Source organism: Rutidosis leptorrhynchoides, chromosome 10 (assembly GCF_046630445.1).
Source record: "Rutidosis leptorrhynchoides isolate AG116_Rl617_1_P2 chromosome 10, CSIRO_AGI_Rlap_v1, whole genome shotgun sequence".
NCBI lineage: Eukaryota > Viridiplantae > Streptophyta > Magnoliopsida > Asterales > Asteraceae > Rutidosis > Rutidosis leptorrhynchoides.
The window spans coordinates 67,115,053-67,187,141 of NC_092342.1; the positions used below are offsets into that span (position 1 = coordinate 67,115,053).

The 72,089-nt window shown below is 32.1% G+C and overlaps 1 protein-coding gene and 4 pseudogenes across 1 annotated transcript; all 5 read left to right on the forward strand.

Annotated features, from left to right (window-relative positions):
* The first annotated feature begins 15,571 nt into the window (after positions 1–15,571).
* LOC139870355 (origin of replication complex subunit 2-like) lies at positions 15,572–17,587 on the forward strand (annotated as a pseudogene).
* A 300-nt stretch (positions 17,588–17,887) lies between these two features.
* On the forward strand, positions 17,888–44,040 carry LOC139870356 (origin of replication complex subunit 2-like; annotated as a pseudogene).
* Positions 44,041–44,320: 280 nt separating this feature from the next.
* On the forward strand, positions 44,321–46,275 carry LOC139870357 (origin of replication complex subunit 2-like; annotated as a pseudogene).
* A 296-nt stretch (positions 46,276–46,571) lies between these two features.
* Positions 46,572–48,584, forward strand: LOC139870358 (origin of replication complex subunit 2-like; annotated as a pseudogene).
* A 3,902-nt stretch (positions 48,585–52,486) lies between these two features.
* LOC139871637 (egg cell-secreted protein 1.2-like) lies at positions 52,487–52,858 on the forward strand. The gene has a single exon (XM_071859355.1). The coding sequence runs from the start codon at positions 52,487–52,489 to the stop codon at positions 52,856–52,858; it is 372 nt and encodes a 123-aa protein (XP_071715456.1).
* Positions 52,859–72,089: the final 19,231 nt, after the last annotated feature.

Here is a 72,089-nt window from a genome sequence, read left to right on the forward strand (position 1 = left end):
TAAGTAAGAGAATTTCTCTCAACTCTTTCGAACATGTAGACTTCATCAAGTAGTGGTAAAACAAATGATGTTCTTTTGATTATTGTTCATGAAAGCTGCTTCATCAATTGTTGTTGATCCGGCTCTCTACCCTGAATATTAAGCTTATGTACGTCAAAATATGCTTTTTAAGAGGTCTAAATCGAAGGTCATGAAAATGATATAAGCAGCATCTCGGGCGTCCCGAATTTTCACTGAGTAAAAAACCCGCTTACATGTCGAAGACACCAAAATAATAGAAAATCCAAAATGGTGCACGTTAGATTCGTTCTTGAGTTTTTTTAAGTAAAAGCAAAGGAAATGAAATGAAATGAAAAGAAATTCACGAAAAAATGCATTCTCAAGAATAGGTATTAAAGGAAACTTAAAAGGAAATCAATGGAAAAGTAACTTGGACTATTTACTTTTTTATCTATTAAGTTCTTTATGCATATAGATAGTAGTATGGATATAGATGGCAGTATGGATATGATCAGTGAATAATTAATGATGTTTACTTTTTATGCTGAATAAATAGTCTGAATGAAAAAATTAACTATTTTACTCTCAAACTATTATTATTATTTTTTTTTTATGTAAACAATCTGCCTACTTTTTTTATTATACACATTATAATTAGAATTATTATTATAAGTTATATATATAATCTCTATATTATATTATATATTACTTCTATATACTAATAAACAAAATAGATACTCCATTCCTATTGGTCGGTCACTATTCATCAACAGTGGCCGACCACTATTCATCTTTTTTTTCCCCACTTTACTTTTCATTCTTTCTTTTATTCTTTTTTTTTCTTCCTTTCTTACTTACTTTTCATTCTTTCTTTCAACACATTTCTTTCGTTACCATGCATTTACCATTGTAGGCAAGCGAGTGCCATAACATAACATATCATTTGGAGAAAGTTGATAGGATAATATACATGAATACATACACTAGCTATTACACGGTTTAAAATATATAATATTTTTTAATTTTTTTCTTTTAGTTAAATCGCTAGCGCTTTTCAAGCAGCAGCGGCGCGAATCCCACCTTTCTTGTTATATACTCGTATTATATTGGGATGTAAAAGATCGAACTTCTAGAATCAACCATGACTCCCCACTTTTCAGTTATTAGTTTGTGTTTTGTGAATTATCTTTCAAGTAGCCAAGTGTCTCCTCCTAAGACCTTCCTGCCCTTCATACAGCAAATACGAGTTATGAGATACAAGATGATTGTAGCGACCCGTCCTAATCTATCCGGACGAAGTCCCTATCGATTATAAACGATTCACAACAGTTGATTACATTGCGAGGTACTGGACCTCTATATGATACATTTTACAAATATTGCATTCGTTTTTGAAAAGACAATCTTTCATTACATCGAAAGTTGATGGCATGCATACCATTTCATAATATATCCAACTATACTTGACTTAATAATAATCTTGATGAACTCAATGACTAGAATGCAACGTCTTTTGAAATATGTCATGAATGACTCCAAGTAATATCTCTAATATGAGCAAATGCACAGCGGGAGATTTCTTTCATACCTGAGAATAAACATGCTTTAAAGTGTCAACCAAAAGGTTGGTGAATTCATTAGTTTATCATAAATATTCATTTTCATCATTTTAATAGACCACAAGAATTTCATTTTCAGTTCTCATAATATACGTCCCATGCATAGAGACAAAAATCATTCATATGGATTGAACACCTGGTAACCGACTTTCACAATATGCATATAAGAATATCCCCATCATTCCGGGATCCTCCTTCGGACATGATATAAATTTCGAAATACTAAAGCATCCGGTACTTTGAATGGGGCTTGTTGGGCCCGATAGATCTATCTTTAGGATTCGCGTCAATTAGGGTGTCTGTTCCCTAATTCTTAGATTACCAGACTTAATAAAAAGGGCATATTCGATTTCGATAATTCAACCATAGAATGTAGTTTCACGTACTTGTGTCTATTTCGTAAAACAGTTATAAAAGCAGCGCATGTATTCTCAGTCCCAAAAATATATATTGCAAAAGCATTTAAAAGGGGAGTAATGAAACTCACATAATGTATTTTGTAGTAAAAATACATATGGCTATAATGAAACAATGCAGGGTTGGCCTCGGATTCACGAAACTATATCAGTTATATATATTAAAACATATAATAACAACTAACAGGTTTACATATTAATAATTTACATATCGTATTACTAAATAAGTTATATTTATCCTATATACTTTAAGTAGTTAATATTTATTTATATAATACATTTATTAATATAGTAAATACTTATTAGAGTAATTTAATAATATAATATTTATCATTTATCATAATATATTAAAAATAGAAATTTGTTCAAGGTTTATATGTGATAAGAATATATATATTTATATTAATTAATATATTTTATATATAGTTTACTAAATGTCATTTTAATAATAAAAATCTAGTAATATGTAATTTTAATATATTTGTAATGTATTTTGTAAAATAATATTTATTTATAATAATATCAATAATAATGATAATGATAATGATAATAATAATGATAATGATAAAAATAATAGTGATAATAAAAATGATACTTTTGAAAATGATAATTTTAATAAGATTGATAATGATAATAATATTAATAATCTTTGTAATAATAATAATAATAATAATAATAATAATAATAATAATAATAATAATAATAATAATAATAATAATAATAATAATAATAATATTAATAATTATTATTATTATTATTGTATTATAATTATAACTGTAATATAATATACCTAAAAGGTTATATGTTTGATTGCAGTTCCCAAATCAGATCGAGGTTTTATCCCTTTCTTTTCTCTCTCTATAATCCGATTCAATCTCAAGAAATCGAAATCGTGCTTATCAATAATTGGATTCCTCAACTGATTCTTTTCAGCTCACAATCGGTTCAGCCTTCTTCCCATGTAAGGATCTCTTCACTCTTTGAATTGGATTTGTTGGGGATTTATTAGGGTTCGTTCTGAGGGTTTGTTGATGATGAACAAGGGCATCCCACTCTCATTATCGAATTGGTGAAATTCCGAATCAGGTTTTTTTTTAAACAAATTTCTGAATCGTTGTCGTTCTTCAGGTAATATCATAATTAAACATTTAATTTTCTTGTTTCAATTGTTTCTTTTCTTAAAGAGAATCAAGGTTATCATCTCTTTTTTTCTGATTATATTCCGGTAACAATAAATAGCAATTGAATGAAACTAAAATTTAGCAACGATTTGCAGGTCATTTTCAGTTGTGAGTTGTGTTCCTGGTTAATCGAATCATGTGCATTAGAATCAATTGATTGTTGATCGAGGATTATGATGGAATAGAAAGGCTGCAGTTAAATGATGAGGGTCGTGGTGGTTTTCTGGATGCAACAAGGAGACGATAGCAGTAGTAGTTATTGAACCCGAGTAGCACCCGTCGAAGAGATTACAGGTTTGGTGATGGTGTTGGGTGTGTTCTTGTGTTGAACCAGAAAGAAGAACAATAGGTGATAATCATTTATTTATTTATCTATCTACATAAGTATATATCTTGCTATCATCGTTCATCATAAGTTATTAATCGATGCATTATTTAACTGTTTGATTTGTATATGAAGGGTTTGGGTATTAAATTGTAAACAGGTTTGATTTATGTAACAATCTTCGATGGTGTTATGGATTGATTCATGACTTATCATTAGAAATCGAAAGTGTTTTAGTTTGCAGGTGTAGCAGCTGCATGTTAGTAGCACAATGATAGTGCTTGGTTTGTGCTTGAGCTCGAAATAAAAGATACCGGTAAATATAGCTGTAGTAGCAGCTTCTTCAATTGAAACTGTCATTTGAAACCTGGTATGTAGCAGTAGGCAGTTTGCTGAGGTGATGGTTGTCGAGCATTCTAATCAAAAGTGTTGGTGGTGACGGTTTAATGATTTTCAAAGAGAGAAGAAACAAGGTGATGGGAATTGATTTGTTAACAGCTGTAGAAGCTGTTGGAACAACAGCCTGAATAGAAAAGAAAAAGTTGCAGGTTTTGCAGCCGGTTTGGTGGTTGCTATGATGGTTTGGTGAGCCTGTTCGATCCCAATTAGAGAATTAAGGTTGCAGCAGTAGTGAGTAACAAGTGATGTTGTGGTGGTGGTCGTACTATGGTAGTGATTCAAGGGTGGTGGCTACAGAGTGGTAGTGGACAAGAAGCAGAAATGAGATATTGGTGATGGTTTTGTTTTTCTAACATACATGATATATATGGATATATATAATCTAGATATTGTAGTTTTCATTCCTCAATAATAATCCAATTGATGTGTAGTTGTTGAGACAAAATATCACGGGTATAAAGTAGAAGAAATAAAAATCAAAAAGTAGATTTGATTTATAATGGATTTGTGTAATTATTGTCTTTTTATTTTAGGTAATTTATATTAATGATTAATAAATATATATTATTAATAATAATACTTTTAATATTATTAATAACAGTGGAAATACTAATAATAATAATAATAATAGAACTAATAATAATATTTCATGTGTTAGTTAATATAACAACTATAAATAAACTTGTAATTACATTTAATATATTAATTTTACAATTAATATATATTATATTATATTATATGATAATATTTATTTAATATATATATATATATATATATATATATATATATATATATATATATATATATATATATATATATATATATATATATATATATATATATATATATATATATATAATTACTTATTAATATAAATCATATATATATTTAGATATATTTATTTTAATGGTAACTTAACTATTTTATTTATTATTTTACCTTTTTAATTCTAATTGGTTAATGTGTATTTGATTACTCAAATATTATATATATACACTTATGTTTACATTTATATATATATTTACATATTTATTTACATATTTATTTACACACAATCGTTCGTGAATCATCGGACATAGTGGAAGGGTAAATGTTATCCATATAAACAGTTCATAAATTCTGAGACTCACATTACAGACTTTGCTTATCGTGTCGAAATCATATAAAGATTAAGTTTAAATTTGGTCAAAAATTTCCGGGTCGTCACAGTACCTACCCGTTAAAGAAATTTCGTCCCGAAATTTGAGTGTGGACGTCCTGGCTAGTAATAAAAATGTTTTCATGACGAATATGAGTTGATAAATAGAGTTTTATCTTTGTTGAGTAATATGGATAAAATAATTCGATTACGTGAAGCGTACGAGTGAAGCTGTCACAAAAGAGTGAAATGAAGAAATAAAGATTCGTCTTAACTTTTGACGTAGAGAGTTGAATTCCGGAATCCAAGGAATTAAAGAAAATCTTCGAAATCTAAAAGATTTGATTCTTCGGCGAACAAGGAAATTAAGATTCTCTAATTAAATACGGAGATCTGCCTTGATTTTCCTATCAGATATTTCACTATAAATTAACTTCTTCCATTCCGTTACTTTTACCATTCCTATACCCAATTCCCAACTTCAAAAGTTTATGAAAATTCTAAATCCAGTTCTGATCCTTGTCCTTATCCTTACAATCACAACCATCATTCTCCTTTTCCAACTTCTACCAGAGGAATCTGATTACTTCTACTTTGCCCTTGGGTTTATAGTGCTTTTAATCCTCCCGTGTGTTTATGTTGCTATAAACATTGGTATACACGGTTTGTAATTTATGTATTGTTATCGGGCTTTATATCTTCCCTTATACTTCGAAGTCCTTGCTTCTGTTTTCTACATTTATTGTCATCCCCAGTTAATACTTCCCCCTATTTGCTGCAATTTATACTCCATTTTCTATTTCGGAGCTTTGTCCCTTCGTTTCTTCTTCTTTCGATTGGGCATTTCTTGTATTGGTCCAGAATTCGTAGATATAAGGTTCAGAATGAACATTGTTAATGTTCTAAGAAAGAAACGGTAATAGCACAATTTGACTTGTCAAATTACCAGAATTCAAGGGAAGATAAGACTATCGGGAAGATATACTCTTGATATGTTTGGAGATTAAGTAGAATGTAAAAGTCGTGTAACATAGCACGTGATGACGTTATGATCTGTGAATCATCACGTTCCATTTAGAAACTCGGCATGACTTACTGTAATATAATCACGTTGATCAAGTGTCATTATATTATACTAACACATGCATCAGTTCTCAACATTACTTCAATAACGTTCATATTTTAAGCTCGAAAGTTTACAGAATATAGAAACTAACAGTTTCTATATGATGTAACACTGATAGCACGAAGAGATTAATGATTTCAGTTAAGAATAGTTATGAAAATTATCTTCAGAATATGGAGGATATTTATAATGAAAGATACTATGATATCTTGAAATTTCTAATATCGAAGGATGGTGAAGAAAATTTGTCCCCAAGAGTTTGGAGTCAGAAGTAAGGTATTCGCTAAAGATTTTATCAGAAACAGAATCATCAGGATTCTTAATGTACAAGTTTAGTCCTTGTGATTTGTTCAGAGACTCCTGCGTAGTTTGTTCAATCAGTTTTTCAGTTTCAAACTTTTTCTGAGCTTTGCCAACATACAATTCTTTATCATCAACTTTTAGATGTTGAGGTTGTTTACAGTTTTTGTTGCTTCATTCAACTTTTTAAAATTCAGAGTATTAATTCGCAGACTGGGTGCTTTTCAGAATTTTCAGAATGGAAGATCATAGTTCTAAGAGATAAATGTTATATGGATACATGTAACTGTTGATGTGGAAACGTTGCGAGACTTACAATACAGATTTGCTGATTCCCAGTAATTGGTATGGCAATTCTTGTTACAAGATGCGGATGAGTACATGATGGGACTTTAATAGATAAATATAGTGATTTGTCAGAGAGATTTAAACCTAGAAGCAACGAGGTTGCTGGTACCTCTGTTGGTAATATGGTGGAATTTAAAAGGTTCCCCAGTAACAATAAAAGAGCACGCATATATATATCAAGGTTATAATAAGGTTGTTTAGTACGAAGAGTCGAAGTTGACTTGTTGGAGCTGTGACAAAACTGGCTATCTCGAACAGGAACTGCAGAGTTATTTTCGGTAATAATAACGCTAAAGGAATTAACACAGCTTTGTGTTAAACGTTTACTCAGGTTTTCGAGAGTTTTTTTTCTAAGTGCATAACTATACGCATAAATCTTTCCTTCCTTATATGAAGTGCGGTTGGTTCATCCTCTCGATTGAGGTGTTTTCAAGAATCATGAAAGGTTTGAACGCGGATTGGAATCGTCAAGATACAAATGAGGGTTAAGTTGAAATCAAGTGGAAAACTTGAAGAACTATTTAGTTTCATATGTTATAATCAGTATTTTAATTCATTTTAATTATCCAATATTATTCGTCCACAGTCGATAGTCCACAGTAACAGTCCAATACTTTATATATAGTTTAATATATAATATTCGAATTAATTAATACGTGTCGTGATCCGTATACGTTTCAGACTCGATCACAACTCAAATTATATATATTATTGTAGAATTAACCTCAACCCTGTATAGAGAACTCGTTCATTACTGCATATAGAGTGTCTATGGTTATTCCAAATAATACATATAAATGCGTCGATATGATATGTCAAAACCTTGTATACGTGTCCCGATATTTAAAGTGCGTAAAATAAATAACAGAAATTAAATAATGATAAATAAAGTTGCGAGAATGTAAATTGCGATAATTAAATTGCGATAAATAAATGTAATTAGTTAGCTAGGAACAATTATCTAGGAACAGTTAGCGTGGATTCTTAACAAAATTTCTCATAGTTAATTTGTTTGTTTCTAACAAATTTTATTTTGTCAAATGTTTTCTTCATTATGCCACTTGTTGGATTCTGATAAATCAAAATTCTAATATGAAATTAGATGAATATGGTTATTCTGTGGTGAACGGATTCGTATATCGGTGGATGTAAGTAAGATAGTAAATGACTGTTGAATCAGCTTCGAAGAATGTACAGTGTAACTTATTAATGTGAAATCTGAATACTCCTCGGGTATTACCTACCCGTTAAAATATTTTCATAATTAACACTTTGTACGAAAGAATTTTTAATTACAATCTTTATGAAAACATATATATATATATATATATATATATATATATATATATATATATATATATATATATATATATATATATATATATATATATATATATATTTTCTTCAGATGTAATCATGGATTCATTGAGTTAATATGATCTTAAACTCATTTGGTTTACCGTTAGAACTAGAATACCTAATCTCTAAAACATTTAGAGATTACTTAATCGCCATGAAGAACGAAGATAATTGAGGTAGAACGATACGTAAAACTATGATTATACTCGAGGTACATAATGAGATGTTGAGGCATGGATTGTTGATGGTTTATGTTGTTGCTGGTGGTACTGTTGATGTTGTTGATGTTGCTGAAGCTGGTACGTTTTGCACCATATTTTCCAAGGCTACAACTCGGGCGCGAAACTCGTTGACTTTTATTACTCCGGGATGATTGTCGGCAGGAACGAACGAATGAATAAGGTTTAGAATTGTGGATAGAATATAATCGTGACGAGCTACCCTGGAAATGAGGCTGAAAATGGTGTTTCAGATAGGTTAGCCGGTAAGTGTTTCAGGTTCTTCGCCAATCGGTGAATTCGGTTAGTGGAAGGGATCGCATTCTGCGCGTCTCCACTGATTAAGTAGACTACGAACCCATTAGATGAATTGGGGATGGATGATTTGTTGATTCATTCTGGTTATACTGCTTTTGGAGTTCGAGTGGAAATCCTTATCGGAATAGCTGTCAGAATAACTATCGAAATAGTTATCGGAATCTGAGGGACTCGAACTGGTTGAGGGATTCATCTCGTACGATCAGATGAAGTATTTTTGATAAAAAAATAGATTATAGAATGTAGATTAGTACCTTGTAATACATAATTTACATATGCTTATATAATACTAAAATCCCATAAGTTACGGAGGAATATACGGAAGTTATCAGGCAAAGTCTACAGTAACAGATATGCTAAGATATGAATTAGCAGATACGCTAAGATACGAATTTTGTCTATACACTATTCATGCAATCATTGCAGTAAGATGTGTCTAGACTAAGAATGATAAGCAGGTAATTTCCTAAGGATGATAAGCAGATGATTTTCGACTAGAAATGATAAGCAAAACTTTTGACATGCAGACACGGTCGAAGTCCAGACTCACTAATGCATCCTAATGACTTATCAGTTAGACTCACTAATGCAGACCTGGTTCGCTAAGACAACCGCTCTGATACCAACTGTAGCGACCCATCCTAATCTATCCGGACGAAGTCCCTATCGATTATAAACGATTCACAACAGTTGATTACATCGCGAGGTACTGGACCTCTATATGATACATTTTACAAACATTGCATTCGTTTTTGAAAAGAAAATCTTTCATTACATCGAAAGTTGATGACATGCATACCATTTCATAATATATCCAACTATACTTGACTTAATAATAATCTTGATGAACTCAATGACTCGAATGCAACGTCTTTTGAAATATGTCATGAATGACTCCAAGTAATATCTCTAATATGAGCAAATGCACAGCGGGAGATTTCTTTCATACCTGAGAATAAACATGCTTTAAAGTGTCAACCAAAAGGTTGGTGAGTTTATTAGTTTATCATAAATATTCATTTTCATCATTTTAATAGACCACAAGAATTTCATTTTCAGTTCTCATAATATACGTCACATGCATAGAGACAAAAAACATTCATATGGATTGAACACCTGGTAACCGACTTTCACAATATGCATATAAGAATATCCCCATCATTCCGGGATCCTCCTTCGGACATGATATAAATTTCGAAATACTAAAGCATCCGGTACTTTAAATGGGGCTTGTTGGGCCCGACAGATCTATCTTTAGGATTCGCGTCAATTTGGGTGTATGTTCCCTAATTCTTAGATTACCAGACTTAATAAAAAGGGCATATTCGATTTTGATAATTCAACCATAGAATGTAGTTTCACGTACTTGTGTCTATTTCGTAAAATAGTTATAAAAGCAGCGCATGTATTCTTAGTCCCAAAAATATATATTGCAAAAGCATTTAAAAAAGGAGTAATGAAACTCACCTAATATATTTTGTAGTAAAAATACATATGGCTATAATGAAACAATGCAGGGTTGGCCTCGGATTCACGAACCTATATCAGTTATATATATTAAAACATATAATAACAACTAACAGGTTTACATATTAATAATTTACATATCGTATTATTAAATAAGTTATATTTATCCTATATACTTTAAGTACTTAATATTTATTTATATAATACATTTATTAATATAGTAAATACTTATTAGAGTAATTTAATAATATAATATTTATCATTTATCATAATATATTAAAAATAGAAATTTGTTCAAGGTTTATATGTGATAAGAATATATATATTTATATTAATTAATATATTTTATATATAGTTTACTAAATATCATTTTAATAATAAAAATCTAGTAATATGTAATTTTAATATATTTGTAATGTATTTTGTAAAATAATATTTATTTATAATAATATCAATAATAATGATTATAATAATGATAATGATAATAATAATGATAATGATAATGATAAAAATAATAGTGATAATAAAAATGATACATTTAAAAATGATAATTTTAATAAGATTGATAATGATAATAATATTAATAATCTTTGTAATAATAATAATAATAATAATAATAATAATAATAATAATAATAATAATAATAATAATATTAATATTAATATTAATATTAATAATAATAATTATTATTATTGTATTATAATTATAACTGTAATATAATATACCTAAAAGGTTATACGTTTGATTGCAGTTCCCAAATCAGATCGAGGTTTCATCCCTTTCTTTTCTCTCTCTATAATCTGATTCAATCTCAAGAAATCAAAATCGTGCTTATCAATAATTGGATTCCTCATCTGATTCTTTTCAGCTCACAATCGGTTCAGCCTTCTTTCCATGTAAGGATCTCTTCACTCTTTGAATTGGATTTGTTGGGGATTTATTAGGGTTCATTCTAAGGGTTTGTTGATGATGAACAAGGGCATCCCACTCTCATTATCGAATTGGCAAAATTCAGAATCAGGTTTTTTTTTAAACAAATTTATGAATCGTTGTCGTTCTTCAGGTAATATCATAATTAAACATTTAATTTTCTTGTTTCAATTGTTTCTTTTCTTAAAGAGAATCAAGGTTATCATCTCTTTTTTTTCTGATTATATTCCGGTAACAATAAATAGCAATTGAATGAAACTGAAATTTAGCAACGATTTGCAGGTCATTTTCAGTTGTGAGTTGTGTTCCTGGTTAATCGAATCATGTGCATTAGAATTAATTGATTGTTGATCGAGGATTATGATGGAATAGAAAGGCTGCAGTTAAATGATGAGGGTCGTGGTGGTTTTCTGGCTGCAACAAGGAGACGATAGCAGTAGTAGTTATTGAACCTGAGTAGCACCCGTCGAAGAGATTATAGGTTTGGTGATGTTGTTGGGTGTGTTCTTGTGTTGAACCAGAAAGCAGAACAATAGGTGATAATCATTTATTTATTTATCTATCTACATAAGTATATATCTTGCTATCATCGTTCATCATAAGTTATTAATCGATGCATTATTTAACTGTTTGATTTGTAAATGAAGGGTTTGGGTATTAAATTGTAAACATGTTTGATTTATGTAACAATCTTCGATGGTGTTATGGATTGATTCATGACTTATCATTAGAAATCGAAAGTGTTTTAGTTTGCAGGTGTAGCAGCGGCATGTTAGTAGCACAATGATAGTGCTTGGTTTGTGCTTGAGCTCGAAATAAAAGATACCGGTAAATATAGCTGTAGTAGCAGCTTCTTCAATTGAAACTGTCATTTGAAACTTGGTATGTAGCAGTAGGCAGTTTACTGAGGTGATGGTTGTCGAGCATCCTAATCAAAAGTGTTGGTGGTGACGGTTTAATGATTTTCAAAGAGAGAAGAAACAAGGTGATGGGAATTGATTTGTTAACAGCTGTAGAAGCTGTTGGAACAGCAGCCTAAATAGAGAAGAAAAAGTTGCAGGTTTTGCAGCCAGTTTGGTGGTTGCTATGATGGTTTGGTGAGCCTGTTCGATCCCAATTATAGAATAAAGGTTGCAGCAGCAGTGAGTAACATGTGATGTTGTGGTGGTGGTCGTACTATGGTAGTGATTCAAGGGTGGTGGCTACAGAGTGGTAGTGGACAAGAAGCAGAAATGAGATATTGGTGATGGTTTTGTTTTTCTAACATACATGATGTATATAGATATATATAATCTAGATATTGTAGTTGTCATTCCTCAATTATAATCCAATTGATGTGTAGTTGTTGAGACAAAATATCACGGATATAAAGTAGAAGAAATAAAAATCAAAAAGTAAATTTGATTTATAATGGATTTTTGTAATTATTGTCTTTTTATTTTAGGTAATTTATATTAATGATTAATAAATATATATTATTAATAATAATACTTTTAATATTATTAATAACAGTGGAAATACTAATAATAATAATAATAATAGAACTAATAATAATATTTCATGTATTAGTTAATATAACAACTATAAATAAACTTGTAATTACATTTAATATATTAAATTTACAATTAATATATATTATATTATATGATAACATTTATTTAATATTTATATGTTATATATATATATATATATATATATATATATATATATATATATATATATATATATATATATATATATACATACATACAATTACTTATTAATATAAATCATATATATATTTACATATATTTATTTTAATGGTAACTTAACTATTTTATTTATTATTTTACCTTTTTAATTCTAATTGGTTAATATGTATTTGATTACTCAAATATAATATATATATACACTTATGTTTACATTTATATATATATTTACATATTTATTTACACACAATCGTTCGTGAATCATCGGACATAGTCGAAGGGTAAATGTTATCCATGTAAATAGTTCATAAATTCTGAGACTCACATTACAGACTTTGCTTATCGTGTCGAAATCATATAAAGATTAAGTTTAAATTTGGTCGAAAATTTCAGGGTCGTCACAATGATAATTAAAAAGATCTTAAAAACCTTAAAACGTTTAAACAAGCAGCAACTTCTCCAAAATCTTTCTTAAAATCTAAAAATCGAGTGTATTTTGATAAACTGTTATCATCAGTGCTAATTATCAATAATTTTTTCTTTTATAACAAAAACCCAATTTTGTCGACGGATGAGAAACAACGGATTATCCTAATTTATGAAGGAGTTTCGAGAAGTTCGTAGATGAAAGTAGCGTACGGACATCTTCTCCGGACAACCGGTGGCATAGGGTCGTGATCGTACCGGTATTGGTGGTACCGGAAATAACATCTTATCTACGGTGATTTTTTAGGAAGAAAGTTACCTTCTTTTCATTATCTGGTAGAGGGTAGATATGGTAATATCCATTAATTCTTTGCCTATATGAGGACAACAACCAATTTGAACATTAATGAATAATGCCTTGGCTAAGATTAATTCAAAAATTAAGCAAAAAGTAAACAAGTTGTTTTTCTTACTGAACAATCTATCTAGGCAGTTAATCCCTATTAAGCCGAAAAACTTGAGAATGAGTTTTAATATCTTATTGTTTGGTTTACTTTCCTTAAAAAACTTGAGAATGAGTTTTAATGTGTCTTTACGAGATTTAGGAAAAAATATTTTCTACAGGTTTCACGAGTTTTAAAACTTTGAGATATGAATCTCGACCAGACCCGGACCATTTGACACGTCTAAAAAATTGACCCAATTGTGCCATGACCCATTTCGACCCAAACATGTTAGGGCGAGACCTAACCCGTAACCCATTTTCCAGGTATGAACAGTATATATAGAAACAGATATTTATATATCGAGTGAGCTTCTATAAACATGACTATGTTGTCTCCCAAAGGAGTGTGAAAGCCATTGATGAGCAAAGTTGTAGCTATTTCACCTGGTTATATTAGTTTGTGGTCTATGATCTTAATCTGTAACAAAAAAGAGTTACAAGTTTTTTCCATAACCCGAAAACTGGAAAGTAGATTGCTTTAAATCAAGAAGCACAAGGTAGGAAAAAACAAACCTTTATAAGGGAGATTAATGCTAAGACCAACAAAAATACCATCAAACAACAAATGAGTCATCAAACTCTGGTTCTTTATAACTCAGAGGTAAACTGTGTTTAATAGACACTATAGTTTAATAGTTTGAATATTACTACGTAGTAAAGAATAAATTGTGTTTAATAGTTTAAATGAACAAATAAACAAATTTAACAATCACAAAGTTTATGTATAAAATTTTAATTTATACCATAAGTAAGAGGATTTCTCTCACAACTCTTTTGAACATGTAGACTTCATCAAGTAATGGTAAAACAAATGATGTCTAAGTCTTTTGACTATTGTTCTTGGAAGCTGCTTTATCAATTGTTGTTGATCCGGCTCTATACCCTGTATATTAAGCTTATGTATGTCAAAATATGCTCTTTAAGAGGCCAAAATTGAAGATCATGAAAATAATATAAGCAACATCTCGGGCATCTTTTCACAATGAGGCCAGTCACCATAACTAACCGTGCACATGGTTATTGACCAATACATCGTAGAGATGTATATGAAAAACATGATGATTTGTATGCTCATAATCGATGTTTATATTAGAACTTATTTTGAGCCTCGTTGAAATAAGCTCTCTAAAGTGGGCTTTTCCAAACAATAATAGAGAAGCTAATTAAGTAAAAAATAAATAAGCAATCAATATAGCCACTCAAACACTTCGGTAAAACATATGGAGTATTATCTATTACCTATATTACCTAATTGTGAAAGCATGATGAACAATAACTTGTTGATGTCAACACGACGTCACCATCCACTAATTATTACGAGTATCAAACATTTCATTACACTTTTTACTATCCTCCCTCAATATTCCTTTATTCAATTTTTTTCATTACACTCGCTACAAGTAAAATATTATGATATTAAAATATTATGATAGAACCATATAGTAAAATTATTTTTCTCATCAACGCGCGAGTTATACCCAACTCGTTTAACCTAAGGTAGTACCGAGTACAAAGTTTGAAATATTGATGTCGTATTACTTTACAAGGTCATAAGGATGAATAGTAAAAACCAAAACGTAAAAATTGAGAATTGAGCAAACCAGGGGGACTAAACTTGTAAATTACATAAAAATCTTCTATCAGTACTTAAGTCTGCAATACTCCGTGTTACTTTTAGAGGGAAAATTGGCGGGAAAATTAGTGTAGTTAGGGCACAATCACGGAAAACGCAACTCGTATTCTTTACCAAAATTGATCTTCTGCTATTCTCATTGCAAGTGCAGAGATATATTTTAGTTTTATCTAAAATGGATGAAAATGATATCGATGAAGAGGAATTTGAATTCTCAAGAAACTATTTTTTATCAAAAGTATCTGGAAAATCGGGGAAGAAATCAGCTCGTAAACTATCAGAAATCGATCTCATTGATGAACATGTTATTATATAATAATCTCAATTATTTCATTATTTTTGTAATTTAGTTTAATTTTAATCTTTTCTACAACCTTCTTATAAATCCTATATATAATATAATATAAATATAATATATAATATATACTCATCTACTCCGATGAATATATATTTATAATACTTGTTTATTTCAAAGAAACATTGCTGTGAAAATGGTTATTAGTAATATTTTTTATTAAGTTGTAGGTGATTTTTGAGTGCATATCGATAAACATAGGAGTAGAAAAATATATTACCTTAAAAATATGACAATTTGTAAAAGAGGGGGTTCTTAAGTCATAACATTTTCTTTTTGGAATTCGAAAATTGCAGGATCTTCGAGCTGAGTTGTCTAAGATCGAACCAAAGCAAGAGAAAGAAATTGTTTTGTTGATAAGTAGTTACAAAAGTTTGTATAATTAGTGGGTTTTTGAGTTGAGGTATGTATATATTCTTAATTCATATGTTGTTAATCTTCCCCTGTTTGAAAAAGAGGTTCATTCAATTCAGTCTTGTTGTTAAATAAATGAAAGATGGAAAATCATTGAAATTTCCTTTTGTAACTGAATGCAGGTATGATTCTAGTCTTTTGATGTATGGTTTTGGATCTAAGAAGAGTTTGATTGAAGATTTTGCCGCAACATCCTTAACTGATTATAGCGTGATTATTGTTAATGGTTATCTTCAGTCAATTAATCTTAAACAGGTATGTTGTTAGATTTACATAACTGCAAATGTAACATCGGACATTTTTGTTTACTTTTTTTTTCTTATCATCCTAATTGTGTTCACCTTTGTGATTAATTGTTGTGGATCAGATAATACACTCTTATCAATCATCAGTTACATAACATGATGTCTTGCTAATTTGCTTTCCTTGATGGGTATATGCAGTTTACTTGTATTTATCTACCTTTTAATGAAGGACAAATATGCAGGTAGCTACAGCAATGGCTGAAGTATTATGGGATCAACTGAAAGCGTGTTCAAGATCGTCTTCTGGGGGCTTGCAAAAAGATCAACAACCTTTTAATTCTCGGTCAATGGATGATCTTATTGCATTTATTGATCGGCCCCACGCAGCAGAAAACGAATGCTTAGTCTGTTTTGTCATTCACAATATTGATGGGCCCGGGTTGCGAGATTCTGATAGTCAGCATCTTTTGGCAAGAATTGCTGCTTGTTCTCATGTTCGCATTGTTGCTTCTATAGACCAGGTGAATGCACCTCTTTGTAAGTGAAATCCATCTAATTAATTTAATAAAACTAGATAATGGTCTATTAATAGGTAAATGGGTCACAATTGCTATGTTTAATTGGAACTGATTGTGTAAGATAATAACATTGACAGTGTGGGACAAGAAAATGGTTCATGTACAGTTCAATTGGTGTTGACATCATGTTCCTACATTTGCTCCTTACAACGTCGAAGGCGTGTTTCATCCTCTTATACTTGCTCATGGTGGAACATCACAAAGTGTCAAGACAGCCTCGATCGTCTTACAGAGTTTGACACCGAATGCTCAAAGCGTCTTCAAAGTTCTTGCAGAACATCAATTAGCCCATCCTGATGAAGAAGGTACCCTTTTAATATCTTCTTTATGGTTAAAGGTGGCAAAATAAGTGGGTTGGGTAGCAGATCAAAACAGGTTTGGATCAGAACGGTTTAATATTTTTAATGTGTGATCATATATTGAAAAGCTTTTTTTGGTTATATTTAGGAATGCCCATTGATGCATTGTTCACAAGTTGTAGAGAGCGGTTTCTGGTGAGTAGCCAGGTCACACTGAATTCCCATTTGACAGAATTCAAAGATCACAAACTGGTCAAGATAAGAAGACACTCTGATGGACAGGACTGCCAACTCGTTTAACCTAAGGTAGTACCAAGTACAAAGTTTGAAATATTGATGCCGTACTACTTTACAAGGATGAATAGTAAAAACCAAAACGTAAAAATTGAGAATTGAGCAAACCTAAACTTGTAAATTACATAAAAAGCCACTACCAGTACTTAAGTCTGCAATACTCCGTGTTACTTTTAGCGGAAAAATTGGCGGGAAAATTAGTGTAGTTATGGCACAATCACGAAAAACGCAACTCGTATTCCTTACCAAATTGATCTTCTGCTATTCTCATTGCAAGTGTAGAGATATATTATAGTTTCATCTAAAATGGATGAAAATGATATCGACGAAGAGGAATTTGAATTCTCAAGAAACTATTTTTTATCAAAAGTATCTGGAAAATCGGGGAAGAAATCAGCTCGTAAACTATCAGAAATCTATCTCGTTGATGAACAGGTTATTATATAATAATCTCAATTATTTCATTATTTTTGTAATTAAGTTTAATTTTAATCTTTTCTACAACCTTCTTATAAGTCCTATATATAATATAATATAAATATAATATATAATATATACTCATCTACTCCGATGAATATATATTTATAATACTTGTTTATTTCAAAGAAACATTGTTGTGCAAATGGTTATTAGTAATTATTTTTATTAAGTTGTAGGTGATTTTTGAGTGCATATCGATAAACATAGGAGTAGAAAAATATATTACCTTAAAAATATGACAATTTGTAAAAGAGGGGGGTCTTAAGTCATAACATTTTCTTTTTGGAATTCGAAAACTGCAGGATCTTTGGGCTGAGTTGTCTAAGATTGAGCCAAAGCATGAGAAAGAAATTGCTTTGTTGATAAGTAGTTTCAAAAGTTTGTATAATGAGTGGGTTTTTGAGTTGAAGTATGTATATATTCTTAATTCATATGTTGTTAATCTTCCCCTGTTTGAAAAAGAGGTTCATTCAATTCAGTCTTGTTGTTAAATAAATGAAAGATGGAAAATCATTGAAATGTCCTTTTGTAACTGAATGCAGGTATGGTTTTGGTCTTTTGATGTATGGTTTTGGATCTAAGAAGAGTTTGATTGAAGATTTTGCCACAACATCCTTAACTGATTATAGCGTGATTGTTGTTAATGGTTATCTTCAGTCAATTAATCTTAAACAGGTATGTTGTTTAAATTACATAACTGCAAATGTAACATCGAAGATTTTTGTTTACTTTTTTTTTTCTTATCATCCTAATTGTGTTTACCTTTGTAATTAATTGTTGTGTATCAAATAATACACTCTTATCAATCATCAGTTACATAACATGATGTCTTGCTAATTTGCTTTCCTTGATGGGTATATGCAGTTTACTTGTATTCATCTACCTATTAATGAAGGACAAATATGCATGTAGCTACAGCAATGGCTGAAGTATTATAGGATCAACTGAAAGCGTGTTCAAGATCGTCTTCTGGGGGCTTGCAAAAAGATCAACAACCTTTTTGATAGGTCAGATCATGTTGAGATTGAGAGAAATGATAAGATAAAGAGAGATTCGGTATGTAAGAATGAGACTCGGTATTAGAGAGAATCGGTGAAATTACATTCCACAGCTTCTAGAACTCGGTTACAATGCAATGGCAATCTAATTAGGACTACTTAGGTTCCTTATATAGCCCTCTTCTAAGGAACCTTCATTTAAGCTTATTTCACATTAACACTATACAACTTTGGGGTCCTAACAATCTCCCCCTTAGTGTTAAATGTGAACTTTACAACATAATCCTATTTAAAACATCTAAAGGAACTTTGTTCCTCTGAAGTGAACTTTGGATTTGAAACCCTTGAGATTCTCATATCTTCGTATGTTCACTCTTGTTTTGAGACAACTTTTTAATCTTGTGAGAATGTGTTTGACAATCTCAATATCTTCAGTTGAATAGCAGTTATTGATCAATCTCCATCTCATGTACTTGAAAGCATACATCAACGTTCCGTCTGAGTATCTTCTGAAATCTGAGACTCTGATGAAGATCTTTGTATAGTGAGAATTGACAAATGCAAACCCATATGGACAGTCGCTCACTTCAAGTAAGGACATGTATCTTAGCTCTTCAATCACTTGATTTGGTGGTTTGATTCTGAGCTTTTTGTGTCCAGATTCCAATCCCAACTGAAAATCATGAACTGACATCCATCTCATCGAATCAAGAATAAATCTGTAGACTGCCTTCATTGCAGTAGCATGATAAATTGTTGCAGATTCATTCAAGTTAATCAGATAGTTGTAAATGAAAATAATGTCATCCATCTTCAGTTTATCAAAATCCGCTTCTGAGAATTGGTAATCCTCATCATCCATTCTTGTAACTTGAAACAATGGCATCTTCACTCCATCCTTGTTAATCATCAAAACCTTATTTATGCTTTTAATCTCTGAACTCCGCTGAATTTGAAGTTTCTCTTCATTCTTCAATTTGAATTTGTCACGAACACTCAGATAAGCTTTGAGATATTCTAGTTTCTTATGATATTTCCATGCCCCAGAACACTCATTGATGCAGAAAGGACGAGATCAGAATCACCATAAATTCTATATGCTTGTTGTTCAATGAATGGTGAACGAAGAATATCTTTCTCTTCATCCTCACTCAGTTGGTAATTAGCATCACGTTCAAGAACAATCTCTGCAATTTGAAAAGGAACATTCAAATCGGGAGGAGTCGTGGTATCTTCTTTGCCATTAGAGAAAATCTCCTTTTCGAAGTGTATTCCAAATTCGTCAGTTGGAGATGTCAAATTAACAAATTGATGATCATTGAATTCATTGGCGACACTCGATGACCCCTTCAAAATATCTTCAATGTTGTCAAAGTTTTGATTGTCCTCTTGAGTTAACTTTTTCTATGATTGATCAGCTGAATCCATAATCATTAACATCCCTGAGTCACCCTCTCTCTGACTTTCCAATTCATCTAGAAAACTTTCACACTGAATTTCTTCAATTTCATCACTGGAATCAGATATATCAACAACATCTTTATCCTTCTTTTGACTAGATGTACCAGCTTCATACGTTGATCTTTGAAAAACACTGGACCGATAACCACCTTATCTATTCTCTCCCTCATGAAGATTGTCGGGATCGAAATCATCATGATCAGGCATGTGAATTGGTCCAGTGACTTGCATGGAGATAAAGGATACACTATCCTTGCTTGCTCAAGATAAATCATCATAGTTTCGCGAACTTCATCAAGATCAGTTCGTTTAGAAAACTCAGCAAGATAGAGCTCCTCCACCTCATTGTCAGAGAGATACTGTAATCCATATCTATTTGAACTTCGAGAAGGTGACCTAGTTGGTGAAACAACAGTGTAACCATGAACAAAAGCAGCATCAGCAGCAACTGTTGAAGGTGATGTTGGTAGAAGTGTTTGAGTTGCCGTGAGGGCAGGTAAGGATGATTGTGCGGTATTATTCTTATATGTAGGGCTATACATACTACTAGTCAGATTCGTGATATCCTCTTCTGATGGAGGTTGGGTAACAACCGGAGTTGTCACCGGCGAAGTTTCTTTCGAAGCATCCGACTCCATGACTTTGGTCTCATGGGACTCTGACAGAGTAGTAGAACTATCCGTCTGTTTAGTTCTCGCAGAGATATTGCTATCCCTGACTCCTTAAATCATTGATATACCATGAGGTGGCATATCTCTTTTAGTTAATGACTCTTCCTCCAGACCCTGAGATTCAGAATCCGGAAGAGAAGTGGTTTGAACCAATGGATCACTTTCATGAACCAAGGGAACAGTCTGCTGGAAGTCTGATAAATATCTCGAAGGATTGTCATGTTGACTCGTTTCCATGGGACGCGGCAGATCTTCCTCATCAAGATATGCCGGACCTCGAGACCCTGTTGTAAGTTGAGGCACAGGAGGATTTCCAGCTGATACGCAGGGTGCCTTTTCAATATTTTTCGGCTCCCCTTCAGCCGTTCTGGACTTCAATGATTGAGTGTCCTCAATCGATTGAGTCAACGCAGACTTTACTGCAGAGGAAGACTTTACTTCCTTAGATGTCGAAGCATCTTGCTTTGTGGGATTTATTCTTAAGTCATGTTTAGATTGGATGGGCTTAGTGGTCTTTTTACCATCCGTGCGTTTAGATCTCTTGCCTACCGAAGCTTGCGCTTCATTTAGTGTAGGGCTTACTGTTATTCTTGGATGTGATACGAAGATGGGTGAAGGTGACCTAATTGGCTCTAGGTCTTGGTCCGTATCACCAATGATTGGAGTAACTGTTTGGTGGACGATGGGTGTCGAAGTCCTAGATCTAGTTACTCGTTGGGTTGGCGGAGTCTGAATCATCTCATCAGGCATGTATCGAGTTCTCTTAGGAGAATGTTCAGGAGATGATTCAGATGCTGTTGCTGAAGTGTCACTGCTTACTTCGGGTGTTGTGGAAAGGGTTGGTTCAATCCTAGTTGAACTAGGTTCCCTGATCCTCACGGGTTGAGCTTGGTGTGCTACCCTAGATCGTTTGAGGTTCACCCTAAGTGGAGGATTAGCTGGCCAGGGTGGTTAAACTACAGGTTCCTCTACAACCTCTGGGGCTGGAACCACGGCAGGTTCAACTTGTTCTTGTTGTACCGGGTTTGGAAGAGGTATTCCTACAACCTGAAAATAAGAACGCATACAAGCGTCTTGGGGTTCAGCTAGCCTCGCTAGCCAATTTGGAATTGGCGCAGTGAATTGATTATCAGACACCATAGAGGTGTTCATCTTCAGCTCTCCAAACCTTTTCATCTGTAATCCATGTGTACCTGGTACAAATATATTTGCATATCTGCAAGCATTTATAGCATCATGGATAAAGATACAGAAAAACCTTTCGCAAGGGATGTATGAACCCCTTGGATTTTCAACCTGTGCCTGAACCAAATCCCATATAAGTTCTGCATAATCAGGATTCTCTACTCTTGTGAATGAGTAGAAAAGTTTGAGCATCGGCACAGTTAAGCTATCAGATCCACTTCTTGTCATCAACAAGCATCTGTTGATGATTGAGAATATCACATACCACCTGGAGTGCAGATACTTCTTTTGAAACTTAGCAGGTGGAACATTAGTTGCTCCAACATATCCAAGAGAAAAGATTGAAGACATCATCTACTGTGTGGTAGGAAAAGCAGGAGCATTCTGTACAAGAGGAAGTCTGAATATCCTCCTGAAGTCTGCTTTTGTGATACTCCTGAATCCTTGTACTCCCCTCAGCCTAAATTCAAATCTGGCTGGTTCACCCTGTGGATTAGTAGCATTTGGTTGTGTGGCCTTCACAAATCTGATTGATCTGTTAAGAATATCCAAGTCTGTTTCTGGCACACTAACTGTGGAGCTCAGAGCAGGCCATAAAGTATGCCTCTCTAGAATTGCAATCCAATAATTGCAGGGAATATTGGTTTCAGAATTGATAAAGTGATTATTCGCCATTTAGCTGTATACATAAGAAATAGAAGACCACAAAATGTTATCATAAAGCACATTTCTCTATTCTTATTTCCTTTGAAATCCTTTTTATATTTTTCAAATTTTATAATTTTTATGACTTTTCTAAGATATAAAAATCATTTATTCCAAATATGAACAAATAATTGACAACCATGACATTCATATGATATTCCTCTTAGTACAAAATCATCATGCAAAGTCAATTATATAACACAAGGAATCAGAACAACACTTAGTCAATTTTCAGCACAATTCAAGCGGATTCGATATTTATGAAAACTTTAGATTCTGTAACCAAATAAGCTTGAGTTTTCATATCAGAAAGATATAGAATAAACATGTTAAGTGTTTGAAGATAAAAATCAGAAAATTTCAAGGTACCAAATTTCAGACTCGGTATCAAGAAAGAAAACCAGATTCGGTATCTTCAACAATTAACAGAAAGTCACTCAAACATGCATATTCTATCACATATCATGTAATTTCACAACCATGATCAATTAACCATTCAATTACAAGCATATTAACATGTTAATTTTATGAACAAACTCGGTATCAGGATAAGAACACATTCGGTAGATACAGAATTCATCAAATAAGCAATTAAACATGTAATCAGGCTCGGTCAAATGATAGATCAGTCAATTTAACTTAGATTAGACAAGATTTCATGTTGATTTTCCAAATCAATTGAGTTAATCAAAGATTAATTGAAATCGACTCAGACTCGGTATAATCAACAAGATTTCAAAAATTAAAGGTCATAATCCAGTTATTTTTGATCTTTTCTGGTTGATAAAAACTTAATTATCTCAGATCTACAATTATATATCTTAAACATTGATTAAAATGAACAATTACTAAGAATTTGAAGAAACAGAATGACGGACTCGGTAGAATTAGGCAGATTCGGTATAATCAACAGACTCGGTAGGTAATTAATAACAGTAAGAGAGTAATGTTTGACTTTGACTCTCCTTTTATAGATATCAAAGGTAAAATACCGAATGGGCTTTACAGAATGGGCCTAATATACCGAATACAGTCCAATTTTTTAAAACTTTAACAATTTAACTCCAAATCTTGACAAATTGATTTTTTCTCTTGAAATCCATTTCAATCTTTTCATGAAAAACAATTCTGAGACAATTTTTGAAAACTTTGAACTTACCAAATCTGTACTGTTGGTTGTCAGACTCGGTAAAATGCTAAAAATAGCATTTATTCAGTAAAATTTAAATATATTTTTTTTGGATTTTATCTTTTTCAATTTTTATGAATTTTTCAAAATAAGATTTGTACTTAAAAGAACTTTGAATTTTATACAAAGTACAAATCTTCAGTGATACCAATTGTTGACACGGGTTGCATACTGAGATGTATACAAGCCATAGTGAATTATTTCAGATAAAAACAAAGAAAATTTTAGTTCACTTTTGAAAAACAATATTTTTGAATAATTTTCTCATTTTCTCCCTTTTTCTCCCCCTCAAAATGTGATATACAAGAAAGTAAATCAGCATTTTGATTATGTTCCCAAGAAAATGAATTAACTCCCCCTTGAAATAGGATATCAATGAGTTACCTCCCCCCTGCGTAACCATTGAACAAATATATCTAGAAAGTTATCATTAATCTAAAGGCAGTCCCTTAAAGAAAAATTATCTAAAGCACTGAAACTTAGTTGCTCCCCCTAGAAAGTATCTACTCCCCCTAAACACAAGATCCCAAAAATAAGGCCCAACAGATCTAAGGAATATCAAGCACTATACTCTACCATGCCAATCTCTTTGATCAAGAATTTTAGCCTAAGTTCATCTAAAGGTTTAGTGAACATGTCAGCTAATTGCACTTTAGTAGGCACAAAGTATAACTCTACATCCCCTTTCTCTACATGGTCCTTAATGAATTGATAACGAATATCTATGTGTTTAGTTTTAGAATGCTGAACCGGGTTGCTTGTTATTGCAATAGCACTTTGTTAATCACAATAGATCGGGGTCTTAGAAATCTTAAAGCCATAGTCCAAGAGTTGAGTTTGCATCCACAAAACTTGTGAACAACAGTGAGCTGCAGCAATGTACTCAGACTCAGCTGTTGATAAAGACACACAGTTCTGCTTTTTGGATGACCAACCAACTAGCCTATTCCCTAACATCTGAATTGATCCAGATGTGCTCTTTCTATCAACATGGCAACCACCATGATCCGCATCAGTATAAGCAGTGAGATTGAAATCGGATCTATGAGGATACCAGATCCCAAGGTTAGGTGTACCTTTAAGGTATTGAAAAATCCTAACAACCGCTTTGGAGTGAGATTTCTTAGGGTTTGACTGAAAGCGGGCACAGACAGTTACGGCAAGTGTAATGTCTGGTCGACTTGCAGTCAGATACATTAAAGAACCAACCATGCTTCGATAAAGCATAATATCAAAGGGTTCCCCATTAGTATCAGCATCCAGTAAAGTTCTCATTGAGGTTGTCATTGGTTTTAAAGCAGTCATTTTAAAACGTTTTAGCATATCATTGATATACTTTGTTTGACTGATAAAAATTTCATTTAGTAATTGTTTTACTTGTAACCCTAAGAAGAAAGTTAACTGGTCAAGCATGCTCATTTCGAATTTTCTGGCCATAAGGTCACCAAATTCTTTGCATAAGGCCGGGGACGTGGAACCAAAAATAATATCATCAACGTAAATTTGAACCAAGAGAATGTGACCGTGGTTTTTACTGATGAATAGCGTTGTATCAATCATTCCACGAGATAAGTCAATATCCAGCAAATACTTTGTTAAGGTCTCGTACCATGCACGCGGTGCTTGCTTCAGACCGTATAAAGCTTTCTCCAAGTAGTAAACGTGGTTTGGATGAATGGGATCGACAAAGCCTTCTGGTTGATCAACATAGACTTCCTCTTGAAGATAACCATTCAGAAAAGCAGTTTTGACATCCATTTGAAACACCGTGAACTTCATATGAGAAGCAAATGCAAGGAAAAGACGAATTGCCTCAATCCTAGCAACCGGAGCAAACATTTCGTCATAATCAATGCCCTCTTGTTGTCGATATCCTTTGGCCACAAGACGTGCCTTATTTTGAACCACAATTCCATCAGAATCCTTCCTGTTCTTGAAAATCCACTTAACCCCTATTGGTCGTTGACCCGTTGGTCTTGGAACTAATTGCCATACTTTCAATCGTTCAAATTGATTGATCTCGTCTTACATTGCAACTACCCAGTATGGATCTAGTAAAGCTTGAGCAACCGTTGTTGGTTCAATCTTACTAAGAAAGGCTGTGAATAGACACATATTCTGATTAGCCCTTCGAGTTGAAACTGGAGCAGATGCGTCACCAATAATAAGATCTATTGGATGACTTTTAGTCCATTGAGTGTGGGGAAGAGGTTGAACATCAATTGTATCCATCGAAACATCAACCGTTGTTGACGTTGAGCCTTGATCTGCTTGATCTGATGTAACATTATCTAATGGATTCAATAGAGTATCTGGAGAAACAGCTGGAGTTGTATCAAATGATGAATCTTGATCTTGTTCAAGATTATCAGTAACAGGAGGTTGGAGGGAGGGAGGATGAAGAAGCAACAGGTGAATCAGTTGGTGTTGAATCTTCATCAAAAAGACTTTGAAGAGTCTCTACAGTAGTTGACTGTGATGGTGTAACCGGTACGGCTTGAACATTTGAATCCTGTTGAGGAGTATAAAGACTATCAAACAAGATATCCAGTTCCTCTGATGTAACCGTAGGAACACCTGTGACGACTCGGAAATTTTTGACTAAATTTAAACTTTATCGTTATATTATTCTGACACGATAAGCAATGTTTGTTAAGTTAAATCTCAAGGATTTTAAACTATGTTTATACATTCATTTAAACCTCGACCAAATTCCAATGATTCACGAACCATTAAATGAACATATATGAATATGTATGTATATGTGTATATGTTATAAATTGAAAATGTCAACAAAGTATTTAAACATATAATGCTTTATATGAACGTATTTGTTTCAATATGATTATCGACGAAATTAAAAAAAAATATATTAAATGATTGAATTATCAGAAACATTGAATTATGATTACAAGTCTCTGTTGAGAGGTCCACTATGATTTGAGAAAATCTATTCCTCTTAACGATATTCGGAATAATTTGTAAAGCTATTTATAAATAAAAATAAAAAGTGTCATTTACGAAAGTTAGACAAAAGCTAGTGGAGAATTGGTTTCCATAATATTCTATTAATCTATTTTCAAACGTACTAAAACATTTTCAGTTTAAAAAGAACTTTATTATTAAAACATATATAACTTTTATAAATATCTAGAATCACTTTTGACAACTCATTACTTAACCAGTATAATAAATATAACGATATTTATATTTTATTTCATTAAATATATATAACGATTTAAATTAATATTATATATATTTATACACGTATTATACATACATAGTTTTTATACTTTTACTATACTTTAACTTTACCTTTACTTTACTTTTACTTTACTTTAACTTTAATAATTCACTTTAATAATTCATACTTTAATAATTCACTTTAATAATTCATACTTTAATAATTCACTTTAATAATTCAAACTTTAATAATTCACTTTAATAATTCACTTTAATAATTCACTTTAATAATTCATAATTTAATAATTCAAAAATCTATTATAAATAGAATTCAATAGGTTTCATTATTTCATAGAAACTTGAAAATATATTTCTCTAAACTCTCTCAATCGATTTATATATATATATATATATATATATATATATATATATATATATATATATATATATATATATATATATATATATATATATATATATATATATATATATATATTTGCTCTGTATTATTTCAAGATATTATTAGTATACATAAAATATTACGACGGAGTGATGTCCGAGTGATTTCAAAATAGTTTTTTTTGAATGAGTCGAAGCTACGGAAATTATGGGTTATAGCTATGGAGGTGATGGGTATGGTTCATGGGTATGCTCGTGAGGTCAATCTAGTGTTTATCATCTCCGTTGCGTCTACGTACTTTTCTGCAATATTGAATCTCAATATTGATACGTGAGCACTCATAACTTAACTTTTATATATCAATAGTGTATCCTTGACTAGTGCTCGAGTATATAGGATTATGCATGCTTGTACATTCGATATTGTCCTTAGATAGGTTTGTTGAATCCTGAATTAGACACATATGCTACTGAGATAGGGTATATGATATGCATGTCATTGGAAAGCTAGCGAAAAATTAAGAACTTTTCATTTAGATATCGAATGGTTTCGATGAACGGATTAGAAGTTATAGTCAACTAAATATTAGTATTATTGTTAAAATGATTATTATTACTATCGTCGTTATTATTTTAATAGAAATATTATTGTTATTATAAAATATCATTATTACTATTATGTTAGTATTATCATTTTATCATAATACCATTTTTAGTAAATATAAATATTGTTATTTTTTTATAGAATAATAATAATTATTATTACAAAATAATACAACTTTTACTTATTATTATTATGATCAATATTATTTTATCAAATAAATAGGGGATACAAAGATATTTTTCACCACGCGTAATATACTTACATTAATAATACTTACCACTATAGTTTTACGATATTAAGTGAACTTTATAAATTTTAATACTTAAGATATATAAAAGTATATTTTATCATATATAAACGTTAATATAAATTTTTATTAATAAATGACTTTTATTATTATAAAATCTAATAAATATATTTAAATATATAAAACGACTATAGTTAAGTTATATAATAAACACGTATAAATTTTAGAAGTCATTTTGGGTCAAGTTGACTTTTGTTGACTTTTGCATATTAGTCTCGAGCATTAGGATTGTGGTACACTATGACTTGATCAAAACTTGTTAGACAAATATTGACCAACATATAAATATATATAATTAATATAGGTTCGTGAATCCGAGGCCAACCTTGCACTTGTTAAATGACATTATATGTATTTTTACTACGAAATACAGTATGGTGAGTTTCATTTGCTCCCTTTGATATATATTTTTGGGACTGAGAATACTTGCGCTGTTTTTATAAATGGTTTACGAAATAGGCACAAGTACTAAAACTAATTCCACGTGGGTTTAAACCAGAAATATACCCTTAGCTTGGTAACATTAAACTACTTGTCTATGTACGGTAGGCGCGAATCCTAAAGATAGATCTATTGGGCCTGACAAACCCCATCCTGACTATGGGATGCTTTAGTACTTCGAGGTTATTTTAAACACACCTGATCTGGTGTACTTCAGAGGGTAAAACATGAACGTTAAGGCTTGTTACCGGGTGCCTACAACTTATAGAATACTTTTATACACTTGCGAGTGTACATATATTTATAAACGAAAATCTTGTGGTCTATTAATATATTGAAATGACTGTTATGATAAATCTATGAACTCACCAACCTTTTGGTTGACACTTTAAAGCATGTTTATTCTCAGGTATTAAAGAAATCTTCCGCTGTGCATTAGCTCATTTTAAGGATATTACTTGGAGTCATTCATGGCATATTTTGAAAGACGTTGCATTCGAGTCATTGAGTTCATCAAGATTATTATTAAGCCAATTATAGTTGGATGTATTATGAAATGGTGTGCATGCCGTCAACTTTCGTTGTAAAGAAAGTTTGTCTTTTAAAAACGAATGCAATGTTTGTAAAATGTATCATATAGAGGTCAAATACCTCGCGATGTAATCAACTATTGTGAATCATTTATAATGTATATGAATGGATCCTTTCAGTTGGTATCAGAGCGGTGGTCTTAGCGAACCAGGTATGCATTAGTGTGTCTAACTAATAGTCGTTAGAATGCATTAGTGAGCCTGGACTTCGACCGTGTCTGCATGTCAAAAGTTTTGCTTATCATTTTTGTCGGAAATTGCCTGCTTATCATTCTTAGTCTAGACACGTCTTACTGCATTGATTGCATGAATAGTGTATAGACAAAATTCATATCTTAGCGTATCTGCTAATCCATATCTTAGCGTATCTGTTACTGTAAACTTTGTCTGACATATTCCGTAAATTCCTCCGTAATCTACAAAACCTTTTGCTCTATATAATTAGAATACCACCCGATAGCCGGAAAATCATTTCATATCGAAAAATTCTTTATTCAATCGTACGAAATGGAATTCTTCATTAGTTCAAGTCCCTCGAATTCCGAAATGGAATCCCACTCAAATTCCGAAAGCAGTGTGACCGGAATGGATCAACCAATTAGTCATCATCTATTCTGGATGAATTGGGGATGGGTTCGTAGCCTCCTTAATCGTTGGAGACAAGAAGAAGGTGATCCCTTCCATCCGCCACATTTCCCTCTTGGCAAAGAACCTGAAGCACTTACAGGCGAACCTATCCGAAACACCATTTTCTCTCTTATTTCTAGAGTATCTCGTCACGATTACATACTACACCAAATTCTAGATTTTATTTATCCGCTCGTCCGAACCGACAATCACCCCGGTGTAATAGAAGAAGTCAACGAGCTTCGCGCTCGGGTAGTGGCTTTGGAGAATATGGTGCAAAGGTTACAAACACCAGCAGCAGCACCAGCAGCATAAACAGTACCACCATCAGCAACAACAATAGTACCATCACCACCACCAACAACAACATCCACATCCCACACCGCAACATCACAATCTGTATCTCAAACATCAACGTCATACGCCCTGTAAATATCTAGGAATATCAACAACAACAAACGATGAAGTATTAATTCATAAACTTCATTGAAGAGATATCTCTGCGGCAGTTATGTAATCTCTAAAATCTTAGAGATTATTTAATTCTGACCGTAAATCGGATGAATGAACGGAGATGGTAGAGTAGAAACTTTGATCGAAAATGGTGTACGATTTACAAGCTAGAATTGTTTTACCAACAGCATCAACAGGACCGTAGTATCATCAACACAGTCAGTGCTGTCAGTATCATCAGAATCAACAGCACCTGTAACATCACAAACTCTGTCAGTTCAAGAATCATTATGGACATCATTACGAATCAACAACAAATATATTGTATCAACGAGTTATGAAGTATTAACTCATTTCCAATCGAAAGATTTATATGTATATTTTATATGTATAAATTTTTAAACCATAATAAATCTTCCCGTACTAAGCTATTATGTGTGAATCTTAACTACTCAGTTAATTCATATTACAAATATGCAATGATGTACGTCCTTGATCCGCAACTTAACCATCGTTAATTACAATCTCTGTCTCAATTCAATAAAAATCCAATTCATAATAAATCAAGTGTATTATTCGAATATATGTTTGATTTTACACTTTCATCATCGATGTACTCGAAACTTTTCAAATAACATCATTCGTACCTTGCGAAGTTCACAAGAATTTCACGAAAACCAACAAATAACAAAGTAATGATTCATAATTTCAATATTATTGAAGAAATACTTATGCAATTTATAAAGTTTTAGGAATTACTCAATTCTAGTTCCAACCATAAAACAAATGAGTTTAATTTAATATTAACTCATTAAATCTATATTACATCTAAAGAAAATATACACATATATTTTCATAAAGACTGTAATAAACTTCTTTTGTACAAAATATTAATTGTGAAATTTTTTAACGGGTAGGTAATACCCGAGATATATATAAATTCACAATTAATATATTACATTTTTCGAAACTGATTCAGCAATCATCAACTATACTCCCTACTTTCACAACAATATCCATTCTTTCATATAAATCAAAAGAATCATACTCATTCAAATTCAATTACATATTCTGATTTTGAAATCGCATAATTCAATTCGAAATATAACCAGTATCATCACTCTTAGATTCCTATATCTTTCAAAGCTATACTTTGACTTCAAAACTGTATTAGAACATCATATGTATTAACGATTACAATATGTGCACAAACCCTTCGAAATTCCTGAAGACACTTCAACTAAGGAACAATCGAGATGATGATCCAACCACATGTTACCCACAGTTATACACCTGAAAAACTCTCAAAACCCAAGTCATAGTTCGACACGTATCTGTGTTAGACCCTTTGGCATTTACTAGCTAAAATAACTTTTCAATTCCGTTTCAAAATAGACAGTTTTGTCACAGCTCCAGCAAGTCAACTTCGACTTCTCAATCAAAACAGTCTTATTATAACCTCGATAGATACGTTGCCCATTCGCCAACGTTACCGGGGAATCGTTTATATTCACCACATTAGCAATAAACTTACCAACAACTTCACTGATCTTCCACTTTCCAAAAAAAAAAAAATCATTATAATTATCGAAACCCTATCATATACTCATTCGTACCTTATAACAAGAATTGCCATACCAATTGTTGAGAATTAGCAATCAGTATTTTGAAACCTCGCAGCATGTATACATCAACAATTACATATACACACAACGTCTACCTCCAAGACTTACATTCTTTGAATGAGAAATTTCTGAAAAACACCCAAAACTGCGAACCAGTTCTCGAAATTTTAAAAATGCTGATGAAGCAGCAAAAACTGTAAACGACCTTAATAGTAAAAAGTTGGATGATAAAGGATAGTATATTGGCAAAGCTCAGAAAAAGAGAAGCTTTGGAACTGAAAACGGATTGAGCAAAGTATGAAGGAGGCTGTGGACAAATCACAAAGGCTGAACCTGCCTTCAAAGAATCCAAATGATTCAGTACTTGCTGAAGTCATTAACGAATACCTTGCTCCTGACTCTAAACCCCTGCGGACAATATCCTTCATCATCCTCTGATATTAGACATTCTAAGATATCATCGTATCTTTCATTATAAATATCATCCATACTTCTGAAGATATTTTTATAATTATTCTTATCTGAAATCATTTACCTCTTCGCGCTATCTGTATTATATCATAAAAGAAACTATTTTAGTTTCTAAATTCTGAAACATTCGAGTTTAAAATAGGAATATTCTTGAAGAAGTGTTGGGAGCCGAAGCATGAGTTAGTATAATATAATGACACTTGATCAACGTGATTATATTACAGTAATTCATGCTGAGTTTCTAAATGGAACATGATGATTCACAGATCATAACGTCATCGTGTACTATGTTACAGGACTCTTGTATTCTATTTAATCTCTAAAAATATCAAGAATATATTTTCTTGATTATTCGGTCTTTTTAGGGTATTCTGGTAAATTAACAAATCAAGATCGTGCTATTACCATTTTCTTCTTAGAACATTAACTATGTTCATTCTGAAATTCATATCTGCGAATACTGGACCATTACAAACGTTGCTTAATCGCAAGAAGAAGAAATGAAAGGACAAAACTCCAAAATAGAAATTGGAGTATAAATCGCAGAAAATAGAAGGGAGCATTAACTATGGATGTCAATGATTATAGAAGACAAAAGCAGGGGCTTTGAAATATAGGGAAGATATAAAACCCAACAACCACCCAAAAATTATAAACTGTATATATCGATGCATATAGCAATATAAAGACACGGAAGAACTAAAAATACTATAAAACCGAAAGTATAGTAGAAGTAAATAGATTCTTCCAGAGGCAGATGAAAAAGAAGAATGACAGATATGAAAGTGAGGAGTATATCGAGAATCAGTACTGGATGAAGCATATTGACAAATACTTTAAAATATGAGTTGAGGGAGAAAGAATAGAAGGTGTGAGTTGTAAGGAAACGAAGGAGATGGATTTATAGTGAAATACCCGACAGAGAAATCAAGATGGATTTTCTTTAAATTTGGAGATCAATTGTGATGACGTCAAAAGATATGACGAATCACTATAATCTTATTTCCTTCATTTACGATAACTTCCCTCATACGCTTCGAGTAATCGAATTATTTTATCCATACTTCTTAGACATGATAAAACTTCATAATCGTTACGTCATAATAACATTCTCATTGTTAGCCATAACGACCTCTATCAAATTTCGGGAACGAAATTTCTTTAACGGGTAGGTACTGTGACGACTCGGAAATTTTCGACTAAATTTAAACTTTATCTTTATATTATTCTGACGCGATAAGCAATGTTTGTTAAGTTAAATCTCAAGGATTTTAAACTATGTTTATACATTCATTTAAACCTCGACCAAATTCCAATGATTCACGAACCATTAAATGAACATATATGAATATGTATGTATATGTGTATATGTTATAAATTGAAAATGTCAACAAAGTATTTAAACATATAATGCTTTATATGAACGTATTTGTTTCAATATGATTATCGACGAAATTAAAAAAAATATATTAAATGATTGAATTATCAGAAACATTGAATTATGATTAAAAGTCTCTGTTGAGAGGTCCACTATGATTTGAGAAAATCTATTCCTCTTAACGATATTCGGAATAATTTGTAAAGCTATTTATAAATAAAAATAAAAAGTGTCATTTACGAAAGTTAGACAAAAGCTAGTGGAGAATTGGTTTCCATAATATTCTATTAATCTATTTTCAAACGTACTAAAACGTTTTTAGTTTAAAAAGAACTTTATTATTAAAACGTATATAACTTTTATAAATATCTAGAATCACTTTTGACAACTCATTACTTAACCAGTATAATAAATATAAGGATATTTATATTTTATTTCATTAAATATATATAACGATTTAAAATAATATTATATATATTTACATTAATAATTCATACTTTAATAATTCACTTTAATAATTCAAACTTTAATAATTCACTTTAATAATTCATACTTTAATAATTCACTTTAATAATTCAAACTTTAATAATTCACTTTAATAATTCACTTTAATAATTCATACTTTAATAATTCACTTTAATAATTCAAAAATCTATTATAAATAGAATTCAATAGGTTTCATTATTTTATAAAAACTTGAAAATATATTTCTCTAAACTCTCTCAATCGATATATATATATATATATATATATATATATATATATATATATATATATATATATATTTATATTTGCTCTGTATTATTTCAAGATATTATTAGTATACATAAAATATTACGACGGAGTGCTGTCCGAGTGATTTCAAAATAGTTTTTTTTGAATGAGTCGAAGCTAAGGAAATTATGGGTTATAGCTATGGAGGTGATGGGTATGGTTCATGGGTATGCTCGTGAGGTCAATCTAGTGTTTATCATCTCCGTTGCGTCTACGTACTTTTCTGCAATATTGAATCTCAATATTGATACGTGAGCACTCATAACTTAACTTTTATATATCAATAGTGTATCCCTGACTAGTGCTCGAGTATATAGGATTATGCATGCTTGTACATTCGATATTGTCCTTAGATAGGTTTGTTGAATCCTGAATTAGATACATATGCTACTGAGATAGGGTATATGATATGCATGTCATTGGAAAGCTAGCGAAAAATTAAGAACTTTTCATTTAGATATCGAATGGTTTCGATGAACGGATTAGAAGTTATAGTCAACTAAATATTAGTATTATTGTTAAAATGATTATTATTACTATCGTCGTTATTATTTTAATAGAAATATCATTGTTATTATAAAATATCATTATTACTATTATGTTAGTATTATCATTTTATCATAATACCATTTTTAGTAAATATAAATATTGTTATTTTTTTATAGAATAATAATAATTATTATTACAAAATAATACAACTTTTACTTATTATTATTATGATCAATATTATTTTATCAAATAAATAGGGGATACAAAGATATTTTTCACCACGCGTAATATAATTACATTAATAATACTTACCACTATAGTTTTACGATATTAAGTGAACTTTATAAATTTTAATACTTAAGATATATAAAAGTATATCTTATCATATATAAACGTTAATATAAATTTTTATTAATAAATGACTTTTATTATTATAAAATCTAATAAATATATTTAAATATATAAAACGACTATAGTTAAGTTATATAATAAACACGTATAAATTTTAGAAGTCATTTTGGGTCACGTTGACTTTTGTTGACTTTTGCATATTAGTCTCGAGCATTAGGATTGTGGTACACTATGACTTGACCAAAAATTGTTAGACAAATATTGACCAACATATAAATATATATAATTAATATAGGTTCGTGAATCCGAGGCCAACCTTGCACTTGTTAAATGACGTTATATGTATTTTTACTACGAAATACAGTATGGTGAGTTTCATTTGCTCCCTTTTATATATATTTTTGGGACTGAGAATACATGCGCTGTTTTTATAAATGGTTTACGAAATAGGCACAAGTACTAAAACTAATTCTACGTGGGTTTAAACCAGAAATATACCCTTAGCTTGGTAACATTAAACTACTTGTCTATGTACGGTAGGCGCGAATCCTAAAGATAGATCTATTGGGCCTGACAAACCCCATCCTGACTATGGGATGCTTTAGTACTTCGAGGTTATTTTAAACACACCTGATCTGGTGTACTTCAGAGGGTAAAACATGAACGTTAAGGCTTGTTACCGGGTGCCTACAACTTATAGAATACTTTTATACACTTGCGAGTGTACATATATTTATAAACGAAAATCTTGTGGTCTATTAATATATTGAAATGACTGTTATGATAAATCTATGAACTCACCAACCTTTTGGTTGACACTTTAAAGCATGTTTATTCTCAGGTATTAAAGAAATCTTCCGCTGTGCATTAGCTCATTTTAAGGATATTACTTAGAGTCATTCATGGCATATTTTGAAAGACGTTGCATTCGAGTCATTGAGTTCATCAAGATTATTATTAAGCCAATTATAGTTGGATGTATTATGAAATGGTGTGCATGCCATCAACTTTCGTTGTAAAGAAAGTTTGTCTTTTAAAAACGAATGCAATGTTTGTAAAATGTATCATATAGAAGTCAAATACCTCGCGATGTAATCAACTATTGTGAATCGTTTATAATGTATATGAACGGGTCCTTTCAACACCCTTCTTCGAGAAAATTTAGTTTTGCGCGGAAGAAGTAGTAGCCAGGTTAGGATCGGGTTTTGAACTGAGTTGTTCAAAAGCCATTCCCAAAAATTTATCGAACTTGACGTTAATGCTCTCTTTAATCATCTTTTTCCGCTTATGATAAACATGATAAGCAACTTTGTTCGAGGAATAACCAAGAAATATGGCCTGATCGCCATGAGGATCAAACTTTCCGAGGCTGTCAAAATCGTTAAGCACATAGCATATACAACCAAAAACACGGAAATATTTGACATTCGGGCGTCTACCATATAATAACTCATATAGAGTTTTATCAAAACGTTTGTTTACAATACAACGATTTTGGGTATAGCATGCAGTTGAAATGGCCTCCCCCCACATTTTTGGAGGTAAATTGGAGTAGGCAAGCATCGCTCGTGCTGCTTCGCACAACGTACGATTACGTCGTTCGACTACTCCATTTTGTTGGGGGTCCGAGCAGCAGAGAACTGATGTTCAATGCCTTGGTCTTTCAAATAACTATCAAGCGAGTCATTCTTAAATTCCGTCCCATTATCAGTTCTGATGCTCTTAACATGTTTGTTAAAAGAGCGTTGAATCTTTTTAATGAACTCAATGATAATGGCGGGGGTTTCTGACTTAGTTCGCAAAAGAAAAATCCATGTAAATCGGGTATAGTCATCAACAATGACAAGCACATGTTTCTTGCCACCGAGGCTAGAAATACGCATGGGTCCACATAAGTCCATATGCAATAATTGCAAAGACGATGAAGTACTGGGGTTTTGCTTAAGCGGATGATTGGTCCGTTTCAGCTTACCCATCGCACATGATGGACACACATGATGCTTATCATATTGAAAGGTTGGAATACCATCAACTAAATCTTTAGAGACTAGTCGATTGATACCCTTGTAATTCAGGTGTGACATCCGATGATGCCATAACCATGAATTTTCTTTGGTAGAACGAGTGGCCAAACACATGGTTGCATGTGATGGTGCATCATTGAGGTCAATAGTATATAGTGAAGCACAACGTTTACCAACAAGAAGATCATTCCCTTCGGTGGATTGCACCGAGCATTGTCGACGTTCAAACAAAACTTTGAGATCTCCATCGCAGAATTGGCTCACACTAAATAAACTGCACCCCAAACCCTCAACATATGAAACCCGTTTGATTGTTATGCCATTTTGCACAAAATCTCCGTAACCCGTTATTGCTGCAATCTCATCGTTTCCGAATGTAACCGTTCCTAGGAATTTGTCAATGAAGTTGACAAGCAAGGATTTATCGCCCGTCATGTGTCGAGAACAACCGGAATCGATATACCAAACACAGACGTCGAAACCCTGTAAATGTGAATTTCCTAGAGTTTAGGTACCCAAAGTTTCTTGGGTCCTTTTCGGTTAGTACCAGCAATAAACTTTGGATTAATAACAAACTTTGGATCAATTATGAAATAATCACGTAAAGCATCATGCAGTTTAGACAATAAAGCATAATTTAAAACCACATTACATGAAGCATCATACGCAATATCAATCTTTACATCGTTATCAGAAGTCTTAACACAATTTATTCCAAGTAGATGTTTTGTTCACAGATGAAAATTGAAAAACATGAGATGATTTCCTAGGCCGACTAGCAGATTGCTTTGGTTTGGTTGCTACTTTCTTAGTCGTGGACTTAGGAACCCATACAAATTTGTAATTCAAGTTTGGATTATGACCTGTGACACGAAAAACACCTTTGTTAGTTAGACGTCCAAACTTTTCAGTTGACACATGAGATGACTGATTTTGCAGAATTTCCAATTTGATTGTACGTTCTTTTGCATCATACTCACTTAAATCAGGTTTAGAACTTGTGTGTGTTGTGGACTTAACTGATTTCTTTAAAAGACTCGCTTTTGAAGTTTTTGTCATAGGAATCATAGGAATCTTTTCAGTTAACACAGAACCATTTGGAGAATGAACCTTTTTAACAATATACTGAGTTGTAGAAACAACTTTCGAACCATGATTGCCAAATTGAGAACGTAGAGGATTTTTAAGAATAGTAATGGGTTTTACATCCTTAGATGTTGTTGTTCCCTTCCCCTTCTTAGTAATCCCACCAGTACATTCAAGCACACTGGTTGCAACATTAGACGTTTGCTTAAGTGTGTTAGCCTGTTTCAGTTGAATTATCTTTTGTTTTAAGCTTTTAATCTCAAGACATAATTCTTCAGCAGAAACTATCACTTCACCCTCCTTAAAAGCATAAGTACATTCTTTCTTAGGCAGTGAAGGCAATTTATAACACAAAGCAAGCATTTGTTCTAATGATTGGCACTTAAGTTGCAAGTCAATATTCTCCTGTTCAAGTTGAGATACTATACGATTCAAATCACATACAGCAGGCAAATGCAAGTAATAATCATGCAAAGGATCAAGTTGACTTTCAAAATCTATCAAAGGTTCAATGTTCGGTTCATTCTGAGGTTCTACTTTTTCATCTAAAGAATTTTGACCTAGAGAATCTGTCTCAAAGAAGACAGTTAGTTCATGTGCTAGGTCTTCACGGAAAACATCATCTGGACATGCATGTAAAGTTGGTAGAATTGGTTTCACATCAAAAATTGGTTCATCAAACACCTCATCTATTGCAGTAATGCTAGAACTAGGTTTGTTAAACACTTCATTCTCAAGCATTAAATAGTATTTCTCTAGCATGAGTGTTGGGATATAAACCAGTCTACGCTTAGGCACATAATCTTAACGTTGCATGTTGTTTTCAGTTTCAACAAGATTTTTCAAGAAATCAGGATTCGATTTACCTATCTTAGCATTGATTTTTTTATACATTAAGCTAATTTGATGGTATTTCCTAGATTTACGATTCACAATAATATCATCAAAATCAGCATCAGAAGCATGTACAAAATGCGATGGTAAACCGGCTTGAAAATAATCAGAATGATATAATCCTGGAATCTTTTTGGAAGCATCTTCCAAAATTTTCGGATCTTCATAACCCAACCCCCACTTTTCACCATGAATTGTTTTTGGTCTATTCATGAAAATCGTTTGTTTTGAAAGTTCCATATCCATGATAGCTTTGGATTGCTCTGTTCGATAGAGTTTTTCCTCATATCGAGCAAGTTGTGCTTTCATTTGAAAAGATTCTTTTGACAATAAAGAAATTTCAGTATTCTTTTCAATTATGGTGTTTTCCAATTGAACGATTTTCTTGTTTAGTTTTGAAAGTGTGGGTTCATGTTGGTTTTTCAAATCAGAAAGATCTTTTTCTAAAAATTGAACTTTTTCTACAAGTCGTTCCGATTTTAAACGATAATCAGTTCTTTCAACTTTAATCGGATGAATTGTCTTTTTCAGATCTTCCAACTCAGTTTCCGTAGAGTTGAGTTGGAGAGTCAATCGTTGCACATCCGTTTGCAATTTGGATGAGGAAGGTCTGGTCTCATTCATTTTGATTTTATCTTTTAAAATCTTGTTTTCAGATTTTAAGCCTTTGACTTCTTTTGACATTGAGACCAGATTCTTCATCAAGTCATTTTGCACTTTTATAAAATCAGGTGAGAATTCAGTTGATTGTACCTCATCATCATCGGATGTTGAGTTAGAATTCTCCATTGCTTCCTTAGCTTTGATGAGCTTTGTCACCTTGCAAACATTTGCATGTTCCACCTCTGAATTTGAATCATCAGTCCAGTTAAACCAAGTATCATCAACCGGTTTTAGCTCTCCCCCAGTTTCCACAATCTTAGCCATCAACATTTTCTTCTTGTAGTAAGCTGCGTCCTTCTTCTTAGGCATCTTGCACGCACGAGAGTAATGACCAGCTTTGCCACAATTGAAACAAATTGAATCTTCCTTCTTGGAATTATCAGCACGTTGTTCTTTAGATTGATCAGCTTTCTTGTAGTACGAGGAAGATGACGAGTTTTTGCGTTGATTGCTTGATTTGCCTTTAAACTTGTGTTTGTTCAAGGCTTTTGTGAACATGGCTGCCATCTTGACTAATTCAAGGTGAGAATCATCAACATCAGAAAGATTCAAATCTTTTGAATCAGTTGATTCTTCTACAAGCACTTTCTTGTACATGCTTTTGGAATACGTCAACGATTTGCTCTTCTTTTTGGCAATTAGGGCAAGTGGATCGCCCGGAGAAGACTCTTTCCTTCCTTCATGAAGTTTAGACACTTCAGGTTGGTAATGCATAAGAACTCCAACAAGCTCATGAATAGTCAACTTGTCAATCTCTTTAGTAGATCGAACAATGGTTCCATAAGGAAGCCAATCAGCATTGAGCTTTTTGAGAAACTTCATGTTGACTTCAGCATTTACTTTTATGATCTTGCACTTTTTCAACTCATTGAGAACACCATTGAAATGACGATAGGTATCCTTGAGTGGTTCATCAGTTTCCTGCTTGAAATCTTCATAGAATCCCAGAGCCTTATTCAATTTAGTAACATTTGACATGTCATAACCTTCTTGCTGTCGTTTGATCTCATCCCATATATCTTTTGCTGTTGTGTTGCTATCAAAATTTTTAAACAATTCATATGGGATAGCTTGCATAACAATATTCTTTGCCTCTATGTCACCCTGAGCTCTCTCACGCTTATCACCAGAAAGTTCATAGACTGGAATTGGCATACCAGTATCCGGATGATAATCAACAACTGGACCATCTCTCAGAGAAGCCCAAATGTACTTTGCTTTCTCACCCTTATCGTCTATGTACTGAGTGATACGGTGAAGCCACTGAGTGTACTTGCCATCAAACAACACTGGAGGACGGGAATCTGATCCAATGATCAAAGTATCTTGAGTAGACATCTTGAAAATGAGGTAGATTCGGTAAAGATTCTGTATTACACAAATCTAAGATGAAAAATCACAACAATCTGATCAGAATGTCAGATTCTGTATTAGATTCGGTACTGTAGCAGATTCGGTAAAGATTCTGTATATCAGATTCTGTATAAGAAACTGATCAGAAATACAAGTGACACACCCAGATTCAGTATAGATTCGATAATCACAAGAATTCTAGCCTGTAACCACTTAAAATAATGGATTAAGTGATACAGAAACTCAGATTCTGTATCTGACTCGGTAGTCAGATTCTGTATGAATTTGAAGTTCAAACTCAATTCAATCCTTTTGAATTAGATTCTGTAACCTTGCTGCACAAGGAAATAAGTTAGTATCACACAAAATATCAAAGATACCGAAAGTATAGGATACCGAATGTCAACTGTAGCAGTTGACAATACCGAGTCTAAGTTTAAAACTTAGAAATATGACAGAATCCTTTCTCAAACCACACCAATTTGCTGCGTATAATCAAACCGAATGTGATAGAATCACGATCACACCACAATCTGCAACACTTAAGATGAATTTAAGTAATGAAGCAGACTCGGTATGACAGTTACGATACCGAGTGTTGATCAAATCTTCAAAACTTGATGAATTGAAGAAATTGAACCGTCAGAAATATGATTTAACACCTCACGAACACAACTGAATCCTTAAATCTTCACAAAAATCCAGAATCAAGCTTGAATTAAGCAATACCGAGAGTTTTAGCCACAAACTCTAAAAATCAACTTGATTCTCCATAATTGAAGTTAAAAAGCTGTAATGATGATCTAAACTCTTTCTAAAAGACCTAATGCACCTTCGTTGAACTTATCACAAGAATCTGAACGTCAGATTATCAAATTTGATAATACCGAGAGTATTCAGATTCTGTAATCTACAATCTCTGGATCGATATAGTGATGTATAATCACTTCCTGGAAGCTCTGATACCAAATGATAGGTTAGATCATGTTGAGATTGAGAGAAATGATAAGATAAAGAGAGATTCGGTATGTAAGAATGACACTCGGTATTAGAGAGAATCGGTAAAATTACATTCTACAACTTCTAGAACTCGGTTACAATGCAATGGCTATCTAATTAGGACTACTTAGGTTCCTTATATAGCCCTCTTCTAAGGAACCTTCATTTAAGCTTATTTCACATTAACACTATACAACTTCGGGGTCCTAACACTTTTAATTCTCGATCAATGGATGATCTTATTGCATTTATTGATGGGCCCCACGTAGCAGAAAATGAATGCTTAGTCTGTCTTGTCATTCACAATATTGATGGGCCCGGGTTGCGAGATTATGATAGTCAGCATCTTTTGGCAAGAAGTGCTGCTTGTTCTCATGTTCGCATTGTTGCTTCTATAGACCATGTGAATGCACCTCTTTGTAAGTGAAATCCATCTAATTAATTTAATAAAACTAGATAATGGTCTATTAATAGGTAAATGGGTCACAATTGCTATGTTTATTTGAAACTGATTGTGTAAGATAATAACATTGACAGTGTGGGACAAGAAAATGGTTCATGTACAGTTCAATTGGTGTTGACATCATGTTCCTACATTTGCTCCTTACAACGTCGAAGGCGTGTTTCATCCTCTTATACTTGCTCATGGTGGAACATCACAAAGTGTCAAGACGGCCTCGATCGTCTTACAGAGTTTGACACCGAATGCTCAAAGTGTCTTCAAAGTTCTTGCAGAACATCAATTAGCCCATCCCGATGAAGAAGGTACCCTTTTAATATCTTCTTTATGGTTAAAGGTGGCAAAATAAGTGGGTTGGGTAGCAGATCAAAACAGGTTTGGATCAGAACGGTTTAATATTTTTAATGTGTGATCATATATTGAAAAGCTTTTTTTGGTAATATTTAGGAATGCCCATTGATGCGTTGTTCACAAGTTGTAGAGAGCGGTTTCTGGTGAGTAGCCAGGTCATACTGAATTCCCATTTGACAGAATTCAAAGATCACGAACTGGTCAAGATAAGAAGACACTCTGATGGATAGGACTGCCAACTCGTTTAACCTAAGGTAGTACCAAGTACAAAGTTTGAAATATTGATGCCGTACTACTTTACAAGGATGAATAGTAAAAACTAAAACGTAAAATTGAGAATTGGCTAAACTTGTAAATTACATAAAAAGCTACTACCAGTACTTAAGTCTGCAATACTCCGTGTTACTTTTAGCGGGAAAATTAGTGTAGTTAGGCACAATCACGGAAAACGCAACTCGTATTCCTTACCAAATTGATCTTCTGCTATTCTCATTGCAAGTGCAGAGATATATTTTAGTTTCATCTAAAATGGATGAAAATGATATCGATGAAGAGGAATTTGAATTCTCAAGAAACTATTTTTTATCAAAAGTATCTGGAAAATCGAGGAAGAAATCAGCTCGTAAACTATCAGAAATCGATCTCATTGATGAACAGGACTATATAATAATATCAATTATTTCATTATTTTTGTAATTTAGTTTAATTTTAATCTTTTCTACAACCATCTTATAAATCCTATATATAATATAATATAAATATAATATATAATATATACTCATCTACTCCGATGCATATATATTTATAATACTTGTTTATTTCAAAGAAACATTGCTGTGAAAATGGTTATTAGTAATTGTTTTTATAAAGTTGTAGGTGATTTTTGAGTGCATATCGATAAACATAGGAGTAGAAAAATATATTACCTTAAAAATATGACAATTTGTAAAAGAGGGAGGTCTTAAGTCATAACATTTTCTTTTTGGAATTCGAAAACTGCAAGATCTTCGAGCTGAGTTGTCTAAGATCGAGCCAAAGCATGAGAAAGAAATTGCTTTGTTGATAAGTAGTTACAAAAGTTTGTATAATGAGTGGGTTTTTGAGTTGAGGTATGTATATATTCTTAATTCATATGTTGTTAATCTTCCCCTGTTTGAAAAAGAGGTTCATTCAATTCAGTCTTATTGTTAAATAAATGAAAGATGGAAAATCATTGAAATGTCCTTTTGTAACTGAATGCAGGTATGGTTTTGGTCTTTTGATGTATGGTTTTGGATCTAAGAAGAGTTTGATTGAAGATTTTGCCGCAACATCCTTAACTGATTATAGCGTGATTGTTGTTAATGGTTATTTTCAGTCAATTAATCTTAAACAGGTATGTTTTTTAAATTACATAACTGCAAATGTAACATCGGACATTTTTGTTTACTTTTTTTTCTTATCATCCTAATTGTGTTCACCTTTGTGATTACTTGTTGTGGATTAGATAATACACTCTTATCAATCATCAGTTACATAACATGATGTCTTGCTAATTTGCTTTCCTTGATGGATATATGTAGTTTACTTGTATTTATCTACCTTTTAATGAAGGACAAATATGCAGGTAGCTACAGCAATGGCTGAAGTATTATGGGATCAACTGAAAGCGTGTTCAGGATCGTTTATTGCATTTCTTGATGGGCCCCACACATCAAAAACGAATGCTTAGTCTGTCTTGTCATTCACAATATTGATGGGCCTGGGTTGCGAGATTCTGATAGTCAGCATCTTTTGGCAAGAATTGCTGCTTGTTCTCATGTTCGCATTGTTGCTTCTATAGACCATGTGAATGCACCTCTTTGTAAGTGAAATCCATCTAATTAATTTAATAAAACTAGATAATGGTCTATTAATAGGTAAATAGGTCATAATTGCTATGTTTATTTAGAACTGATTGTGTAAGATAATAACATTGACAGTGTGAGACAAGAAAATGGTTCATGTACAGTTCAATTGGTGTTGGCATCATGGTCCTACATTTGATCCTTACAAGTCGAAGGCGTGTTTCATCCTCTTATACTTGCTCATGGTGGAACATCACAAAGTGTCAAGACGGCCTCGATCGTCTTACAGAGTTTGACACCGAATGCTCAAAGCGTCTTCAAAGTTCTTGCAGAACATCAATTAGCCCATCCTGATGAAGAAGGTACCCTTTTAATATCTTCTTTATGGTTAAAGGTGGCAAAATTAGTGGGTTGGGTAGCAGATCAAAACAGGTTTGGATCAGAACGGTTTAATATTTTTAATGTGTGATCATATATTGAAAAGCTTTTTTTTGGTTATATTTAGGAATGCCCATTGATGCGTTGTTCACAAGTTGTAGAGAGCGGTTTCTGGTGAGTAGCCAGGTCACACTAAATTCCCATTTGACAGAATTCAAAGATCAGGAACTGGTCAAGATAAGAAGACACTCTGATGGACAGGACTGCCAACTCGTTTAACCTAAGGTAGTACCAAGTACAAAGTTTGAAATATTGATGCCGTACTACTTTACAAGGATGAATAGTAAAAACCAAAACGTAAAAATTGAGAATTGAGCAAACCAGGGGGACTAAACTTGTAAATTACATAAAAAGCTACTACCAGTACTTAAGTCTGCAATACTCCGTGTTACTTTTAGCGGGAAAATTAGTGTAGTTAGGGCACAATCACGAAAAACGTAACTCGTATTCCTTACTAAATTGATCTTCTGCTATTCTCATTGCAAGTGCAGAGATATATTTTAGTTTCATCTAAAATGGATGAAAATGATATCGATAAAGAGGAATTTGAATTCTCAAGAAACTATTTTTTATCAAAAGTATCTGGAAAATCGGGGAAGAAATCAGCTCGTAAACTATCAGAAATCGATCTCGTTGATGAACATGTTATTATATAATAATCTCAATTATTTCATTATTTTTGCAATTTAGTTTAATTTTAATCTTTTCTACAACCTTCTTATAAATCCTATATATAATATAAATATAAATATAATATATAATATATACTCATCTACTCCGATGAATATATATTTATAATACTTGTTTATTTCAAAGAAACATTGCTGTGAAAATGGTTATTAGTAATTGTTTTTATTAAGTTGTAGGTGATTTTTGAGTGCATATCGATAAACATAGGAGTAGAAAAATATATTACCTTAAAAATATGACAATTTGTAAAAGAGGGAGGTCTTAAGTCATAACATTTTCTTTTTGGAATTCGAAAACTGCAGGATCTTCGAGCTGAGTTGTCTAAGATCGAGCCAAAGCACGAGAAAGAAATTGCTTTGTTGATAAGTAGTTTCAAAAGTTTGTATAATGAGTGGGTTTTTGAGTTGAGGTATGTATATATTCTTAATTCATATGTTGTTAATCTTCCCCTGTTTTAAAAAGAGGTTTATTCAATTCAGTTTTGTTGTTAAATAAATGAAAGATGGAAAATCACTTAAATGTCCTTTTGTAACTGAATGCAGGTATGGTTTTGGTCTTTTGATGTATGGTTTTGGATCTAAGAAGAGTTTGATTGAAGATTTTGCCGCAACATCCTTAGCTGATTATAGCGTGATTGTTGTTAATGGTTATCTTCAGTCAATTAATATTAAACAGGTATGTTGTTTAAATTACATAACTGCAAATGTAACATCGGACATTTTTGTTTACTTTTTTTTTTCTTCTCATTCTAATTGAGTTCACCTTTGTGATTAATTGTTGTGGATCAGATAATACACTCTTATCAATCATCAGTTACATAACATGATGTCTTGCTAATTTGCTTTCCTTGATGGGTATATGCAGTTTACTTGTATTTATCTACCTTTTAATGAAGGACAAATATGCAGGTAGCTACATCAATGACTGAAGTATTATGGGATCAACTGAAAGCGTGTTCAAGATCGTCTTCTGGGGGCTTGCAAAAAGATCAACAACCTTTTAATTCTCGGTCAATGGATGATCTTATTGCATTTCTTGATGGTCCCCACGCAGCAGAAAACGAATGCTTAGTCTGTCTTGTCATTCACAATATTGATGGGCCCGGGTTGCGAGATTCTGATAGTCAGCATCTTTTGGCAAGAATTGCTGCTTGTTCTCATGTTCGCATTGTTGCTTCTATAGACCATGTGAATGCACCTCTTTGTAAGTGAAATCCATCTAATTAATTTAATAAAACTAGATAATGGTCTATTAATAGGTAAATGGGTCATAATTGCTATGTTTATTTGGAACTGTGTAAGATAATAACATTGACAGTGTGGGACAAGAAAATGTTTCATGTACAGTTCAATTGGTGTTGGCATCATGTTCTTACATTTGCTCCTTACAAGTCGAAGCCGTGTTTCATCCTTTTATACTTGCTCATGGTGGAACATCACAAAGTGTCAAGACGGCCTCGATCGTCTTACAGAGTTTGACACCGAATGCTCAAAGTGTCTTCAAAGTTCTTGCAGAACATCAATTAGCCCATCCTGATGAAGAAGGTACCCTTTTAATATCTTCTTTATGGTTAAAGGTGGCAAAATAAGTGGGTTGGGTAGCAGATCAAAACAGGTTTGGATCAGAACGGTTTAATATTTTTAATGTGTGATCATATATTGAAAAGCTTTTTTTGGTTATATTTAGGAATGCCCATTGATGCGTTGTTCACAAGTTGTAGAGAGCGGTTTCTGGTGAGTAGACAGGTCACGCTGAATTCCCATTTGACAGAATTCAAAGATCACGAACTGGTCAAGATAAGAAGACACTCTGATGGACAGGACTACCAACTCGTTTAACCTAAGGTAGTACCAAGTACAAAGTTTGAAATATTGATGCCGTACTACTTTACAAGGATGAATAGTAAAAACCAAAACGTAAAAATTGAGAATTGAGCAAATCATGGGGACTAAACTTGTAAATTACATAAAAAGCTACTACCAGTACTTAAGTCTGCAATACTCAGTGTTACTTTTAGCGGGAAAATTGGCGGGAAAATTAGTGTAGTTAGGGCACAATCACGGAAAACGCAACTCGTATTCCTTACCAAATTGATCTTCTGCTATTCTCATTGCAAGTGCAGAGATATATTTTAGTTTCATCTAAAATGGATGAAAATTATATCGATGAAGAGGAATTTGAATTCTCAAGAAACTATTTTTTATCAAAAGTATCTGGAAAATCGGGGAAGAAATCCGCTCGTAAACTATCAGAAATCCATCTCGTCGATGAACAAGTTATTATATAATAATCTCAATTATTTCATTATTTTTGTAATTTTGTTTAATTTTAATCTTTTCTACCACCTTGTTATAAATCCTATATCCTATATCCTATATCCTATGGGGATGATTCACACACACTTTTTTGATCCTCACACACCTATTTTAACCTTTTATTCTTCTAATAATAATCCATTTCTTTAAATTGGTGTGTGAGGATAAAAAAATGTGTGTGAGAATGATACCCCATATCTTATATCCTATATCCTTCCTATATATAATATAGCGAAATGGAAAATAATAATATAAGAGATTGAAATCCCCTCAAATTTCCCAAATTCCCCAAGAATTAGGGTTTCCAACTCCGAACCGAACCATTGTCTTACAGGTTAAATTTCCGTTTCACCTTGTATTCCAATTTGCTTTGAAATCGTTTATATGTAAAATCTATTTGCAATATCGTAGAATACTCTCTTTTTTTTTTTTTTTTTTTTTTTTTTTTTTTCTATTTGAAGTTGTACGAGAAATTATTACTTACAAGCATTAATTAGGCTATTATCTATTGCTGTTGGCCTCGGCAGGCATGGAACAGGGCTAGTTTGTTTAGTAAATTAACCCTATAATATAATACTTTATACGTAGTATTATTTATTGATCATTTTATTAATAAATAAAAGTTGTTTCAGTATGATTTGTAATTTTGTATGCTCTGTTGCAATTATTGTTATGACATTGGATAGCCTTTTTGTGTTTATCATGTTCCTTTTACAAGTTTCTGTTTTTATTATCAGTTGATTTGTGTATATGTTTCAAAGTTAGTATTTAAATTTAGTAGCCTCACATTTGTTAGCTCTGTGTTCGTCACTTATATCTGATTTTGGTCCTGGTATATAAATCATATAATGCAAATTGTGCATAGAGGATGTTTGAATTTGCCTTAAAACCAATTATCATGACTTGAATTTGTATAGATCACTTTAGAGTTATGATTGTCTCGCAATCAAGTTTGTAGAAGCAAACTAGTTTCCTTAAGAAACTACTGTAATTATTTAATTCGTATTAAATGTACACATCTAAACACCCCTGCATTTCTTTTTTCGGGTATATAGAACTCCGTATATATGTGTATATATGAATCCAGTTAGGTAGTTTACGAGACCTATAAATCTATTGCTACAATCGGAATCAGAATCGAAACTAATCTGGTAGTGTTTTCAGTATTTACAATGTGTAGATTAGTTGCGGGTGAAGAGGATGCAGATGGTATGCTAGAGCTCCTTCAAAGTACTGTAAATGTGCCTGACCAAATGGACCCACAAATCCGTGAGCAAATCGCACATTTGCAAGCTAGAATAAGTAGAATTGAAGCTCGGATGGAAAAGCTTGAGGTTAGCGTTTTTTATCTGCAAAGGCGAATGTATTTCTATGGCTTTGTCTGTTTGATGTCGGTTTTGTATGCCATATTCAAATAAATTTTGGTATGATCGGTTAAATTATTTTCATTGCCTGTTTGTAGCATATTGTACAAATGTAGTGGAATCATCATCTTGTTATGTTAGAGAAAATAAAAATGATCAAGATGGATATATTATTAAGTTTATCTTATAAAATGTGTCTTCCCCTTTGGTTGCAGTTTGTCTTTGCATCTCTTGTTCTTGTACATAAAAGCCTGAGCCGTGTTTCTTCAATTGACTCCATGGTTATAGTTTAATGGATGTATGAATTATGATTAATTAGTCATCGACTCATCGGTGACATATTAAGTGTCTTTGTATATTTTGGATTATGGTTTTTATCCTCCAATATTGTTTGCCATGTTCAAAGACAAACATGGCCAGAATATACGAAATGATATAGGCTTAGAATGATTCATTGTTGCATATGACCAAGTCTTTTGGAGTTTATTTTTGAGTACTTTTAATGGTTACTAAATATCACATTGAAAAGATTAGCAACTCAATACCATCTTCTAGGTGTTGACTCTTTAAAACTAATTGTAGGGTTTTTATGTGTACAAGACTATAAGAGGTTCAAATTCATACATCATCAACACACAAGCAGCCTTAAATTTCACGATTCTGTCATCTTCTATACATGAATTTGTCACTTTAATCTTAAAACCCAAAGTGATCATGCTCATGATCTCTAAATGTTTTGAACTCCGATTGAAAGCAGATCATCTTAATCAGAATTCATCATAGATATTAATTACTCAATTTAGTTGAGTAGATCATTCAATTGATTGTTTTACACTCTCGTGAACTCTTAGATTCGGGTTTGCACAATTAACGGAGATAAATCAATAAACCAATCTTATTTTTTCCAAATTCAGCACTCAAACTTATCTTATTCTATATTAGGTTTGATCAATAGTCTTGTGGTTTGTCTCAAATTACCAACTTTGTCCTTAAAACATTTTTTACGCTGCCTGACTTACAAATCTTACAGGCATAATCCATGTGTATGACGGTCGTTAAATTCTTTCGTTAAGTCACACTCGAGATCAAAAGAATCGATCAAAATCACATTTTGTAATGATCACTGCAGTGAAGCTAATAGCTTTTCTGAATTCAATTGATAACCAGTTTTCTCTCAATTTAATGAATAACAATTCAATTAATAATTCACATTCATACTTATAGTGTTCCGTTTAATAAGATCTCACAAACTCAAGAAAAAACTCAAGTATTACGGAGTAACTAACTAAAACCGCCACACTCTTGTTCTTAAACACCGAGTAATATACTAACGATTTTGAAGCACCACCGCACCTCGTTACCACTTTTCATGACAACATTCCCAACAGTGATTGGACATAGTTGTTGATGAATCCGAGCGTGTCGTGATCTTCAATTAAACGGAGCATTGTGATGAATTTGGGTTCTTGAAATAGTCATGAGTAATAATTCGAATATCCTGAAATCCCCAAAATCAATTCGAAAACTGGATTGAGTTTGAAAATTAGGTTTTGAAGTAGCGGATAATAAATGTATTATTGATAAATGTAACAAAAAAAATCAGTCATGTTCAGACGTTGCTAAGTTTTTATGAAATAAAAATGGTCCAGATCGATGACCAGATGTGACATAGTCCTCCAATAAAGATCAAATATTACGTACGTTTAGTTGGTCTACTTTTTGATCTTTTCATGAGTTTCTTTCACTAGATTATTACTCTTAGTAGTAATAGTAATTTTTTCTAGCAAGTAGTAATAATCAGAAGCTCTCACTTTTTATATATTCTCGTTTTTCTACAAAAATAAAAAATACTAGCCATAACTTTATTATAGCTTAAAAAACATCAAGTCATTAGCAGTTACTTTTCTTCGTTTAATCTTTTGGGTTACTTTCATTAAGCCAATCAATTAAACTTGTAGCACCTCTTCATATGCACCATAACATATAATTTATCACATATATATACTTACAAGTTACAACCGTCTAAGAACGCTCTAAAATTTACTTTCAATTTTCTTACTTATGGCTTCAATCAGGCTTCTTCAAGTCACACTACTCTTACTATCATGCCTTCATACATTCAAAGTTGATTCAACGGCTCGTAATGTGATCGTAAACGAGCCTGCAAATGGTGTTGTTTCTAGGGTTCATGGAGATCAAAAGGATATTAGTGGGCTAATGGACTGTTGGAGTGCGTTACTAGAGTTGAAATCGTGCTCGAATGAAATCATACTTTTCTTTCTTAATGGAGATAGTTACTTAACAATGGACTGTTGTCGAGCTATTCGTACGATTACCCACGAGTGTTGGCCTTCGATGCTAACTTCGCTTGGTTTTACTTCTGAAGAAGGTGATATTCTTCAAGATTATTGTGGTGGTGCACCTCTACCCTAACCGGTTATGATTCAAGGCCCGAATGCTTGATATGATGTGATTTTTAATTCTAATGAATTGAAATTATGTGTTTTGCTTTATGTTTAGATAATAAAACTTTTCAAGTGCTAGCTTGAGTCTTGGATCATTCTATATATTAATATATAAATATAGATCTGCTTTTGTTCTTTCTAGTTTATAATATATATATATATATATATATATATATATATATATATATATATATATATATATATATATATATATATATATATATATATATATATAGTGTCATGTTATTTGTGTTATTATGAACTTAATACTCATGTTTATGTTTATGCTTTTATTTACACGATTAAAGAAGTACAGTAATTAAATGGAATGTGTTTATGTTTTATAATCGGCTTAATAACACATCCATTATAGAATTTCCGCAGTTCGATTAAAAAAGCATCCTTTATAAAAGTAAATTAGACAGACGTATCATGTTAAAAAGAAGGGGAAAATAGGATATTATTCATGCCTGTCTATACATAAGTCGAAAACCACGCCAGTTTGGCAGTTTAACTTTTATTCATGTACGTATAAATTAGTGTATATAAATTACGTATACTTGCGTTAGCATTTTGATAAATTCATTTTTTATTGTGTATTGTTATAGATTGTCTGAAAAATATGTATTAGTTAATAACCCATATAAAACTTATTTCATTTAGACATTTAGTTCACTGATAAAGGGTGTTTTTTCACTCGTCATCAGTGTCTGTAAATAAATGATCGAGACGGTAGTCGCAACGGATTTACTTGCGTACTGTCGTAACGGACCTAAAAAACGGATATAAAAAACGGTTGACGATTAAACAGCGGTAAAACTCAAAAAAAGGTTGAGATGGGGTCAAGACGAGGTTGAGACGAGGTCAAGACGAGTTTGAGACGGGGTCTAGGCGAATTTTAACCAACGTTTACTTTTAATATATATATATATATATATATATATATATATATATATATATATATATATATATATAGCAATATTTCATATTAAAAACCAATATTTCAATTAAACATAGATATTTGTCTTTAATTTTACATATTTATGTTTGAAATATTAATGTTTGAAAATATATATAAAAAGGCAATGTTAGTCAACATCCGTCTCGATAACGTCTTGACTGTTATGAAGCTCTTAGATCCTGACCGTCTCGACCCCCTCCCACGTTTTTTACAACTGTGCTTGTCATTGAGATTTTTAATTCACAACCCGACATGAGTAGCTCGCAGTGGCGATTCTAGGATCAAAATCCAATGGGGTCTTAAAAATTTATTTGATAACTTGCACAAAATATTGAACGTGTCGGGTCAAATCAGGTCAGGTCGGGCCCAAAACTCAAACATAAAATTGAATAATTTGTTTTTTTTTGGCGAAAAACATATTATTATAAATAAAGAGAAAATAGATCCGATGATCTAAGGCGTTACATGAGCTGTTACATTGACATATATGCATCTGTTTGACAAATACTACAAGCGTTCAAGCGTGAACTTGGAAGTGCACTATACCGTAAGACAAACCATAGTACAACACTACTCGGGAGAACCCCGATACAACAATAACACGAACTAGAAGCTGATGATTCCTTGAAGTTACCGCCATCTAAATCACCGAATCCTGAAAAAAGTCCTCACCTGAACTGAAGCCAGCATCAGCAAACAACAATCCACGAGCCCACTCACCAAGTCGCATCATCCCCAGACACATAACACTGAACCCAATTCGCACGCCAGGCAAACCCAGAACAACCCCTCGAGACGGCACCAACTAGAAACCCAAATCATAACCCCGTTGGCCAGCACAACCAAGCACACCTAGCAATCAGCTCGGAAATCCTAACCTGTCAAAACCCTACCATACGGATGATCGGGCACCAACCGAGAAAAATACTTCGGGAGACCAATCTTTTGGCGCTTAACGACCCTAAAGTCACTAAGGCGGCAACTACACCGGACCGTTCCGAACCCAATCCGGCGACAAGGAGGAAGGACGTATGAGACCAGACCCAATGAAACCGCCAAGGAACAAACGAACCTAAAGCCCGCAACACCGAGCAACCCACCAAAATCCAAACCAGACTAACTGCAAATAAACCCAAGTCAACCCCAAGCCCTAACAGACCTGTCCAGTCAACCTCGAGCTCAAACCCACAAGCCCAGCCCAGACCAAAAAGGAACCCACCAGAGAAGGAGGTAACACAACCAGTCAGCAGTCAGATTCCGCAAGAAGCAAACAGTAACAGACTAAAGGGGGTGGGAAAAGGGTGAAGCAAATAACGCCATTTTGTAAAAAAAGAAGGAAACTAAAAAGAAGCAGACTAACTCCGACGAAGCCACCGAAGTAAAAGTGAACAGCAGCATACAAACGATAACGAACAGTCAACAAAATAGGGAGAAGATCATACCATAAACATCCACAGACCTCCAACCGGAGGTCGCCGCCTGCGAATGGAAGGGATGACCAAAACCCAGCCGTCGGCGTTGAAGCACAGCTACTAGACCCACGATACCAGAGGAAAACCGACGACCACAGATTTACACCGACGAGCAGAGTGCACGAGAGCACTCGCCGCCTGCTGCCGGCGAACACCAAAATGGCGACCAGAGAAACCACCAGAAACGAGGGAGCAGATCTGCAAGAGGAGAAGAGAAAAGCACCAAAAATGAGGTCGGCCGCACCTCCGGCGAGTTACCGAAAGAGCGGCGGCGCCGAAAAACGTGAGGGTTTTTGCCGAAAAGTGAGAAGTGAGGGGAGAACGTTTAAGTATAGAGAGAGATAGTATCAACAGGTTTTTGATTATCCTTTTGATTCTTGTGACAACCCGGAAATTTTCGACCAAATTTAAAATTAATCTTTATATGATTTCAACAAGATAAGCAGAGTCTGTAATATTGATTCTCAAACCTTTTGAACTAATGTTATATATTCAGTTAACCTTTGACTATTGACCGACGATTCACGAACATCTATTTGTAAATATATATATATATATATATATATATATATATATATATATATATATATATATATATATATATATATATATATATATATATATATATACATACAATAAGTTGGAATATTAATTATTCATAAATAACTTGCAATGTGTATTTAAAAACTGATTTATGTATATTAAATAAAGAAATATATATATATATATATATATATATATATATATATATATATATATATATATATATATATATATATATATAATTTCAAGTTATTTAGTAAATGATAGTAACATTCGTTTATTAATTCGATTGATATTTAGATAAGTTAACTAAAACGTTTAAGATGAACAAGTAAAACACTAATTTCCTACAGTATTTTCGAATTGCTACAGTACCCGAAAAGCTACAGTGTTTTCGAAAATCACTATTTGCTACAGTAAAAATCATTTTGCTACAGTGTTTTCGAAAATCACCATTTACTACAGTCAAAACGGCTTTGCTACAGTAAAAAACTATTTACTACAGTAAAAACGACTTTGCTACAGTAAATACTATTTGCTACAGTAAACACTATTTGCTACAATAAACAATTATTTCCATACTTTATTTCCATACTTTATGTTTTACTGCACTGTATTTCCATACTTTATGTACCATTATTTACACTGCAGTACACTAATAATTATTCGGGTCTTACAAACCTCTAAACATATCAAGAAAATATTTTTCTTGATGATTCGGTCTTTTCCGGATATTCTGGTAATTTGACAAATCAAATCGTGCTATTACCTTTCCTTTCTGCTTTGTATATTATGATCATTCGAAACTCCATACCTACGAATTCTGGACCATTATTCGCTTGACTTGAAGTCGGGAAGAAGAAAACAAAAGCATGAAGCTCCGAAATAGAAATGGGAGTATAAATCGCAGCAAATAGGAGAGAGCATTAACTGTGGATGTCAATGATTATAGAAAGACAGAAGCAGAGACATCGAAATATAAGGAAAAATATAAAACCCAACAACAACCCAAAAATTACAAACCATATATATCGATGCATATAGCAACATAAAGACACGGGAGAACTAAAAACACTATAAAACCAAGAGTATAGTAGAAGTGAATAGATTCTTCTTGCGGCAGATGAAAAAGAAGGATGATGGATATGAAAGTTAGGAGTATATCAAGAATCAGAATTGAATGGAGCATAGTGACAAATGCTTTAAAGTATGAATTGAGGGAGAAAGAATAGAAGGTGTGAGCTGTGGAAATAAGGAAACAACGAGGGTGGATTTATAGTGAAGTATCAGACAGAGCAATCGATACAGATCATAGCATTTAACCAAAGAGGATTCTAATTTCCTTAATTACCGAAGAATCAAATCTTATTACGAAGATTTTCTCTAAATCCCCTAAACTCCGGAAATCAATCCTATCTACGTCAAAAGATATGACGAAACTTTATTTTCTCATTTCACTCTTTTGCAATAGTTTCACTCGTACTCTTCACATAAACGAATTGTTTTATTCACATTACTCAATGATGATAAAACTCTAATTTTTAACTCATATGAGTCATGAAAACATACTTATTGTCAGCCATGACCATCTCAATCAAATTTCGAGACGAAATTTCTTTAACGGGTAGGTACTGTGACAACCCGGAAATTTCCGACCAAATTTAAACTTAATCTTTATATGATTTCAACAAGATAAGCAAAGTCTGTAATATTGATTCTCAAACTTTTTGAACTAATGTTATATATTCAGTTAACCTTTAACTATTGATCGACGATTCACGAACACCCATTTGTAAATAGATATATATATACAGTATTTGCTACAGTAAAAACGATATTTGCTACAGTAAAAATGACTTGCTACAGTAAGTACTATTTGCTACAGTGTAACACTATTTGCTACAGTAAACACTATTTGCTACAGTGACATTATTTTGCTACAGTGAAAAATATGTCGACAAACAAGAAAACAAAACATATTGGGTGTGTACCAGCTGGTCATGCGATCGCATGGCAAATGGGCATGAAACCCATGCGATCGCATGGGGCTTGGGATCAGGAAATGTCTATAAATTGATCGAATTCTCGCGCAGTTCTTCACACTCTATCTCTCTATCTTACTGATATACTCCGTAATTATTTATTTATTTTATTATTTATATTATTATTATTTATATTATTATTATTATTATTATTATTATTATTATTATTATTATTATTATTATTATTATTATTATTATTATTATTATTATTAGGATTAATATTATTATTAATCTTATTATTGGTATTATTATTAGTAGTATTATACATAAAATATTACGACGGGAGTATGCTCGAACGATTTCAAAACGAGTTTTTAAACGGGTTTAAGCTAAGGAAACTATGTGTTATAGCTATGGAGGTTATGGGTAATGTTCGTGGGTATTGTTCGCAAGTCAAACTTAGTGTTTATCATCTCCGTTGCGTCTACGTACTTTCCTACAATATTGAATCACAATATTGATACGTGAGCATTCATATCTTATCTTTTATATATTAATAGTGTATCCATGTCTAGTGCTCGAGTATATATGTTTATGCATGCTTGTATGCTTTAATTTTGTAGTTAGATAGTTTATGATGTATCACGAAATTGATACATATGCTACTGATATAAAGTATATGATATGCATGTTTTTGGAAAGCTGGAGAAAAATTATTAACTTTTCATTTAGAAATCGCGTGATTTCGATGAACGGATTAAAATATATGGTCAACTGAATTATGTTTGACGTTCATTGAAATTGTGTTTGAAACTGTAAATTAATATTTAAACAACTTATCTATGAGATTGATAAATTGGATTTTTAGATACTACTAATCGAGTAAATGAATTTCTATATAAGGCACGTCTCGTTTTGGTAAACAATTGTCAAAATTGACTGTCTTATCAGGTTTTAAAGCTTTATAAACACTATAATCTAATTTTACAAGTATTGGAAAAACTATGTGAAATAATAAAATATGTTCGATTGTCATGATAATTTAAATATAATATAGCTCCTGAAATAAATAATATTTTGAGTTTGATAAACTATAAATTCGTTCAATTATCAAGACTTATATTATGTTAATAAACATGTATAGATTTAAAGATCATATTGGGTCAGGTTGACTTTTGAGATGACTTTTGTTAACTTTTGCATGTCGGTCTCGAGCATTAGGATTGTGATACACTATGACCTGACCTAGCTTGTTAGACATGTATTGACCAACATATGTTCTCTAGGTTGAGATCTACGGTTATTTTGCATTCCGAGTTTCGGTCACATTTCGGTGAATGACCTTATGTGCTGCTAAGGTGAGTTTCATTTGCTCCCTTTTTAATTGCTTTTGCAATCTATATTTTTGGGCTGAGAATACATGCACTTTATTTTAAACGCAATGGATACAAGTACATACTAAATTCTACACCGAGTTTGAACCAAAAATCCCTTAGCTTTGGTAACTAGTAACTGCCGGTTATAAGAACTGGTGGGCGCGAGTAGTTATATATGGATCCATAGGGTTTGAGATCCCCGTCTGTTCCAGGTATAGAAACCTTAGCCTGAACTATAAAACAGACGTATGCTATTTGAGGTTAGTACACGTTGGATTGCGTGTATTGTACATGTTGGTTGCATGTATGTTAAAACAGGGGTACTTATTATAACGTTAAAGCCTAGTTACCAGGGTGCTCAATCTTGTAGAATATTTTGATAAACTTTTCTGGATGAAACAACTGAAATTTTGTGATCCACCATTATATACAGATTATGCGCAACATTAAAACTATGAACTCACCAACCTTTGTGTAGACACTTTTAAGCATGTTTATTCTCAGGTTCTTAGAAGTCTTCCGCTGTTTGCTTATACGTTATACAAGCTATGCGCATGGAGTCATACATGCTTTATTCGAGAAAACTTTGCATTCACAAAATCATCACCATGTATCTTATTTGACTGTATTGTCAACAGATGTATTGTTAGAAACTATTATATACGATGATTATCTATACGTAGAAATCATCAGACTTTGAAAACCTTGAATTTATATATTCATTTATGGTGTACCTTTTCAAAAGAATGCAATGTTTACAAAACGTATCATATAGAGGTCAAAACCTCACTATGAAATCAATGAATGAAGTATTCGTCCAAATGGATTTGGATGGGTCATCACAGTTGGCATCAGAGCTTGAGGTCATAGGGAACCAGAATTTTCATTAGTGTGTTTAACTGGTAATTGTTAGGATGCATTAGTGAGTCTGGACTATGACCGTATCTGTTTTTACTGAGTTTTGCTTATCATTTCTTGTCAGAAATTACTTGCTTATCGTTCCTAAGTCTAGACGTATTTTCTTGCATTTATTGCATAGATAGTGTACAGACAAATTCATATCTTGGCATATCTGTTACTGTAAACTTTGCTTGATATCTTCCGAAAATTCCTCCGTGATTTATGGAATTTTGGTATTATATATACATATGTGATAGTGCTCCAAATGAACATATATTTAGGCGCAATATCCTTACAATATGTAAAGCTTTTAGTTTCAATTGTTCTATTTTCAAGTAATATTCGTTTAAATAAATAAATGTGAAGATAAAAGAAGAAAACGAAGATTTGAAGACGCAAACGTCCAAAATGCTCAAACGTACAAGTTAAACTCCAAGTGGTTCAATTTATTGATGATCAACATCTAAATATTGACAAGAGTACAAGTTGCGGAACGTAAAGTACAAGATATTAAAGTATACGAAAAGACGTTCGAGAAACCGAAACCGAGACACAAACCGGGCGTAAATGTACGAGACAACGGAGCGAAAATTACAAGTCAACTATGCACAAGAATATAATATAATATATATATATATAATTAATATAAATTATATATATATATATATATATATATATATATATATATATATATATATATATATATATATATATAATAATATGTCGACAAGCAAGAAAACAAAAAATATGTGAGCTGGATCTGACGGCCATGCGATCGCATGGGAAATAGGCATAAAACCCATGCGAGTGCATGAGCCCATGCGAGTGCATGAGATTTGCACTAAAACCCCATGCACTCGCATGGGCATCAGAATCAGGAAATATGCCTATAAATACCAGGCTTCTGCTCGACGAAAAAACTACACACCCACAATAATATATATACTCCCTCTGTAATAATATATATATATATATATATATATATATATATATATATATATATATATATATATATATATATATATAATATAGTTTAGTTTTATATTAGATAGTTTGGGTAATGTAAAGGTTATTTTACGGGTTTTAAAGTCGGAACTCTGTCTCTGTAACACTACGCGATTAATAATCACTGTAAGCTAAACTCTCCCTTTTTTAATTATGTATCGTACTTAAGTTATTATTATGTTTATTTGAGCCGAAGTAATCATGATGTTGGCCTAATATTAAGACGGGGTTATTGGGCTTTGGACCATAATTGGGGTTTGGACAAAAAGCTGACACTTGTGTAAATTGGACTATGGGCTATTAATGGGCTTTATATTTGATTAACTAAATGATATCCTGTTAATTTAATATAGAGATTTATAATTTGACGTATCTATATATAACCACATACGCTTGACTGGGTACGGTGAGCGGGATATTTATAAATACTAATAATTATTCATTTGACCAGACACGGGGATGGATTAATAGTCATTGGACTCATTAAAACAGGGGTAGATTACGTTCAAGGGAAATTGGTGTAATTGTTAATAAAGTATTTAAACCTTGGGTTACACGCAGTCGATAACCTGGTGTAATCATTAACAATGTATTAAAACCTTATTACAGTTTAAGTCCCCAATTAGTTGAAATATTTGACTTCGGGTATAAGCTTAATTTGGCGAAGACCCTAGCACTTTATAATTATGACCGATGGACTATTATGGACAAAACCATATGGACTTATCAAATAATCCAGGACAAAGAACAATTAACCCAGGGTAATAAATTAAAAATCAAAACGTCAAACATCATGAGTACGGAAGTTTAAATAAGCATAATATATTTTATTTCATATTTCCTTGTACTGTTATTTATTGTTATCGTTAGTTAAATATCGTCATTTACTTTACGCTTCGCTTAAAATATAAAATCGACAAACCAGTCATTAAACGGTAAAACCCCCCTTTTATATTAATAATAATTGTAATATATATATTTATATTTTATACAAATATAGTTATATAAAAATATAGTGTAAAATAAGCTGTCTCCCTGTAGAATGTACCGGACTTACTAAAAACTATACTATTCTACGATTAGGTACACTGCCTATAGTGTTGTAGCAAGGTTTAGGTATATCCATCTGTAAATAAATTAATTAAAAGTTGTGTAATTTTTATCGCATTTCGTAATAAATAATAATAGTATTTCGTATACCTCCGCTACCACATCAAGTTTTTGGCGCCGCTGCTGGGGACTTGGCGAAACGCTATATTTTTAATTTATATTTGTAAAGATATAAAACATTAAAAAGAAAAAAAATATAAAACAATAAAAAAAAGAAAAAAATATATAAAACATTAATATATATATATATATATATATATATATATATATATATATATATATATATATATATATATATATATATATATATATATATATATTTAAGAGTTTGTTTAAAATATATAAAATTAAAAAGTATTTTTATTTTTATTTTTCGATTTTTAAAATATAAGTTTTTTATATTATATAAATATTTTATATAAATCATATTCAGAAAAAATAATAATAATAATAGAAACTGGGCAGAACACTGTAGCAGCCCAACTTCTAGCCTGGATTCTCAGTCCATGCGATCGCATGGACACATAACAGAAGACTCATGCGATCGCATGAGTCAATTTGACAGGTCTGATCCTGGTACACAATTAATACGCGTAGGTTTTATTAATTATTATTATTATTATTTAACCTAATTAGGGTTTTATTTATTTAACATATATTTATATCTAGTTTTATTATTTAATTGTAAGTTATTATTATCATTAATTATATAAATTAATATTTTTATAAAAAAAAGTATATAAAAATAATATTTTTATAAAATTTGTATTTTTATCATTTTAGTTATAATTTGTATTTTTATCGTTTATTTCGTAATATTTGTCGTTCGTAATTAGTTTTAAACTTAGTTTTTGCCGTAGAATTTTTATATTTCTAGATTTTTAGACTTTGCCGTAAAATCCCTTAAGTGATTTTTCTTTAGATTAAGATTTAGACGCTTTAGAATTTTACGACGTCGCTTATCGCTTTAGTAGTTTATAAATTTTAGTGCCTTTTTAAGTAATTGCCGTTTTTCGAATAGAATTGCATTTAAGTTTTAATACCTTTAGGCGCAAATTTTTAGATTTAATTTTTAGACTTTTAAGTTTCACCGCTTTACTTTGTTATTATTATTTTTCGACTTTTTGTTTTTCGACGTTTGTTTTTCGACTTCTTATTTTTCGAAGCTCTTTTTCTTTTTCATTTCTACGCTCTAGTTTTTAGGACATAGATTTTTATCTTCTTTAAATTTCGACGAAAAAATTATTGTAAGCAATTAAATTGATAGACACCAATTTTTTGGTTCGTAGTAATAGTTGGATTTGTTAGTGGCGAGTTGTGGGCTTCCGATTTAAAGGGTCCTGGCTACCTGCTGCATCTATTGGCTATTCGAAACGTGGACAAAAGCAGAAAAGTCTATTAATTTGATAACTTATATAATTTTTTTTGTTTTGAAACTAATAAGAATAATTAGTAAATGCACCACATTGTAGCTAAAATTTGGTAATAAGCCCATTATGGAAAATTTCGAAAATATTTTGGAAACATTCTCTGACATACGAAATCAATTTCATCAATACTCTCAAACAAGTGTTGATGACAATTCGTTCGGTCAATCTTGGATCACGAATGACGAAACAATTACTAGTTGTGAAATCTGTGGAGATTATCACTCAACATGGGAATGTTATTATTACGTTCCTATGGAAAATTATGCACCCATAGAACCTGAATGGAACGATTATGAAGATTCAAATTGGGATTATTCCCAAGAATATATCCAAACTCAACAACCAGAGGACGAGGAAAATTATGTGTCTGAAAAATTATTAGATTATATGAAAATCAAACTCGAAGAATTTAACGCTCAAAATGAACAAATGAGAGAGTTTGCAAATAGGCAAGCTGAAACTCTATCAGACTACACACATGTGGATCTGAGAAGTCGTGTGCAAGAAAATCTCATATCATCAAATTTTGATGAATTCGAGAGCTCCGAAATCACCAATTATCCCGATGATACTTTTTATTCAGTCTTACCAATTTCACAGCATATCGACACATTAGCCTCTACCGATGAAATCATCGATCCATCAATGGATGAAGAAGAAGTAAGGGTGACAAATTGGTACTCTTGGGAATGAAATGTCCCGTTCTTATTGATTAAAAACTTTCCATATTAATTGATTTCGTTGCGAGGTTTTGACCTCTATATGAGACGTTTTTCAAAGACTGCATTCATTTTAAAACAAACCATAACCTTTATTTCATCAATAAAGGTTTAAAAAGCTTTACGTAGATTATCAAATAATGATAATCTAAAATATCCTGTTTACACACGACCATTACATAATGGTTTACAATACAAATATGTTACAACAAAATAAGTTTCTTGAATGCAGTTTTTACACAATATCATACAAACATGGACTCCAAATCTCGTCCTTATTTAAGTATGCGACAGCGGAAGCTCTTAATAATCACCTGAGAATAAACATGCTTAAAACGTCAACAAAAATGTTGGTGAGTTATAGGTTTAACCTATATATATCAAATCATAATAATAGACCACAAGATTTCATATTTCAATACACATCCCATACATAGAGATAAAAGTCATTCATATGGTGAACACCTGGTAACCGACATTAACAAGATGCATATATAAGAATATCCCCATCATTCCGGGACACCCTTCGGATATGATATAAATTTCGAAGTACTAAAGCATCCGGTACTTTGGATGGGGTTTGTTAGGCCCAATAGATCTATCTTTAGGATTCGCGTCAATTAGGGTGTCTGTTCCCTAATTTTTAGATTACCAGACTTAATAAAAAGGGGCATATTCGATTTCGATAATTCAACCATAGAATGTAGTTTCACGTACTTGTGTCTATTTTGTAAATCATTTATAAAACCTGCATGTATTCTCATCCCAAAATACTAGATTTTAAAAGTGAGACTAAAACTCACTTTCACAGATTTTTACTTCGTCGGGAAGTAAGACTTGGCCACTGGTTGATTCACGAACCTATAACAATATATACACATATATCAAAGTATGTTCAAAATATATTTACAACACTTTTAATATATTTTGATGTTTTAAGTTTATTAAGTCAGCTGTCCTCGTTAGTAACCTACAACTAGTTGTCCACAGTTAGATGTACAGAAATAAATCGATAAATATTATCTTGAATCAATCCACGACCCAGTGTATACGTATCTCAGTATTGATCACAACTCAAACTATATATATTTTGGAATCAACCTCAACCCTGTATAGCTAACTCCAACATTCACATATAGAGTGTCTATGGTTGTTACGAAATATATATAGATGTGTCGACATGATAGGTCGAAACATTGTATACGTGTCTATGGTATCTCAAGATTACATAATATACAATACAAGTTGATTAAGTTATGGTTGGAATAGATTTGTTACCAATTTTCACGTAGCTAAAATGAGAAAAATTATCCAATCTTGTTTTACCCATAACTTCTTCATTTTAAATCAGCTTTGAGTGAATCAAATTGCTATGGTTTCATATTGAACTCTATTTTATGAATCTAAACAGAAAAAGTATAGGTTTATAGTCGGAAAAATAAGTTACAAGTCGTTTTTGTAAAGGTAGTCATTTCAGTCGAAAGAACGACGTCTAGATGACCATTTTAGAAAACATACTTCCACTTTGAGTTTAACCATAATTTTTGGATATAGTTTCATGTTCATAATAAAAATAATTTTCCTAGAATAACAACTTTTAAATCAAAGTTTATCATAGTTTTTAATTAACTAACCCAAAACAGCCCGCGGTATTACTACGACGGCGTAAATCCGGTTTTACGGTGTTTTTCGTGTTTCCAGGTTTTAAATCATTAAGTTAGCATATCATATAGATATAGAACATGTGTTTAGTTGATTTTAAAAGTCAAGTTAGAAGGATTAACTTTTATTTGCGAACAAGTTTAGAATTAACTAAACTATGTTCTAGTGATTACAAGTTTAAACCTTCGAATAAGATAGCTTTATATGTATGAATCGAATGATGTTATGAACATCATTACTACCTTAAGTTCCTTGGATAAACCTACTGGAAAAGAGAAAAATGGATCTAGCTTCAACGGATCCTTGGATGGCTCGAAGTTCTTGAAGCAGAATCATGACACGAAAACAAGTTCAAGTAAGATCATCACTAGAAATAAGATTGTTATAGTTATAGAAATTGAACCAAAGTTTGAATATGATTATTACCTTGTATTAGAATGATAACCTACTGTAAGAAACAAAGATTTCTTGAGGTTGGATGATCACCTTACAAGATTGGAAGTGAGCTAGCAAACTTGAAAGTATTCTTGATTTTATGTAACTAGAACTTGTAGAATATATGAAGAACACTTAGAACTTGAATATAGAACTTGAGAGAGATCAATTAGATGAAGAAAATTGAAGAATGAAAGTGTTTGTAGGTGTTTTTGGTCGTTGGTGTATGGATTAGATATAAAGGATATGTAATTTTGTTTTCATGTAAATAAGTCATGAATGATTACTCATATTTTTGTAATTTTATGAGATATTTCATGCTAGTTGCCAAATGATGGTTCCCACATGTGTTAGGTGACTCACATGAGCTGCTAAGAGCTGATCATTGGAGTGTATATACCAATAGTACATACATCTAAAAGCTGTGTATTGTACGAGTACGAATACGGGTGCATACGAGTAGAATTGTTGATGAAACTGAACGAGGATGTAATTGTAAGCATTTTTGTTAAGTAGAAGTATTTTGATAAGTGTATTGAAGTCTTTCAAAAGTGTATAAATACATATTAAAACACTACATGTATATACATTTTAACTGAGTCGTTAAGTCATCGTTAGTCGTTACATGTAAGTGTTGTTTTGAAACCTTTAGGTTAACGATCTTGTTGAATGTTGTTAACCCATTGTTTATTATAACAAATGAGATATTAAATTGTTATATTATCATGATATTATGATATATAATATATCTTAGTATGATATATATATATATAGTTAAATGTCGTTACAACGATAATCGTTACATATATGTCTTGTTTCGAAATCATTAAGTTAGTAGTCTTATTTTTACATATGTATTTCATTGTTAATACACTTAATAATATATTTACTTATCATTTAACATAATTAACCAAGTGTATCAATATCTTAATATGATTCATATGTACCTAGTAAGACGTTGTTATAACAATAATCGTTATATATATCGTTTTCGAGTTTCTTAAATTAATAGTCTCATTTTTATGTATATAACTCATTGTTAAAATACCTAATGAGATACATACTTATAATAAAATCATGTTAACTATATATATAACCATATATATGTCATCGTATAGTTTTTACAAGTTTTAACGTTCGTGAATCACCGGTCAACTTGGGTGGCCAATTGTCTATATGAAACAAATTTCAATTAATCAAGTCTTAACAAGTTTGATTACTTAACATGTTGGAAACATTTAATCATGTAAATATCAAACTCAATTAATATATATAAACATGGAAAAGTTCGGGTCACTACAGTTGTAGTGACCCGAACTTTTCCATGTTTATATATATTAATTGAGATTGATATTTACATGATTAAATGTTTCCAACATGTTAAGCAATCAAACTTGTTAAGACTTGATTAATTGAAATAGGTTTCATATAGACAATTGACCACCCAAGTTGACCGGTGATTCACGAACGTTAAAACTTGTAAAAAAACTATATGATGACATATATATGGTTATATATATAGTTAACATGATATTATGATAAGTAAACATATCATTAATTATATTAACAATGAACTACATATGTAAAAACAAGACTACTAACTTAATGATTTTGAAACGAGACATATATGTAACGTTTATCGTTGTAACGACATTTAATGTATATATATCATATTAAGAGATATTCGTACATCATAATATCATGATAATATTATAATTTAAAATCTCTTTTGATATTATAAACATTGGGTTAACAACATTTAACAAGATCGTTAACCTAAAGGTTTCAAAACAACACTTACATGTAACGACTAACGATGACTTAACGACTCAGTTAAAATGTATATACATGTAGTGTTTTAATATGTATTTATACACTTTTGAAAGACTTCAATACACTTATCAAAATACTTCTACTTAACAAAAATGCTTACAATTACATTCTCGTTCAGTTTCATCAACAATTCTACTCGTATGCACCCGTATTCGTACTCGTACAATACACAGCTTTTAGATGTATGTACTATTGGTATATACACTCCAATGATCAGCTCTTAGCAGCCCATGTGAGTCACCTAACACATGTGGGAACCATCATTTGGCAACTAGCATGAAATATCTCATAAGATTACAAAAATATGAGTAATCATTCATGACTTATTTACATGAAAACAAAATTACATATCCTTTATATCTAATCCATACACCAACGACCAAAAACACCTACAAACACTTTCATTCTTCAATTTTCTTCATCTAATTGAACTCTCTCAAGTTCTATCTTCAAGTTCTAAGTGTTCTTCATAAATTCCAAAAGTTCTAGTTTCATAAAATCAAGAATACTTTCAAGTTTGCTAGCTCACTTCCAATCTTGTAAGGTGATCATCCAACCTCAAGAAATCTTTGTTTCTTACAGTAGGTTATCATTCTAATACAAGGTAATAATCATATTCAAACTTTGGTTCAATTTCTATAACTATAACAATCTTATTTCAAGTGATGATCTTACTTGAACTTGTTTTCGTGTCATGATTTTGCTTCAAGAACTTTGAGCCATCCAAGGATCCATTGAAGCTAGATCCATTTTTCTATTTTCCAATAGGTTCATCCAAGGAACTTAAGGTAGTAATGATGTTCATAACATCATTCGATTCATACATATAAAGCTATCTTATTCGAAGGTTTAAACTTGTAATCACTAGAACATAGTTTAGTTAATTCTAAACTTGTTCGCAAACAAAAGTTAATCCTTCTAACTTGACTTTTAAAATCAACTAAACACATGTTCTATATCTATATGATATGCTAACTTAATGATTTAAAACCTGGAAACACGAAAAACACCGTAAAACCGGATTTACGCCGTCGTAGTAACACCGCGGGCTGTTTTGGGTTAGTTAATTAAAAACTATGATAAACTTTGATTTAAAAGTTGTTATTCTGAGAAAATGATTTTTATTATGAACATGAAACTATATCCAAAAATTATGGTTAAACTCAAAGTGGAAGTATGTTTTCTAAAATGGTCATCTAGACGTCGTTCTTTCGACTGAAATGACTACCTTTACAAAAACGACTTGTAACTTATTTTTCCGACTAGAAACCTATATTTTTTTTTGTTTAGATTCATAAAATAGAGTTCAATATGAAACCATAGCAATTTGATTCACTCAAAACGGATTTAAAATGAAGAAGTTATGGGTAAAACAAGATTGGATAATTTTTCTCATTTTAGCTACGTGAAAATTGGTAACAAATCTATTCCAACCATAACTTAATCAACTTGTATTATATATATATGTAATCTTGAGATACCATAGACACGTATACAATGTTTCGACCTATCATGTCGACACATCTATATATATTTCGGAACAACCATAGACACTCTATATGTGAATGTTGGAGTTAGCTATACAGGGTTGAGGTTGATTCCAAAATATATATAGTTTGAGTTGTGATCAATACTGAGATACGTATACACTGGGTCGTGGATTGATTCAAGATAATATTTACCGATTTATTTCTGTACATCTAACTGTGGACAACTAGTTGTAGGTTACTAACGAGGACAGCTGACTTAATAAACTTAAAACATCAAAAGATATTAAAAGTGTTGTAAATATATTTTGAACATATTTTGATATATATGTATATATTGTTATAGGTTCGTGAATCAACCAGTGGCCAAGTCTTACTTCCCGACGAAGTAAAAATCTGTGAAAGTGAGTTATAGTCCCACTTTTAAAATCTAATATTTTTGGGATGAGAATACATGCAGGTTTTATAAATGATTTACAAAATAGACACAAGTACGTGAAACTACATTCTATGGTTGAATTATCGAAATCGAATATGCCTCTTTTTATTAAGTCTGGTAATCTAAGAATTAGGGAACAGACACCCTAATTGACGCGAATCCTAAAGATAGATCTATTGGGCCTAACAAACCCCATCCAAAGTACCGGATGCTTTAGTACTTCGAAATTTATATCATATCCGAAGGGTGTCCCGGAATGATGGGGATATTCTTATATATGCATCTTGTTATTGTCGGTTACCAGGTGTTCACCATATGAATGATTTTTATCTCTATGTATGGGATGTGTATTGAAATATGAAATCTTGTGGTCTATTGTTACGATTTGATATATATAGGTTAAACCTATAACTCACCAACATTTTTGTTGACGTTTAAAGCATGTTTATTCTCAGGTGAATATTAAGAGCTTCCGCTGTTGCATACTAAAATAAGGACAAGACTTGGAGTCCATGTTTGTATGATATTGTGTAAAAACTGCATTCAAGAAACTGATTTCGATGTAACATATTTGTATTGTAAACCATTATGTAATGGTCGTGTGTAAACAGGATATTTTAGATTATCATTATTTGATAATCTACGTAAAGCTTTTTAAACCTTTATTTATGAAATAAAGGTTATGGTTTGTTTTAAAAATGAATGCAGTCTTTGAAAAACGTCTCATATAGAGGTCAAAACCTCGCAACGAAATCAATTAATATGGAACGTTTTTAATCAATAAGAACGGGACATTTCAACAGTACCTACCCGTTAAATAAATTTCGTCCCGAAATTTTAAGCTGTTGAAGGTGTTGACGAATCTTCTGGAAATAGATGCGGGTATTTCTTCTTCATCTGATCTTCACGCTCCCAGGTGAACTCGGGTCCTCTACGAGCATTCCATCGAACCTTAACAATTGGTATCTTGTTTTGCTTAAGTCTTTTAACCTCACGATCCATTATTTCGACGGGTTCTTCGATGAATTGAAGTTTTTCGTTGATTTGGATTTCATCTAACGGAATAGTGAGATCTTCTTTAGAAAAACATTTCTTCAAATTCGAGACGTGGAAAGTGTTATGTACAGCCGCGAGTTGTTGAGGTAACTCAAGTCGGTAAGCTACTGGTCCGACACGATCAATAATCTTGAATGGTCCAATATACCTTGGATTTAATTTCCCTCGTTTACCAAATGGAACAACGCCTTTCCAAGGTGCAACTTTAAGCATGACCATCTCTCCAATTTCAAATTCTATATCTTTTCTTTTAATGTCAGCGTAGCTCTTTTGTCGACTTTGGGCGGTTTTCAACCGTTGTTGAATTTGGATGATCTTCTCGGTAGTTTCTTGTATAATCTCCGGACCCGTAATCTGTCTATCCCCCACTTCACTCCAACAAATCGGAGACCTGCACTTTCTACCATAAAGTGCTTCAAACGGCGCCATCTCAATGCTTGAATGGTAGCTGTTGTTGTAGGAAAATTCTGCTAACGGTAGATGTCGATCCCAACTGTTTCCGAAATCAATAACACATGCTCGTAGCATGTCTTCAAGCATTTGTATCGTCCTTTCCCTCTGCCCATCAGTTTGTGGATGATAGGCAGTACTCATGTCTAGACGAGTTCCTAATGCTTGCTGTAATGTCTGCCAGAATCTTGAAATAAATCTGCCATCCCTATCAGAGATAATAGAGATTGGTATTCCATGTCTGGAGACTACTTCCTTCAAATACAGTCGTGCTAACTTCTCCATCTTGTCATCTTCTCTTATTGGCAGGAAGTGTGCTGATTTGGTGAGACGATCAAC

Excerpts from the sequence above, each read along its gene's own strand:
- LOC139871637 (XM_071859355.1), top strand. The coding sequence starts at position 52,487 with ATGGCTTCAATCAGGCTTCTTCAAGTCACACTACTCTTACTATCATGC.